A 72,089-nucleotide genomic window follows, 5' to 3' on the forward strand; every position below is an offset into this window, starting at 1 on the left:
GATTTATGCCTTTGCATAAACAACCAATGCTTTTACATATACAACCAACATTTTTTATATATAGATAAGAATAGAGTTTGAGTTAAATATTATTTTTAATATTAATTACTCTTCTAAATAAGAACCATCTCTTGGTAACCAACTCTTCAATTTGTAGCAGTTTATCTGGGTCTTCTCCTGGAGATTAACAGATTACAAAGAAAAATGTTTTGAAGGAGTCATGATGTTGCAACTGAATCTATCTACCTATCTGTTAGACATTGGCTTGATGAGACTGTTTAAAAGACTGACAAAACAGGACTTTAGTAAATTAATTTATTAAAAGAGCATTTTTTTTGCTAGTGTTCAATTCTTACATCACTACTTATACAAAAATTTGTTAGTATTTAACAGTTATATTTTCTAAGTTATCTTATAGTGTCTACTATCATGAGGATGATGCTGTACACTCAGCACTGATGGCTGGGGTCTTTTCTGGCTTGTAGTCACCAAATTCAAGACAATCAGGCTCTATAGCTCTTCAGTGAGAGAAAAATGTGTTTGTCTTCCAATTATCTTCATTAATGCTTGATGCTTTTGTGATATTGCCCTTCTCCTCCTCTACCTGTCTCCCCCCCCCCAACACACACACACACACAGATATCCTCTGCTTCCGATACTGCTTATCTTGGTTTCCTTCTTGCCAAAAATCCTTACTGTGCTTTCAGCAGGATGTCTGGCATATTTTCAGCCCCTTGTGCTTGTCTTTTCCTCTATCTGGCAACTTTGTTACTCAGGTTTCTTGGAGGTATAATCCCCCTTCCTCCTGTCATGATCATATTTATCATACACTAACATAAAATTTTCTCTGGCTATGTCATAACAGTGTTTTAATATGCTAATGTTGTTAGTTACACCATTTTAGTACATTTATATCAGCTTACCTGGAACCTGAATGTATTAATTATATCCTAATTAATACATTTATAATTTATATGTCCCAGACTTTTGCATTGGATACAATGACAAGGTCAGTCAATACTTATAGATTTAAACCACAGTTTGCATTTAGATTGTCAATGTAAACTAACATCTTGGCAAGAAGACAATTCAATTTAAAAAACATTACAGAGTCCACTTATGCTACTACTTAGTAATTCCTAATACCATTGGATATAAAACAGAATTTTCTGATGGCCTTGGTTTCTTCTTGTCCTTTCTTCCCTGATATATGTACTATCTCTTGGTATCTTGTGTGATACTGGGTATTTCTCTCAAGGAAATCAAGTGTGGTTTTTTTTTTTTTTTTTTTTTTTGGTGAAGGAGTTCTGTCTGCCGTGGTGAGGTGCACTTACATGTGTTTTTCAACTCTTTTGCTGCATACTGTCTTCTTGTTCTTGTGAATGCCAGCATGACTTTTACTTTATGCATAACCTTTATGATATTTCTAAGGGGTTGTTCAGAAGTGTTTTGCTAAACTCATTCCTCTGTCATTGATTTTTTAAGTCTTCTGCTTGACTAGTCTTCTCTTCCCCAGCTCAGCAGCTTCTCTTGCAGAAAATTTCTCAAGGGAAAAATTTTTACAGTCTTTTAGCTGCCTTTTCGAAAAGTTCCTTGTAAGTAAATTTTAAAGGACCCCTTATGGTAGTGGCTCAGTTTTCAGCCTCCCTCAGTTAGGAAATGAAATAAAAAATTGCACAAACAAAATGTAGGTAGTAATTTTTCAAGATAACCACAGTATAGCTGTTCTTTTTCTTTATTCTGCTATAATCTTTAAAGAATTAAGAAACTCAGTTTATGAGAAACTACTCTGCCTGGTTTAACGATATACTTCTATATCCTAGTGAGATTGTTAATGAAAGATTGTGACTTTTCTGATGTCCTAGATGTAACGAAAGGCAAAAAAATAAAATCTGTATTTTTGGAATGAAAAACTGAGGTAGGGTAAAACATGAATAAATGAAATGTTTTCAAAACCTAGTTTTATGCCTGCATGGGAAGATGTACTTTCAATGTACGATATGGTCTGACACAGACATAGGCAATGATATTGATAATTAAAATAGATTCTTACACTCTCAAGATCAACAGGCATTTGCATAGTGTAATGATTGGGTCTGTCATTTGACAGCCACAGTGGTAGATTTAGCAACCAGTGTGAAGCCAGAACGCATGAGATAAAGTTACTTCTAACAGCTGAAATATTTGATTTTAATATGTCCTTTAATAGTTCTACTATTATCAATAAAGATAACCTTGAAATAGTGTATAAAGTTATCGGTCTCATTGAAAAATTGTCCAAGCATTATTTTTTTTTTGTCTTTGTGGTCTGGGTGAATGAAAAAAAAAAATGAAAAACTGTCTTTGAGACATTAAAACTGTAAAAAAGAATCAGTACTAATATTGGGAATGAAGTTGATCAAAAATGTGGTAAAAAATATGTCCAAAATCTTGGAAGAATCAGATATTTCAGTACTCTCTCTGAAATTTTGCCTCATTTACTTCACCCCATCAGATTAATTTACTCTGGAACTAAATCTACCGACAACAACAGCAGCAACAAAATAAACTGGGGATATTTTGAAATCCCTTAGTATCAAAAGAAAACAGGAACTCAAAAAATTACAAATTACTCAGGACACTAGCCTTCCGAATTCATTAAACCGATTTTAAAAACACATTTAATTGAAAGTAGTTGATTATATAGTGTCCAGTATTTAATAAAGGTTTGAAATGAAAAACAAGAACAGCAATTCAAAATCTTAAAATTCTTTTGTAAACTTAACAGAATGCCAAATTTTTTTTTCCCTTTATTCTGATTCTGGACATGACTGACTCATGGCTGAGCTTCATCTCTTGCTAGTCAACTCTCATTTTAGAGACAGACTCTTGTAATCAGATTAGGAATATCTTTGTTTATTTAATCAAACTGAATATTAACTGTTTTGGGAGGTGGTGAAGTAGCGGAAAATGATAATAATGGTACCGGGAACAGATTTTCTAAAATAAAGGGATTTTTGTTGTTGTTCTTTATTATACTAAAATGTGGCTTAAAACCACAATGGAATGATTGTGGTTTCTCTGGCATTTTGGTCCGTACTCAGAGACAAAAATGCTGACTTAAAACTTACAGATGTTGAGGAGAAGTAGCTTCAAGAAATTCATAACCAGCAGTTATTTCTGGATCAGTTTCATTTTTCAGAGTGTTTTTTCTTTTCTTGTATCTAATAAATAAATAAATAAATAAATAAATGTCCTTGCATTATTAGGTGGTTTAATATTAGGAAGATGTGTGGCATGTCCAGGTGAAGGATAATGTGGCGAAAGGAAGTTAAAATCTTCTTATGCCCTTCTTATTCTTTGGTTGTTAGAAGTCCATTGCAGGCCCTGGGATAAAACAGTCTGGCTGCATTCCCTATAGACCCAGTCTAGCAGAGAAACAGCAGGTCTGACACTTTCAGATTTTCAGTCTCCCATAACTCAGCCCCAGCTCTATTTTTACACTCCCTTTCCTATAGCTGACCTGCACAGCGAACTTTGGAAGAGACTGACATCAGGATATACTCTGGAAAACACTGAAGCGTCACTTAAGCTTCCAGAGCAAGACATCATCCATAAAATGTATTCTAAAAATAGATACTTTCTAAAGTATCATCTTTCTAAAAATAGATATTTTTTTTGTGGTCAGAAAAAAAAAGGAGAAGAGGTTTGTGGCAGAACAGATGAAAGGAAGAGTAGCTCCTTCCAAAGAACTACTTTTTGAGCAACTTCATCTAGTGGAAGGATGTACCTGCACATGGCAGAGGGTTAGGAATTAGTTGATCCAAACCATTTGTGACTCCATGATTCTGTGATTCCAAGTAGCCTTGCATTTTCTTAATGCCAGTCAAGGTTGTCCACTGTATTATGTTACTTCAACGGAAGTGCTATTGTGCAGCTGGAGCAATGGCAAGGTTTGTGTTGCAGTCCTCAATGTTGTCATAGTAAGAAGAAGAAATGATTTATTAGTTTGTGTCTTCAAAAAAGATGAGTCATTCATTCTGTAGAAATCCAAGTACAGGACTATTTCAGAATATAAGTCATTTACAATATTATAAATAAAATTGCCTAATAAGTAAAATAACCCAATCTCATGTTTTTTACGTTAGCTGAGGGTTATTGAAGCTGTTTTTAAGGTAGTTTACTAGATAATGGTTTATTATTTGGGAACAATGCTTTATGAAGCATTTATTAAGTATTTATGAAGTATGCCTTACTATGAACAGGAAAATACATGCAAACAGAGTCTGAAAAATCTGAATTTCAGTGTACATAATTTATTTAATCAGATTTATCCTTTCTGTTTCTATTCCGGTATTTATGATTCATATACAGCCATACTTGGTAACCACATTTCTTTTAATCACTTCAATATTTCTTTGTTTTTTTTTTTTTTTTTTTTTTTTTTTTTTGTTTGTTTGTTTGTTTGTTTTTATATTGAGGAAAAACTCTTAGGGAACACATCCTCATCCTGTGTAATTAAGACTTAAATGTGGAATATGGTTTCTTTTGCCAGAGCAGATAACTTCAACAACTGATGTTGCTGTTTGCATTAAAAAACACTATATGAGTAAATGTTCAGAAATTGGTATTTTTAATATATTAGATAGGCTTCAGGTTATATTAAGAACAAAAGCAACATTTTTTTTTCTGCTCCTGCAACTAAAATTATTTTCCATTTAATGGTAGACAAAGAATTATCTATAGATGCATGTAACTGCGTAGTATCAAAGATTGGTTCATATTCTAGGTAAATCCAAGATTAATGACTGTTCCCTCCTGAAGAGATATCCAGTTTCTTATCTTCTCTCTTGATATCTGACTTTTGTCATTTTCACACCAGAAAGGTAAGTCTGCTTTATTTTCCCCTGAACTGATACACTAAAATTTTTGGAGAAGCCAAAAACAGAGTAATCAATCTAAACTATTTCTAAATAATTCCAGAGAAATTAACTCAGAAATACTACAAAGCACATTACATTCATCAGATATATGATTCCCTACCAAAAGTCTGAGCAACAGTACAATACATGAAATACATAACTAAGCAGCTTTTTCTCCAATAAAGAAATCAAATCACAGTCTGATTGAAACAGTAGCAGACCTTTATTCTGACTAGTAATCTTTAAATATTAGCTGAGTAACTCAGTAAGATCTTTTAGAGAAAGAACATTTGTCCTCAACATCCCTTTGGAAGCAGAATTAACCACAAAATGTTCCTCTGAGTGCTGAAAAAACACACTAGTAATTCATGAGCAAAACCTGCTTATTGGACAGGTGTGTATTTACATATTTTATGAGTCACAATGGATGCTTAATAAATGACATTTGTCCTCTTTCTCTCTTTTGTTAAAAAGTGTCTGGCTTTCTTTTGGCTTGGAGCAGTAGTGCCACTGTTTTGTTACATCTGAGGGATCCTCAGACTCAATGTTATAGGCAAGTGAAATTTATTGCTTTTAGCCATTCATATATTTCTCCCTTTTAAAAGTTGTGTATATACAAATATTACAACATATCAATTGTCTTCACAGAAAATTTACAGTTTACTTAAGAATATGAAAGTATTCTTAATATTCAAAGTAAATGAGCAATGCATGATGTCAACATATGGTAAAAATCTTTTAGACCTACAGACACAAGGTGGTAGTATCAGCGTTAAGTAATAACTGTTTGAGGTGGTATTGCTTTCACTTAATAGTCTTCTTTCTCTGTTTTGTCCAAACAAGAACTAGAGAAAAACCTCATCATTTTGTCTTGGTCTTGCTGACACTCAGTATGTATCTAGAACTCCTCTGCATCAATAATAGGCATGTCATTACTGCGATTACACTGTGATTGCTGTGATACAGAAAGAAAAATACTACAACCTGGACCTTATTGTTGTCATAGAATCACACAGAATGGCTGAGGCACAAAGGCACCTCTGAAGATGATCTAATCCAAGAGCAAGGTCAGCAGGAGTAGGTTGATTAGGGCTGTGTCCAGTTAGTTTTTGAGTATCTTCAAGGATAGAGACTACAAACTCTGGGCAGAACCTGTTCCAGCATTTATTTGACCATTCTCAAAACAAAACAAAACAAAACAAAACAAAAACAAACAAACAAACAAACACAAAAACACCCACCACTTTCCTTCTTGTTTTTAAATGGTACGTCCTGTATTTCAGTTTGTGGCCATTACCTCTTGTCCTGTCATGGGAGACCACTTAGAAGAACATGGCTCCCTCTTCTTTACTCCCCAGTGAGGTATTTATACACATGGGTAAAATTCCCTCGAGCCTTCTATGGTCCAGGCTAAAGAGCCCCAGCTGTCTCAGCCTCTCCTCATCAGACAGATGATCCAAACCTTTAATTGTCTTGGACTTCATTGGACTCACTGCAGTACATGTCCATGTTCTTTCCTGTACTGGGGAGCGTAGCATTGGAACTGGAACACCAGATGCATCTCTCCAGGGAAAGATCTCCTCCCTCCCTCAACCTGTTGGCAATGCTTTGCCTAAAGCAGCTAAAGAGATTGTTGGACTTATTGCTGCAAGGGAGTATTTCTGGCTCACGGACATTTTGTTATCCACCAGAACAGGTCCCAAGGCCTTTTCTGCAAACCTGTCTTCCAACTGTAATAAATGACTGAGTCCAAAATAGGATTGCAATTACAGTTTACAATTTATTAAATGAATAGAGGCAAGCAAACAGTGCTGGGTGCGCCGGGAGTCTCCGCTCCACATAGATGAACACAAGTTATGTCAGGTGGCTGGTTTTTATTTTCCTAGGCTAATACATATTCATCACCACTTTTGGAAAAGGAAGGGTTATTATAATTAGTTTCCCGGGACCTGAACCATCCCACAGATGCATGCGTACCAGTCTCATAGTCTTCCTCTCAGGCTTTGTCCTTCGGTCGTTCTTCAGCTTTCCCCCTCTCCTTATTTAGTAGTCTCTGGGCCAGATGTCAGAAAGTTGTGTCTCATGAAATAGTCTGCAGTTATCTCAAAAAACTGCCCCCTATTCTCTTATCTCCCAGACCCAAGTCTCAAGGTTTACCCTTCAAACCCTCTATCAACACGGACTGCTAGACCATTCTTTTGCAAGATACAAGAACTATATACACTAACCACTCTGTTTCTCTTGGACTTGTGGTTATACAAAGGTATGTAAGACAGAAGGTCACATTTCATCATGAGGCCCTAGCATTGTTCCATATTGACACGAATCAGATGAACATATTTCACACAACCAGTCAGGCCTCATCCCGTACTGGTACCCAGGGAGCTATTCCTCCTCATGTACAGGACTTTTGAACATCTTGAAGTTCTGCATTTTGAACATCTTGAAGTTCTTGTCCATCTATTTCTCTAGCCTGCCAATGGCCCTCTGAAGGACAGCACATTCTATCTAGCACTCCCTACGTTCAGACCTCCTTCTGGCTTTTCTTGATTTCTTTCTCATGCAAATGGACCATTCTTGAGTTCAGAGTAAGTGAATCAGCCAGCTCTCCTTATCTCCTCTCATTCCCAGGACAGTATCCCATGGAATTCTTAAAAGCAGGTTCCTCAACAGGCCAAAAATCTTCTCTTTTGAAGGGCTGCAGGTTGGCTCATTTGCGTATCTCAGGATCCTGTACTGCAGCTGAGCCTGCTCCTAGTCTTCAGACCCCTGACTAGTTGGCAAGAGTCAGGTCCAGCAGAGCCTGTGCCCTCATCAGCTCCCCAGTCACCTGTGTCAGGAAGTTGTCAATGCACTCCAAAACCCAACTTTTCACATATTTTTTTAGTGTCCATCTCTTTTATATACCTGTACCTCCACCCTGTCTGTGCTGTGCTATTAGGTAGTGTTTGTGATAATGAACATCCCATGTAAGGAAAGAGTATCTGGATTTCAGTGGCCAGTATTTGCTTTTTACAGTTGAAATACCAGAACTGTGAGATACAACATAAGAGTGATGGATATAGAAATTAATCTTTGGTTATAGAGAAGGACTTTTAGACTAGGCTTATCTTCCATCATTTAACTCATGCTTCTATTGATCTAGCTTTCTATGGATGCACGTAGTATGGTAAATACAATAAAAAATTAAGCTGATCTTGTCTGTATTTCATCTTTTTTGTCCATAAATTGATGATGCTGATAATGCTTAGCCAGCCACTCAGTGTGCATGTAAGTGTAACATATGATACTGTGGTCTAATTACTTTGCTGGCATGAGTTTAGAATTCCTTCATTACTCTTATGACAAGGCTACAAATCAGATGTGCCAGGTTCTCCCAAATGAATGCCAATAAAAACCTGTTATGAATCTCAAGGATGGATTATCTGTGACAGGATGATTGAGCAATAGCCAGAGGATGGCTGAATAAGACTAGCTCTTGGAAAATCAGCTCAAAGATCAGATCAGTTTGATGGCTGAATTTTAATTAGGAATCCTGAGTGTTTTCACTAGAACTTTGTTTGAACTATGCGCTTGCATGACCTGATTCAATTACATGTGAATTATGAAAATTCCAGTTTAGATTAATTTTAGTCTTATTAGAAATGAATGATGAATATTAGAATGATAAATATTATCAAATCTAGGGTCTCCATTGACAGAGAATCTAAAGAAGAATTTGCATTTGAGGATTATACTATTTCAGCTGTGTTGGTGAGAGCTTATTTCTTAATCAGGGCAAATCCTGCTGTCAGATTCTCTTGCATTACCATCATGTGTGTCCATGTGGTAAATGGTAATGGTATATTAAATGGTAAACTAAATTTCAAGATGTTTCTGAAATAAAACTGAACTACTGCTGAGTCTGAAACATGGAGAGAACTAAGAATTCTAGAAAGTTGTGCAGATGTGGAGATCTGGATGTGGAATCTGAGCTTCTTGAAATCCAGATCCAAGCTTTTCATTTTGAACCATCTCTGAACAAAGCAAAGTAACAGTAGTTTTAGCTTGAAGCTCTAATAATGTGAGATGAAAGAATTTCTAAGATTATAGGCAGGCATTATTTTTCACCATTCAGACTTAACTGGATCAATACTTCTTTTTTAAATTACATTTTCCATATAAGAGGGAGACTGCCACTTCTCATTAGTTGAATTAATACTAAGTGCTCCCAAGTTTCAGAATGAAATTATTGCATTAAACTAATGTGTGATTGAAAATAGTTAAAATTATATTGATTTAAGCTGTAGCTCTGAGAATGGAATTTGCAAGTTTGGCAGGTTTATAAAATGGAACCTTTTAATAAATCTAGAAATATTAGTTACTCTATGAAGCTGAGCATTTCACTATTCCATGCTGCATTTAGTTATAAGAGGAACAGAAGCACTGACAATTTAAAAATGCTCCAAATTCATAAAGATACATTTATTCTTTTGCAGTTTATATCCTCTATATGCAGGAATGTATTTCTAGGATAAAATTGGAAGCAGTCAAGCAATTTACTTTAGATCTGAATATAACGACTATATCAAATGTGAGAAGAAAAATTAAATCATGAATCCTGGAACATGTGTGTCACTCTGATTAGATTGGATGTGGACATAGAAGGACCACGTCTGGATTTCACTTTCCAGAACCAACTATTAAGTTCTCATATAAGAGAAATAATTTTGAAATATAAAAGGGCTTATTTTTTCTCAACTTTCCCTCCTCCCTTTCCTAAAATTTGGTCTGAAGAGGCTTAGTTCTGTTCAAGTTGAAGGGTTTCAGGTGTTTCTGTTTGTTTGTTTGTTTGTTTGTTTGTTTACAGTCATGGTTTTGTTTTATTTTCCATTACTATGGATCTCAATGTACAGTTCCTCCCCCTCTGTTTCATGATTTGGCTATCTCAGACTGTATAAATTAGTACAAACAGTGGGTCGAGATTTTTCAGTGAAGACATTTTTGCTGATTAGGGAGTGAGTAAGTTTCCAGTCTCAGACTCAGATTGTGTGGTATATATCTTTTTTTCTCATAAGAGTTCTAGTGTTCTTTATTCTTTTAAAAGAGCACACATAACTTCACATGTAGCATCTTATGTTCTGTCCTTGAAAGGGAGGTCTCCTTATGGAAAATCTTCTCTTGATAATTGCAAGGGTCTGGTCTGATGGTTTTATCCTCAACTGAGAGAGAGTTTTAAGTCTAAAGGTCTGAGAATAGATAAGTAAATATCTGAATTGCAAAATGAACTGTATAGCTGGTCAACATCACCGTTAGGGTTTTAAGGACAAAAAATTATTCTTTGTACTTGTTCAAAACAAAGAATTCCAAAACAGGTAATATATACTATTTTCAAAGGGGAAAGGTTAAAGTATTTAAATCTTTGCAACTTGGTATAGCTTTATCTTTTGAATTTCTTTTCTGCTCCACCAACTCATATTTAATGGGATTGAGAAAAAAAATATATCTTTTTTTCTTCTTGAACTACACTCACAATGGACAGATTCTTTCTCTTTCATTGCTAAGGCAAGAACAAATACTAACCTAAGATAATTAAAAGGTCAGGTCTTTTAAAGAGACAAAGTAATATTTAGGTTGAACCTCTCCAAAACTCCAAACTATTCTTCCCTGGTAATAGTGTTAAATATTGGAAGTGCAGTATGATGTTAGCTTCTTTTATGATTCAGAGATAGAAGTTGTGTTCCTTTTTTATTAAGAATGTGTGGGTAGTTAGGGTCTGGCGGCCGGAAGATGTGGCGCTGTACGGAAAGGTGGAGCCCCTCCCTTGATGGACAGTAGCGTGTGGCCTGTGATGTAAGCAAGCGGAAGTGACGCTATGGGCCTCGGGTATATAACCCCATGTGACTCGACAATAAACGCCATTTGCCATCCACCACATTGGTGTCTGTGAGCCGATGGACCGAGCGGCCTGGGGTTGGCCGCCGTGCCGTTCCTGAACCAGGTCGCCGCTGCCCCCTGAAGGCAACAAGTGGTGCCGAAACCCGGGAAAACTCCTGATTCGGGTGAACGGCGGCCGGAGCGGCGGGACCAGCCCGGCGGGGAGGAAGCTCCCGGACCAACAAGGAAGATGGAAACCCTTGTGAAGGTCGTATCAAAGTTGTGGAAGCTGTGGGGTGGCTCGGCTGAGGAAGCCAGGGGTGCCGGTGGGGAACCAGAGCCTGGGGAAATCCGGGAGAGACCACGGCCATGTGCGCCCCAGTACGGTGCTGAACTAGAAGACGAAGAATCGGGTGAAGAAGCCTCCGGCGGGAACGGGGATGAAGCGTTAGGTTTTACTAACACGTGGAAATGCGAGAAAGAGAACGGTTGCGGGGACGACCAGGGAGGAGGTAAAAGCGTGAGAGAGGGGCAGAGAGCCGATCGGAACGGCCATCCGAAAACACGCTCCTATGGCGCAAACAACTCGCTGAGATGGCGGCGGGGCGAGCCACGAGGCAGGGAGCGGCCCGCCCGCAGGGGTGGGGGGCGGGGCCGGAACTCGATGGGAGGGGACCGGAACTCGGAGGTGAGCAGTCAGTCAAGCTCCGACTCCGGATCAGATACCGATTCACATTCGGAGGAGGAAATGGGGACAGATAGCAAAAATATCCCCATCCGAAATAAAGCTGCACCGCGAGGCAGAGAAATTCCTCTCACAGATTGGAGGAAAATTAAGATTGCGTGCACCATCTTGGCTCTATCGGCCATGCTAGCGTTCCCGGTCTGGGTGACAGATGGGGGCAGAGGGTTCACTCACCAACAAACCCTAAGGATGTACAAGCGATAGTTAAAGCCATTGTGGATAAAGGGCTTCATTCTGCAATGGTCTCCACCCTCATAGATGGTGTTTTCAGGGGAGACGACATGCTCCCGTTTGATATCAAACAAACTTGTAGACTGATCTTTGACGGGGGTGGGATGATCATTTTTAAACGAGAATGGGGGGACAACTGTAAGAGACAACTGGCCCAAGTAACTGGGACGGATCACACACTGTATGGTTCTAGCCTGCAGCGGCTAATGGGTACGGACCCAACAGTGATCACCCCCCAGGCGCAAGTCCAGGGCCTGAGGGCCCACGAAGGTATGGCAACTCGTGCGGCCAGAGAAGCTCCAAACAGCCGACGCCCCAACTTCAGAACAAAACTAATGAAAACTGAGTTTCTGTTCACAGGAACGGATCATCGGGCACCCCTGTAATCTGTATACCCCGGCGATATGAGAAGACAATAAGTCAGCAAGCGTCCTGTTTAAGCCTGAGAGTTCCACACTGGCAGAATCCAGACACCAGCGAAGCGGCCTCCGTGGGTGGGGGGCTGCAATGCGTTTGTGTGATCTTATCTTTGGACCTTGTATACTAAATATGCTTGTGTTGTTTGTTAAAAGTTGGTTAGAAAAAGTTAACATTATGTTGGTAGAACACCAACAACTACTTTAAGAGTGTATTTACTCAGGGTTACCAGTTACCTCTTAGTTTTCTCCTGGTTATGGTGCCTTATGTTTTTTAGTTAAGTTATGATGTTTACATCTTAAGATTGTTATATTTTAGCTAATTTGGTTGTGCATAGGGAGGGGGGAAATGTGGGTAGTTAGGGTCTGGCGGCCGGAAGATGTCGTGCTGTACGGAAAGGTGGAGCCCCTCCCTTGATGGACAGTAGCGTGTGGCCTGTGATTTAAGCAAGCGGAAGTGACGCTATGGGCCTCGGGTATATAAGCCCATGTGACTCGACAATAACCGCCATTTGCCATCCACCACATTGGTGTCTGTGAGCCGATGGACCGAGCGGCCTGGGGTTGGCCACTGTGCCGTTCCTGAACCAGGTCGCCCCTGCCCCCTGAAGGCAACAGAATGCATTTAGATGAAACCTTAAATGAAGGCATAGTTCTGTATTGCCTGACTTGCCTTTTTCTCCCTATGTAAAATACTTCTAATATTTATATTAAATCATGAGCAGTTAAAGTGATCTTAAATGTACAAATAATGAGACATCTGTCTGTCTTAAGAACAGACAAGCAGTTTTCAACAAATGCCAGTCATTGTATTCATTGTCACCAATAATGCCAAATCACAGAAAAGGACATGCCAGAAATGAGTAAAAAACAATAGGAAATGAACAGTGCATTACTTCATTTGATATCTTATATCATCAGACTGATGTATAAATATTGGGAAAGCACAGGAAAAATGATTATCTAGATTACTTGTTCTGGTTTTACATCTGAGGAAAAAATCGGAACTTCTGTATGTGAGTCTGTGAAGAACCATTTTAACTGCTTGGTACTGTACAGCCCAATATGTATGAAAAGGGGGTAAATATGATCCATTATGTTTATGCACAATGGTATTATTTTATACATGATAATAGTACATGAACTATTAGATATAAAAATGGGGGGCTCAGTGATAAACATGTGAGCATCTAGGCCTAATTCTAAAGTATCTTTTATAATAGTGGAATCTAGAAACCACATCTGAAGCTCTTATAGATATTTCTATCTCTATAGAGGCAGCCTAAATGTTACAAATAATGGCAGTCTTCATTGCATGTTACTCTTTATCCAAACAAGAAATCTCAATCCCATGTTCTCAAAAAAAAAAAAAAAATCTTGTCATCCCTGCTTAACCTCCATTATAAATTTCAACAGTTTGGCTGTCTTCCCTGAAGCCTAAAAGCTGTCACATGGTTGTCATAAACTGGAACATCTGATGGTCATAGCTATTGCAGTGGATGAGGTCTTGGACCAAGAGGTAAGGAGAATAAAAAATCTTGACACTTATTTTATGAGTGCTGTGTCTAGAACAATCCTGTATATGTCTAAAAGTCTGAGGTTTATCATATAGCATTGCCATTATGTCAATTTTCACATGTATGCCTTCAAAAATTTTAAGAAAGACTGATTAAACTAAAAAATCAGTTATAGTTCTCCAAAACATCATGTTTGTTACTATTGACAATGTACCGATTGCCCTCTATTCTCAAGAAGAAACTCTTTAAATGACCTAATATTTTTGTAAGGAAATGAGTGTCATGAAAAACGAATAGTATCTTGCTAAAACTGCTACAAAAAATAAAGAATTCAAGTGATTTCAGTGAACTCAAGTGAACTGGTCCTAATTACATACATTCAGTTTGAATTTCAAATGTGTAAAACCATAGGAAATCAAAAGCATATTTTGGAACGTATTTGGTACATTAGAGAACAGAGAGAATAAAAATCTCTCAGAGGAAAAAGTAGGCTACTAATATATTAAACAGAATGAGAAGTATAAAACTGGCAGGCAAAAAACCTCCCTCTCTTTACCCTGTCTGTTCCCCTTGAGGTCTGCTTTAAAAAGTGTTATACCAGAAGTAATACTATGCTTAAACAAAATAATTCTGAACATTTTAAACTTGATTTAATCTAATTCTAAAATAAAAGTATGAGTAAGGCAAAATAAAATTTTACTTAGATGTTTGAGTTTAGCAATGTAACAGCAAAACTTACTTAAAATTCTATTGAAATACGATGGAAAAAATGCTCATTCTTCCTTCTGCTGTCCAAAGAAGGAATTTTCTATTTCGTTGTCCCCTTTTAAAACAAAATCTGTTCCATTGCTAGATGTTGTGCACTTCAAAGGATGGAATGTCCTGCTTTCATCTCTCCATCCAGGAGAGAAGAGGGCCATTACACTTCTTTTGTTCACTAAGTTTAAGTGCAATGTATGTCAGTAAATGCTGACACTTTCTCAACAGCATATGAGGTACAAAGCCCTACTCTGTAGGCTCAAGCAGCCTTTTTTGATTTAAGCCAAGTACCCAGGTCTAACTGCTTTCTCTCTATCTGAATCAAGAAGGAAGGCAAGAGTTGTAACAATAGTCATTACTCTTTTGTGCCATCTTGTGTTCCCTTTCTTTTTTAATGGCATTCACATATGAACAAACAATTTTCTTTCAGTGCCATGGAAAAAAAAGGACAACCTTTAAACAGAATGCTGTTCTTTCTGTTCTGTTCTCCATACCACATACAACCACACAATGAGGTATGTATGATTGTATGATTCCAAGGCTGTAGCAGTACATATTTACAGAATATAAATATCTACCAAATGCCCCACAACATTTAACTTTGGAGGTAAGCCATAGGGACAGATTCAAAAGATAAATCAGTGATCAGAACTGTTTTGAAATAACCATTTTCCAGGGATTTCTTAGTTTTCACATTCCCACATCTATGTAATACTGGGAAAAAATGTATAGGAAGGACAGCTTTTAGCCTGTTCTGACAGTAATCTAGTATAATGCAACTACTGAGAAATGTTTGTATTCCAATATGGAATAAAAACAATGTAGGTACCTCAAAATTCCATTAAAAAAGGAGTTGACGTTATCTAGATATAGTTAAAATCCAGTTCCCTCAAGGGCAGGTAGGATGAAAAAGAGTAATATCTATTTTTGTTTTGACAGCACATCTTGTTTTGAAACAAATAAATGAATTTTTCATAGCCATTTCAGGTTTAGGAACCAGAGAGAGTTATAGTCCAAGTAAAATCTAAACGAACAGCTCACCAGTAACATCCATATTCCCATTTCAGATATGGTTATTTTCTTGTGTTATTATTTACATTCTCTACAGCTACTTTAAAAATGGATAGTTGATGAGAGCAGTATTAATTACTTTTACTTCTTTGACATTATTTGCTGGGGAGTAGGAAATAAGAAAACCTTACTGGGAGTTTTAAAGGGAAATATATTCTCTGTAGTAAATGCCTCTCTCTTCTCCTAAGACTTTAAAGCTGAGCTCCAAAAAACTTAGTAAGGCAAGTACTTACCATTCAACAAAGAAGTTCTAAATGCATTGTGTTAGTGGCACTTGTGGCAGTGGTACATCTTTATATTGGATCTTTGTTAACTTATGAACTTGAAAAAAAATGTCATTTTATTTCCCAGAACATAATATGGCCTTTTACTGTCTCAATCTAAAGATTTCAGCCCTTTTATGTAAGAGAAAATATGCCAGTCTACAAATATCAATGCTATTATGTCACGATTAACGGTTCAAGATTCTTTCTTTAATTTTTAAAATTATCACAAAATGTGATTTAACAAAAACAATATAAACCATACAAGACATTCTTCTGCTCAAATATTAGTATTACGTACAATTAACTAGTTGCCAACTCTGTGCTGAAATTGGCAGTAACTATGCTGACAATCTCAGAATTTCCTTTCAGACTGCTAGTTTAAATCACCTTCCTGGTAGCTAAATGCTAAATAGCATCTTGTCTTTCAACATATCTGTGCTGCTGCTATTATAAAAATGTTCATTTTGATAAAGTTTTTTTTTTTTTTTTTTTTTTTCCTGGTAAGGACTCAAGAATTCCAATTATGAGATGTTACAGTGAGATACAGAATTCCAATTCTGCAGATGGAGTTAATCCAAATTAATAAAATGCAGCTGAGTGAAACCACCAGCTAAATATAGGAATCTATATAATTGGAGATACTTTAATAAAGATAATTTTTAAATGCTGCTATGGGGATTTGGAAATGCAATTAATTCAAGGACAACAAATAGATGGAAAACTTCTGGAATGAAGTTTTCCAGAAGTTTTCCAGAAGAAAGAGCTGGTTCTGGTTTAGGGGTTTCTTCAAAGACATTTACCTGCTTTAAATTAAATAAATATTACCTATAAATTTTCATTGGACTTTGTAGCAATATAAGATTTGCTCACATGTTATGGCTACATGAAAACAAAACAAAAAAACAAATGAACACAGAAAAATCCAAGCTTTAGCCTGTACTAATAATATGTGACAGTTTGTTTTTTTTTAATTGCCATGTTTTACATTTACTCTACATTCACAGATGCTGGGGAGGCAGGGGTGAGCACTGTTCTGCAGATAGTTCTGCATAGGATCACTCTTCACACGCAGAAGTCTAATTCTCTCCTTGGACTGAATAATAATAGTAATACACTGAAACAGTGACAAAACACAAAGTAACCTAATGACAAATGAACTTGTGACTGTCCATCCAGATTCATAATATAGTTGCTGAGTTCATTCAAAACATGAAAGATCAAGTCAGAAGAATATCGATTTCAGTGGAGTTTAGGAGTAGGCTTCTACTGTAAAGATATTATCTTGGATGACTTGAAGGGAAGAAAGCTCTTGTCACAACAGACTGCCACAGTTTATGTTCACAGAGCCCAAACGCATTCACTTCATTCACTAGAGTCTAGTAAATAGATACTACCACATTTGGAGAATACTTGATGAAATTATCATTAAACATAAAATTTGCTGGAATACACATTATTAGTATATATAAAAAAAAAAGACACATAAATATATGACAATATAAAGATTAGAAAAAAAGACTGTGCTGTCCGCTTATGTGTTTGCTGGCAGCTGTTTTAACTGAGTTAAGTTTCAATTTTAACAACAGTGCCTGTTAGAAAATCACTAAAGGCATAATTCAAAATTACTGTCCTACACAAACTTTTTATTGATTTTTTGAAGCTTTTAAAATACAGCAGAGACAATGTGATTATCATAAAATGTGATTTAACAAACAAACAAAAAAAAAACAACAAAGTACAAGCCATTCTTCTATGTAAATATAAATATGTACAGTTAACTAATTTCTAATTTATAACTGTGCTGAAAACTTCAGAAATTCCTTTCACACTGTTAGTTTAAAGGACCTTTCGAGGTTTAAATAACATCTTGTCTTTCAACATGCATACACTACTGTACATATACTACTATACGTGAATATTTTGTTATAGCTGTTAGACAGCATTAGATGGTGTTTGGGTTTTTAACACGATTTACATCACTAGTACTTACAATCAGTGTGAGAACACTGACCACTCATCATATCTAGGAAGAAATCCATAAATGGATATAATGGCATTATTTACTAATTCTTAAGACAGTGAATGCCTAAGGAGATATCAGGAGAAAAGCCAAAAGAGTTAAATATGTAGATAGGTCTCTGCAGAGAAAGGTCTCTGCAGAGGGTGATTTACCAGTTGCACAGTGATGCTTGCCATACCCAATCCTGAGTCAATCATGTTCTACACCAGTTACTTGCAAAATGCAATACTGAGTATTGATCTTTTTATAGATAAAGGCATGAGTACAAGATAGAAGCAGCCTGTGGCAAATAGGGAATTAAGAATGTCAAATTAATAGAAAATGTATATGTGCTAATTTTAACAGCCATAGTCTTGCTAGGAGAGAGTGATGATGATCATTACCTTGAAGTAGAAATTTGTTTTTTATTGCTTGTATTTTTTTTTTTTCAAGATGCCAACACAGCTTCGCATATGGTATAATTAGGGGACAGATCATATGAACTGAGGTTAAAATGTTGATTGAAGGATGTGAACATTCAAGTCTTCTTAGAATCTTGTTTGCTTATCACCAGCTACCTGTACTGGACACACACAGCCTGTGGGAACATACAGCTGACAAGAAGTCTGAAATGTAGAGGCAGGGAAGAATTTAGACTTAGATATCAGCTTAAAAAGTGCTGCTCTTGTTAAATGAGTAATACAGATAATATTTACTAGAAAAAAATAATAATAAAAACATGCATTTCCTTATCTGACAGGTAAGACAGAATGTGGTGGATACCTTTTCTACCTGCCTTCCACAGTACCACTTTCAAAGCAACTTGTAAAACAGAAAAATGCATGAGATGACTCATCTATCAAAATTTCATTTGGTATCTCAGATCAATGGTGCGCTTAATGCATCTAGAATCATAGATAACATCATTTTAATTAAAAATGCTAGCTGAGTAATTACTTTTTAAGCATATGGCCACAGATAAGAAAATGGGATGACACTTAAATTGGGTTTGTAAGAAAATGAATTTGCATTAAAAAGTAGCTATTAGCCATTTCAATTGCAATGTGGGAGATCAAGGGTATGGATCTTTGCTCCCTAGATTGGGAAACCTTTTTAATGAGAGGTGATGTATTTGGGCTTTAAGGCCAATGGGGTCACAGTGATTTTTCTCATTTTGGTGTCAGTTTAATTGGTGTCAACACACAGAGTAGCATTTGTTCCTTTTCTATAGTAGCAGACAAGTGACCCCTTCTCAAATGACAGGAAAATGCCATGGACTTAGTTTTGTTCTAGAAATATAATTATGAGTCTAACTGAAGCCAGTTGGCAGTCAAGATTGTAGGTGAAGGAACTGTTTAATTTGGGTTTTGTGATTTATTTTTTAAATGAAATATTATTCCAGTTAATGTTTCAATGTAGTAAGGTTTGGATGAATATAAAATGAGAAAGGAAGCACAGGCAACTCTTCCTGATGTCTCGTTACAACATTTCTCATTCATGACATTAACTTTTTTTCCAAGTGAAAGCTTCTCTATTAATATCCGTTAAAATTACTTTGATTAATTTTTGGTATATTCACACATAAATTATTCAATTATTTTATTCATTCTTTGCTCAGCTAATGTCCAAATTTTCAAACCAACTGCATGAAGATAAATCCTTATGAGGGCACCAGAATGAAAATGGCATGTTACTTTTCCAAAATTACTTACTTCCATTCATTTGTTCTTTCTGGAATTACTTTTTTTTTTTTTTTTTTTTTTAATATAATCTTCTAACAGTGAGTGGGAACTGAAAACGCTTGCTGCAAGCCCGAAATCTTATTTCTTGGTAGCTTTTCTCTGCAATAATTTAATTTATTTAAATTATTTAAAAGTCTGAATTATTTTAAAAAATGTTTTTCAGCGTAATTTCTGGGCTCATTTTAGTTCATATTCACATGTTCTATGATAAATCCTATTCTGATTCTGTGTGGATGAGAAAGAGTGCTATCACTCTCATTTCTCAAAAACAAACAAACAAACAAACAAACTAAACACAAAAAATAAAAATAAAAATCCAGATTTAAAAAGTAGCAAAACTTCCCAGTTCCATATATAGATAAGGATATTTTAAGGATATCCTTAAGTATGAAGGATATTTTTCCAAAAGATAATTTTGGGACACTATTTCGGAACACTATGACATGCTAATTTCATTAGGTTTTGATTTACTGGAGGGCATTCCCAAGTGCTAGATTATTCAAAGCTTGTAGGACTGCTAAATCCCCCAGCTGCAAAATAAAGTTGCCAGGTGACATAAATATATCAGGACTGAGCCACTGACATGTTAATCTCCAAGGTTTTTTTGGCTAGAAGACTGGTCTTGGAAAAGCATTGAATACTAGGTTGAGGTTAGATCTGAAGTAATGTAGACCAAAACAAGATAATTTTAACTGCAGGAGAGGAGACAAAAATACTAAGTCATTGGAAGAAAGACAGTGGTTCTCTTTTTTAAAATAACGGATCTTGTGACAACTGGATCTGTCTAGAAGGTTGCAATAAATTTGCAGAACCCAGAAGATGCTCCTGAAATGCTGGCAGATTTGAGTTGTGTTGTGAATGTTGGTGAGGGGAGAATAACTATTCTCTGGGCAAATTAAAATGCTTATATGAGCTCTATATCTTCTTATATAGGATAATTAGAAGAAAAAACAAAACAAAACAAAACAAAAAACTTATTACATATGCTTAATTGTATATAACTTCTTAGAAACATTAGTAAATCATTACAGGGATACATATGAATAAGAGTGTCCAAGGGTTTTTTGTTTGTTTGTTTCTTTCTTTCTTTAGTAGCTTGTGGTAATTACCACAAGTACTTTAACTTTCTTGTCTCTCCTTTTATCATTTCATCTTTTTACTTTCTGTTCATTTCACAGATTCCACCAGGAATAACGATTATATCCATAACAGTTTATTATTGTTGAGATTGCTTTCAGTAATGAGTAACGACACTCCTGGTGCCATCCCAACAGACCTGGGTGTTTTTCTGTTCCTTACCAGGAAATTTAGATTTTGTTTCCTAGCAAATTAAAAGTTAATTGCTTTGAGCATCAGTCAATAAAATGTACAATAGATCTAATGGTTGCTGGCCTGTGAGGGTTCTGCATATCTTCTTGGCTTTGTTCTTGGCTTTTTAGATGCAGCAAATTTGTTTGTTTTCATTTCATGGAAATCTTGAAACTGCGCTGTGCAGTTTTCTTCTTGGAAGTGTTGATTTGCTCTTTTAACATATAATCAGAGTCAAGAAGGTTGGAGGAGACTTCATTTTCAGAGGTCTTCCTGTCCAGCCTCCTGCTGAGAGCAGATCAATTAGTGTGAGTTGGTAAGAGCCATGTCCAGATGAGTTATGAATATGACCAGATATGGAGACTCACAACCTTTAGAGACAGCAGTAAGATCTCTCCTGAGCTATCTGTTCTTCAGGCTGAACAAAACTGATTCTCTTTAGGAATGATGTTAGGAGGAAATTCTTCACTCAGAGGCACTGTAACAGGTTGCCTAGAGAAGTTGTGGATGCCCCGTCCCTGGATGTGTTCAAGGCCAGGTTGGATGGGGCTTTGAGCAACCTGGTTTAGTGGGAGGTGTCTCTGCCCATGACAGGGGGTTGGAACTGAATGGTCTTTAAGGTCCCTTCCAACCCAAACCATTCTATGATTTTTTGGTTCTGTGTTTCTAATTCTCTGAGTCTCTCCTCATATATTACGTGATTTCTTCCAGGATCTACATGTCTGTCATGATTGGAGAGCCCAGAAGTGGATACTGTACTGCAGGTGTGGCCTTGAAAGGACTGAATAGGGTAGAAGAATCAGAAGAATCATTTGTAGCCTACTGGCTATACTCATGATAGTGTCAGCGGCACTGACCCAATACAGTTTTATCCTTCCTTGCCACAAAAACGTGCTTATATTCAGCTTGCTTATATTCAGCTTGTCCACTAGGACCCTGTGTCTTCTGCAAAGCTGCAAAGCTGGCCCCAAGCCTGTGCTGTTGCAGGGGGTTCTTAACTTAGAGATGCAATATTTAATAGTACTTTACTTCATTTCTGTCACCCTATTTTATCAGCCTGTCAGGGTCCCAAAAAGTAACAGCCCTGCCCTTATACACCCCAGTTTTGCATTTTCAGCTTCAGATTATTCTCTTGACACCTCTAGTAACTGGTTGGCTGTTGGACTTTTTACTGCTGATTAAAAGTCTTTGAATTTGGCAGTCCAAAATGTCCTGCTTTGAATTTGGCAGTCTAATTTGTCCTGCTTCTGTAAGCAACATTCACAGCTCTTTCTTTCTCCACCAAGTCATTCACCTCATCATATAAAACTGTCAGACTAGTAGGCATCTGTTTCAACTTAAAAAAGGATGCTTTCATTTTTCTTTAGTGCAAGTACATGGGATTTCTTTTACCTAATTGTTACAACTCTAATACATGACCATGAATAAATATCAAAATATGTTTGGAGACGTCTCGGTGGGAGATGTTCTTTGAAATGTTTCACTGTGGAAAAAAGAGTTTCCTTTACAACTGAAAAATACAAAGGTGAAAGCTTATCTCAGATTATGCTAATAATGCAAGCACTTCAGGTACCTCCCCAAACACAACTTCTGTACTTGGGTGAAAAATTTCAGCTGAGTGCAGATGTATTTAGATCAAGTTTAGAAACATGCCCATCACACATTGTAGATGATGACATGGATGTTCAAAGCTGCTAATATACATGCTCCACATGGCTCAAGCATCCTCCCTTCAGATTAAGCAAACTCAAAAGAACCTAGCATTGCGTTAAAGACAGGTTTGGTTACTTTGAGTGAAGTTAGTGATGGGTATAGCAACCTGCAAAAAAAATGTGCAATAAGCATCCCACTTTGCTTAGACAGAACAGCAAATCTTGACAACTGGAAGGTATTCAGTTTTACTCTGGGGAAGATTTCACTCCCCTTTTGAGTGAATTATTCACTCTTATTTCAGAGAGTACCAGCTCAGCACTGGTCTGTGCAATCATGCTGCATAAAGGTTTTCACTTAAATAGGACAAATAATAGTCCTAATAGTCTAATCCCTCAGTATTGTGTTGTTGTTGTTGTTGCTAGTATTACCATCCTTTAATGTATTTTCATCACAGATAGAGGAATGCAGATGCAGCAGGAAGCCCTGTGCAAGGATTCCTTTCTTCTTACATTTCTCAATCCCCATGCTCGCTTCCCTTTTTTAATCCATTTTCAGTTGCAAGTGTAAGATATTCTACCATTTAGATACTTAGACTCATGAATCTGAGTCTCATGTTATGCAAAGAAATTATGGTTGAATGTTATTAAGCATACCACAATAGCTTTTTCGCAGATTAGTCTATCGTATGTATGGTTTACTTGCAGAAAAGAAAATAAAAGATAGGGCTAGTATATTTGTAGATCATTTTGTTGGCTTTTGAGGAAGAAGTTATATATAATAAACTTCTTTGATTTAGCAGTGTTCCCTCTTTTCTACCTCCTTAATGTAGGATTGTTATGGTTTTGGCTTGGATGGAGTTTATTTTCTTTGTAGAGGCTCACACAATGATGTGTTTTGGATTTTTGATGACAATAGTGGTGATAATACACTGATGTTTTTAGTTGGTGCTGACCAGTGCTTACACAGAGCCAAGGACTTCTCTGTTTGTCATGCTGCCCTGCCAGTGCAAAGGCTGGGGGTGCACCAGGAACTGGGAGGGGACACTGCCAGGACAGCTGGCCCAGCTGGCCACAGGGATGTCCCATGCCATGTGGGGTCATGCTCAGCAATAACAGCTAGGATAAGGAAGGAGGAAGAGGGGTACATTTGGAGTGATGGTGTTTGTCTTCCTGAGGAACTGTTCCACCTGCTAAACCCTGCTTTCTGGGAAGTGGCTGACACCTGCCTGCCAGTGGAAGGTTGCAAAGGAATTTCTTCTTTTACCTTTCTTGCACACATGGCTTTTGCTTTATCTAGTGAATTGCCTTTGTTTCAACCCATGAGTTCTTGCACTTTGACATTTCTGATTCCCCATTCCACCTGTGGAGAGCGACTGAGCTGCCTGACAGGGTTAAACCACAATAGGTGTAACCACAATAGGTTTAACCACAACAGGTTTAACCACAATAGGTTTAACCCTGTGTGCATCCATCAGTGTGCATCTTTCCTAGCTGAATGTACATCTATGTAAATAAAAGTGTGCATTTAAATCACATTATTGTAAAAAATTCTGTAATGCATCAGGGGTATGTCAAGAATGATAAGAATGATACTGCGGAAAAATGTGACACCTTGGAAGCAGCATCACTGAGTTGTCAATCAATTCTATTTTGATTTTTATATGTTGATTTAACACATTAAATTTAGCACATTAAATTAAAAGTTTTAATATTGGCTGTTACATCCATTTGTCATATTTTTGAGAGAAAAGTAGTGTAAGAGATTAGAGTATAAAAGTTTTAAAAATGAATAAACAAATATTTACCATTTTATTTCCATATCAAGTGCAGCAATAAATATATTGAGTATTATGGACAAAATACAAAACTAAATTATGATTTTGCATTTTTGTTTTCTAATAACTTTTGTGGCTCAAACATGAGGCTAGATCAGTCTATTAGTGTTTTGGTAATCTATTTAGATCTATTCTATTTTTTGCTGACAGTTATTCATTTGGACTTTACTAGTTGAAGAACTGATTTCTAAGCCTGAAATAAACAAGGCCATAGATATTTACAGGTGTTGGAAAGTAACTTTTTTTTTTCTTTTTTTTTTTTGTAAGCATTTCACAATAATTAGAAATATAGAGGGTGGTTAAGTAACAATATAGGTAAGATACAACCCAAGTTAGAAGTAGACAAAGTACAACTGGATATCAAATTGCAATGAATATCAAGTATCAGTAATGAAAGGCTTTCTAAAGCCTAAGCTAAGGCTAAGTGGCACTTAACGATTTATTGACTAGAAACTAAACAAGCTTGCTAAAGCATCAGAAATACAGTTTAATCTTTGGCTGAATTCAACCATTAAGTTGAATTTCAAATTATTTCCTTCCATTGATGCTAAACCTGTTGGGTGCTTATACCTGGGGCATCAAATACAAAAGTAGATGTCCAAGACTGAGTCCACCCAAGTATAGGGTAAGCAGAAGATCACAAGCATTTTTGGCATGGTATTTTCCAAAGGATTTTATTTGTTTAACAGACAATATCTTAACTGTGAAAATCACTTCCATGTATTTGTTTTAATATTTAGTAGCTCACTGATATACATATTCATTCCTGAATTTTAAAAAAAGAAATCTGAGGTTTAAAAGAATAGGTTTTTAAATTGTGCTTTATGAATATTTCAAAAAACTCTTCCAAAATAATTCTTTTAATTCTTCAGTGTTTTCTGTCTTTCAAACAGTAACTACAATCAAGTAAACTTGTTACAAATTCTCTCTGAAAATTTTCACTTAATTTATTTAGTGGTTTTAATACAAAAATTAGAGCACAGCAGTACTTGGAATTTCTCTAATGTGCAATCACATTCACTGCCCAGAGCAACCATTTTGTAGTTCTTTACACTAGGGAAAATATCTAATCATTGGTTTCTTTAGCTAATTCGGAGACATTTAGAATTTCCTAAAATATCATTATTAAGTAGGTTAAGATTTCTCTCATTAAAATATCCAGTGTTTCTTTCATATGCTATACTTTCTCACTTTAAATATACATTTTCAGTCACCTCATTCTTTTTATTAATTATCACCCTTTTTTTTTTTTGGCCAATGCTCTTTGTGATTTAATTGAGTTTTGAATTTTAGGTTATATTTAAGTGTAATGACCTTCGTCTTAAATTTCAGGTTTTAGTATTTGGATGTTCAACTTATTATTTTTATTTTGTTTTATGAAAGCTAACTGCCTTGTCTTAGCTATCCTCCCTTCTCCATGTGCTGGAAGACAGTTTCCTCAAGTATACATAGTTTTAATAGGTTTAATAGTTCTAAAATGTATGTTCTAAAAGACAGTCGAAAGCTGTCAAGTCTAGTAGATTTACCAGTAGGTGTGGTTTGATTTTTGAGTGGTCCTGTGTGGAACCAGGAGCTGGACTCATAGATCCTACTGGGTCCCTTCCAACTCAGGATATTCTGTGATCCTGAGTCTATGTAACCATAGTGGTAGCTCAGTGGTCTGCTGAGACAGCTTCATGCATCTTTCTGCACTGCTGAAAGTTGTGGGAATTTATTAGTCTAATGATTTGAGTTTTGTAATTAGGTGCATAGACCTGGTTGATGACAAGGCTTTTATTATTTCTTCCCTTCCTCCCCCATACCCTCCCTGCCCTGCCCTGCCCTGCCCTGCCCTGCCCATTTTGTTCTGCTAGAATTTTTCTGCATCTTTCTTTTTGTTCTCAGTGTAGATTTTCTGTCTGGTCATAAGAATATCAAAATGTGCTATATGCTATAGCAGCCTTTTGAAGGTCTTTATTTACTCTTTGTTAGTTACGTTGTTGGTAAGTATTTTTATTACAGTTTTGTTGATGAGATAGTTAATGCTTTCTAGCTCTAGTAATTTTGTTTATTTGTCAGTCATTATCACACAAGTTAGCTGAAGAAATAACAGGAGCCCCAGTCACTGGTTAAATATTGAAGCAAAGTGTAACTTGGCTGTTTTGGGAGAAGGGAGAAGCTTTGAAGGTGTTGCTGATCATGTATCTTGGTTGTTCTTGTATCTATCAGAAGCAGGTAGAAGAGCCTTTGGTGGAAACATAGTTCAGAAATGCAGTTGTAGGTCAGAGGGGAACAGTGTATGTACTACTCACTTGGTGAGACTTCTAGATGTGCCATTTCAAGGATCTTGGAGTTGTGCCTGGAGACTTAACTTAGGATTTTGCCAGTGTGCTAAAAGGGCACAATACAAAGCCCATTAATGTCAGTGGAACAATCCCCATAGATTTAAATGAACTTTAAATCAGGATAAGCAGTATTCTTTCTGAGTCAGTATTCTTTCTGAGTCATAGATGGACTCACACAGGAGAAGAGATATTTGAAGCTAGAATAAAACAGACCTAAGATCCCAGCAGTAAATCTCACTGGGTATGATTTGATAGGCCTAAAATGGCACTATGCTTTGTTTCATACTGGTGTTAGTGGATAACATGAGCTGATTACTTCTGGAAGACTTGCAGAACAAGTTTGTGTGGACAGAAAGACCCCTGTATCTCACAGTAGGCTGTCTAGGAGGAATCACACAGACTGCATTCCTTTTCTAGCAGCTATATGGTTTTCCTACTTTTAGAAACTGTCTTGTGTCTGCACTTTTTTATGTTCTAGAGTGGAGACAGACTTTACTAATTCCTTTTCACAGTGCAAATTTTAATGTCATGAGCCATTGATGAATTCATATTTTCTGATGGAAATGAACAGTACTTTTTAGATACAAAATTAATTTTATCTCAAACAATAAGGACTAGTTCCTTTTAAAGAAGGATTTTCTGTTGCTTGTACAACTACTCTAGCTTGGGAGAAAATAAGCTGAGATTCTGTCTCAAAGTACTTTGTTTACCTAGTATATCCTACAAATCTCTTGCCATGAGAATCGTGGTATGAGAAAGAACTGCTGTGAGAAATGAAGTAGTGCAGCAAAAATTGTTAGTTTTCTAATGTACAGTCAGTGTGTTTTTATTGCTGTTGTTGTTGTTTTCCATTTTAGCCAGGAGGTACAAATTTTATATTGCATAGCATACATATAAAAAAAAAAATCAACAAGAAAAATCAAAGGAATGATTTTGTAGTTGATATATGTTCTAGCAATTTAATTGTCAGGTAATCATCTATATGATGATGGGTTTTCTTTAAAAAAAATTAAAAAAAAAGAAAAAAAAAAAGAAAAGAAAAGGAAAATCCCATCAAAAGGAAGGAAGATCAAATCAGGTATTATCTTCCTAGAAATAAATGATTGCATTATGATTATTATCATAATGAGTGAAAGACCAATGTTAAAACCAACCATGTTAATTTAATTTTGGTATTTAATGACTTCTGAACATTTAATTATATGACCACAATTTGTTTTTGACATATTTGCTTGCAAAGACCAAATGAGAGCAACACACAAGAATACATTGGATTATCTTTTTCTTAATTTTCTTGAAGCAAATCTTGTAGTCAGATAATGAAAATATGTCAAAAAGGTTTCAGAACATGAAAAAAAGTTTGAAAATATAGACAATCTAGTAATTATTTAGTTCCACAGTTCATGCAAGAGTGAATAAAAACAGAAGAAAAATAAAAATGTAGAAATGGATAAACATAAAAAGGCTTTATGTTATATATTTTCTCTTGGTATCTCAGAAAAAAAAAAAAAACAACAGACCTATAGAAAAATAATGCATTAATTTGTAATTTTCTTACATGTCTCTCTAAACCTCTAAAATTTAGAAGGTTTTTTTGTTGTTGTTTGTTTGTTTGTTTTTTCAGAAATTTGCTGTATTCAGTATATCATATACTATGACTTATAAAATAACTTGAATCACAGAGTTTTACAGTAGCTTGACTCCCTGGTACAAAGGAGGAAGTTGAAGACCTGACTACATGTTAAATATGTATTAGCATTGTTTTGAACACTTCTGAAAAAATCATGTCAAACATTTGAAGAAGTTATGCCTAGTTTTAATATTTTTACAGCCCCTCTTACTTTCTGGCTAGATCTCTAATTTTTACTTTAGTTTAGTGGTGCAGTCATAGATTAATAAATATGATAACCTACCATTTAGAAGGGGGAAATTATATGCTGTTGGAAATAGTTGTGTTGAACAATTTACTTGTGCTTATCCTTGCCTATGCCATATAGATATATGAAACAGCAGTCGTGGCTTGTGATTTCTTTTTAAACCAAGCAAATATGAACATTTTATTGTGGGAAATGCCACTGCAAATGTAGAAATAAAATTTCCTATGGACTAAAGAAACTCAGTGGGCAGAGGACAGTGACTTGGTAACAGGAAGAGTTGATGTTCAATTGGCAGTGACCTCTTACCTGTTAGCAAAAATCACATATTTCTGGTAAGGAGGGAATTACACAGTTGAACAGACATCGCTATCTGCAGCTCTTTTGACAGATTCTCAGTGCTGCAGAAAGGATATGTAGCTACCTTGATTTAATGCCATTTTTTCTTGTGGTCTTCTTATTATCTACTCCTAATTCATATAGATTTTGGAACCACTGAAGGTAGAACTTAGATATAGCTGGGAATTTATATTACAGAGCTGCTGTCATATATAAAGTCCCATCAAATGTACAGTTTTTCAGGATTTAGGGAGGGAGAGAAAGTGATGTCATGGATAAGAGAGTAGTTTTTTGATTTACTATTGAAATTCTTTTGTTTTGCCTCTTGTTTTACCTTGTTGGGTTGGTTGTTTGGTTTGGATTTTGAGAGGAAACCTGAAAAATTGAAATCTTGAACAGGTGAAATAAGTGTTCTTAGAAAAATCACAATCAGTATGTGAGATGCCATTTTAAGAAGCTCACAAAAAAGAATATTGTTTTCTTACACAAGTTCTCTGAAACTGAATTGATACTTATGCTGTAATATAATATATGAAGGGTACATAACTGGCTCAGTTTTAAGACTAATTGCACATCACATTTCATTGCTAGATCTGCCAGTGTCCATGATGTTTGTGCATTATTACAAAGGAAGTGCCAAAGAATGAATAATATGCCTTATATTGGCATAAGTAATTAGGTTTGTGTGTTTACAAGAAATCAGAACACTTTTCAACATCAAAGGGATTAATTCAAGAGTTAAAACATGTACAGCTAGACTAAGAACAACTCTGGAATAAATTTCTGCTTCTCACACTATATAGAAGGAGATGTGAAAACTAACACTGGGTACCATATAGTAATGGCTGATGTCTCCCATCACCCAAATGAACTGCGCTGCCGCCAACCAAGCGGAAGATCCATTCTCTTTTGTTGCAGCTGTTCCATTTTGGACAGTATTGTACAGTCATCTGGAGAAGAAGTGTGTTTACATTGGAAAAGAGTACCAAAAAGCCTTGATTATTACAGGTCAGCTTTCTCTCAACAATCTTTTTCAGCCTTAAGACATTAAAAACAAACAAAAAACATGGCCAGATAAGGGTTTTCTTTTACAATAAAGTCCAATTATCTACTACAATAGATAATTCATACTATAATCATGTTCTTATACTCACCTCTCCTTTTATTAGCGCTGTCCATGTCTGAAATTTTTACTATTCCTTTTAGGCACTGCCTCACAGCTTCATTTTCTGATCGTTAGAAATCTTCTAATTTACAGTGCAATTTTCAGACCAAATTACATAGCTTTGTTCTAGTGCTGATATTGTCTTTTAGTTTTAATACCCCTTCCCTCTTGTGTTTGTTCCCAGGCGTATTTATAGGGAATAATCACCTACCCTCTTATCTTATGTTTTGCTAGGCTAAACAAGCCAAGTTCTTTCAGTCAGTCATGTAAAGCTCAGTCTCCTTTGTTTGCTATGCACTAATTCTCTTTCCAAAGAATTATCAGAAGATACAGTCATTGGAGAATAAAGTTTCAGTGTATGCTGCAGAGCATTCACAAAAGCCTGCCAAACTTATTTCAGGCATGAGCCTAAAAGTTTGCTCCAGGTAACTGTTTTTAAGATACAGTTAATTCAATCCGTAAGTCAAAATTGCAGGTAACCTAACGTCAATGATAACAATGCTACTCTACAGAAATTTCTGGAAAATTAGATTGGTCTAATTCACAGTGCAGCGCAGTCTAAGCTGGGAAGACTATTTTCCTTGCAGAAAAGGAAACGAACCAAATTTTAAAAAAAAGACAAGCAAACAAACAGACAAAAACCCTAGGAATATATAATTACCTCAATAAAAATACCAAACATCTACCCTCCCTTTCCCTCAAACAAACAAACAAAACACACAAAACCAAAAAGAAAACAAACAAAACTATGAAAATGAAATCTATTTGCTTGTCTCTGAGGTATTACTATGGGACCATATTTCAGGAACACCTGGTGGCAGCATTTGTGTGACTGGGGTCTATGAGAGGAGGCTATGAGCTGCCCTGGCTGGGCCTATCACAGCCAGTGTGGCAGGCAATGGAAACAGCCCACAGGGCCCCATCACCACAGCAGACAGGGCAGCTCGCAGTGCTGCCACTCAAGTATGTTATGTTTAAGGAAGGGCAGCAACCACAAGAGACGTAAAATGTGACAGAAAGACACCTGAGGTGTAAAAAGTGTATGAGGAAAGGAGGAGAAATGGAGAAGACACTTCTCCAAGGAGACACTTCTGCAAGGAGAGGCTCTATGAAGAAAGTAATTCTGTCGGACCTGGGCACATGGAGTAGGAGACCACATATGAGTGGGAATGACCCTGTGGCACTGTGAACTACAGTGGAGTTCATGCCAGAGTTGGGACAGCCCAAAGGGATTGCAGCCAGTGGAGGAGACCACACTGAGACAGGGAAGCCCCATAAGGGACAGTGAATCATAGAGGAGCCCACACTGGGGTAAGGATTCCCCTGAAGGACTGTGGCCCATTGAGAAACAGATGGGCCCACGGTGCAGAGGAAACAAATGAAAAACACCAAGCAGCAAACAAAAATAAGTAAGAAGCAGGAAATGGCAGAAATAAAATAAAATAAAATTAAAATAAAATAAAATAAAATAAAATAAAATAAAATAAAATAAAATAAAATAAAAACCACAGCAGCCTGCAGTGCCAGATGACACTGAAGAGCTTGGAAGCAGCTGAGTGTAGCCCTTGGCAAAAACAAAGGACACTGAGACTAGAAAAGAGAGAGGAATGTATTTAAACAAAGTTGAGTTTGGGAAAGGGGAAAGTAAAGGTCATGTTTACTACATGTTTGTCTAATTATTTGTTGTCTTTTTTTTTTTTTTTTTTTTTCCTCAATACCCAGATCAATAATTAAAAGCTTACAAAGGAAATCAACTGAAATTTCCTCTGTTGAGACTGCTTTGTCTGTGGTGATCCAACAAATTATTGAAGCTGGTATTTGGGATCAAAATTCCACTTTAATCATGAAAGTATCATATTTAGATCCTCAGAACTGAAGCATGGCTGTCATTCTGCGGTGACCTAAAATCAGCTGTCTCTAAGTTTCTTATAGTATATAAGCTTCCTAACTTTGAAGGGCATATCCATCAGAACCGTAACTCCATCAGGCCCATCTCTGTGTGCAAGGCTCAGGGGCTGCAATGGTAACAAAGAATATAAAACCGTAATTCACTTCTGTCCTCTGAAGGAAGTTCAAAGAAAATCTGAATCAGTTTCACTCATTTGTTAGTTAAATATTGTAATTGTCCGGCAGCTGCATCATAAGGCAGCATGCTCTCAGCCCTTTCTTTTGAAAACCACTCTGTGCGGCACAGTCAGACTGTGCCACATTGTTAAGAACAAGACATATTTTGACAGGAACTGGAGCTCTTCTAAGACATTTTCACTACTAGTTAGTATATGCCTCTGAGTGATACTGGCCTCCAACACTGAAAGGACAATTCCTGCCCCAAGGATTTGAGGCAGATTTAGGAGCCAAGTCTGAAAAATGTAAGGTCTATTCAGGTGGACAAGTGCTTTAAAAAGCACCATCAGCTGAAGCAGCCTTACCACACTGAGTGACAGATCCTCTCCTGATGTAGCTTGTAGAGGGACCAATCTATGGGAGTGGGGTTTGAGCATAATTCTCAGTAACTCTGTTTCAACAATAAAATAAAGCAAGATAAGGGTGAGATTCATGTCACTCACTTTAAAGATCTGCTTCTGAGTGTCTTATCCTAGTTCGTCTTGTAATCCATGAAAATAAATGGATATTTCTGGATTACAGACAATCCAGTCTATTTAGGCTTTTGCTGTAATGTAGTTCTCTGTTCTTATTTGTTGATATTGATAGTGATGAAGTGTGTAGGATCAGAGGTAGATGTCTACATCTTAAACTTATGCTTCAGAAAATCACAAGGATGAAAAGCACTCTATTAAGCCACAGTCTGTAATACTTATATAGAACTTTATGATAACTAGTAGCAGTAGTTTCTACAGCTTTAAAGTATTTTTCGCTTCAAGCACAATATACGCTTAAATGTGTTTTTTTTTTTTCTTCTGTGACTTTTTTAATCTATCTCTGTATGTATATACTTCTTAGTGATGTTTTACTGACTCTGTAATTTTTATCATGTCTTACAATATTTGCTGATACATTTTTATTTAGCACAAAAATAGGTGAGCTGAAACCAGTGGAGTCATGATAGTTTATTGTAACTGAGACTCTTAAATGCCAGCTCACTGAGCCACATGTTTATATGAGAATATCTTTTTCTTGTGTTATTGTAAGTTTCTAGGCATCATCGATGTTTATGAGAACAAATCTTTCTCTCATTCTTTCTTTAATTGTTTTGTTCTTTCATCCTCAATTCAGATGAAATCAACTTCCCAATGAAAGTTTAGTCTAGTGTCTAAATTATATATCTGATTTCAGGAAGCGATTATATCACTACTGAAGTAAGAAAAGAATTGCAATCTTCTATCAGGTAAGTCATATGTTTTCTACAGCATATATAATTTGTTTTATATATATACACACGCATATATACACGTGCTTTTATACATGAATTTAGCTGTCACACCTAACACTTAAGTAGACAGGAAAGAAAATTGTTTTTGGTATAATAATGCAGCTTTCATATTGACTTGAACAACTTACTTTGTGGAGCTAAATGTGAGAACTACTGAGTTAATAAATATGTTTTCATTGCTACAATGAGATACCACCAAATGCAAAGCTTTTAACCAATTTCATGTCCTCAAATGTATCTTTTTTAATACACAGGGTTGTTATATTTTTTTTTTTATTTATATTTTTTTTAAGTGCCATACTTATTAGATGATGGATTTATGGTTTACCTCCAAACAATACAAATTTACAATATCTAATAGTTCTTAGAGTAGTTTAGGGCCCCTAAATTGTCTGCAGGTCTGTATTTCTTTTTGTCATCAAATCTCAAGAGGAATGGACTAAAGGAAAAAAAAAAAATCAGTCTGCAAAACAGTCAAACAGCCAGTGTATTATTGTAAATAATGTTACAGGTATGCAAATTTGTATGTGTGGATTTCTTTTAACTTTATGCTTTGGCCAGAGGAAGTATAACAAAGTGGGGAAGGTCATTTCAAGAATCAAAATGCAAAAATGCATTTTGTCTAAATAAATTGCTGAAAGTCCATTTAAGCTAGGTCACAGCTGATTCATCCTCCCTTCCCTACTGCAGCCAAGTTGAAATCTGCTACCTTGACAAAATTTGAGATCTGATTGACTTACCAGATTTACCTGCACTTAATCACCTGTTTGTGATATTGGTAGTGATGACTGATAAAGCTTCAGAATTCATATCTCACTAAAATCCATGCTTCTTTAGTTGTTACTGCTTGCTTATACCAGGGCAAGGCATTTGGACATCAATCTATATAACTAGGTTTTCCTTTTAGATAGAAAAATTGAGGTGTACAATCCAAATTCTGTGTTAATCTTGAATGAATTCTTCAGTTTATTGCATTGGTGAAATGGACTGGAAAAGATCAAAGGAAAATATTTACATAGAGAAGAGTGATTTATTTTATAATAGTAAGATATCTTTACAAATTAATTCCAGTTTGCTCAAGTAGCTAGACTATCTTCATAAAAACAACAATGAATGTCACTAGAAATTATGTAGTATTTTATGTTTTGTATGTGGTAGAATCATTAGTGGGCTCTTTATGTGATGGTGCAATAGATGTCTAGATTGATTCTCACGTAATTATCTTCATGAATAATACCTTTATCATCTTAAAGTATTTCTGAAAAATCTTTTCTAAAGGTCTGAAAAATCTGCTACTAGTTTATATATATAAACTGATACTATTAGAACTGTTGAACCTTCCAGATAAGTCAAGAATAGAGCTGTTTAGGGTTTTCAGTTAAAATGTTTATCCCCCTACTAAAAAGTAACATTTTGACAAAGAAGCCTTTTTGCTTATTAAGTCGTTTAGCTATAATGATTTTAAATGTAAAAATGTTTGAAGAAACATTCATTTTTAAGAGTGCTGTTTTAATTGTTCACGGGTTATTTATTTATTTATTTATTTATTTATTTATTGGAAATCATTCTCAAGTTTCAGTCCAAGTATAATTAAAATAAATAAAAATATTTTAGAGTCAGATTTATTTATTTATTTATTTATTGGGGTATTGGAGGGGGGGGTATTTGATAGACAGACATAGCAAAATTCATTGAAATTCCTAAAGTTAAGCATATGATAGACTTTGCTGAAACCTGCAGTTTGGAGATAAAGTGAGAGACAAATGCAGTAGCTGAAATCACTTACTGAGGTCAAAAGTGGAAAAGTGAATGATACTAAATCTTAAATGATGCCATAAAAATGATATGGTAACATGTATTCAAAGATATATTGTATTAAGAAGTGCAGAATGGAATTTTCTACACATAGGATTTAACAAATCATGTTGGTTTCATTTGGTAATCAAAAATATTCATGGGATTGGGGAGAAGCATGGAAAATATCTAAATGAATATCAGAAGTAGCTTTGCTAATGGAAAGAGCACACTGATAGGCTTGTTGTAGAAAATGCTGCAGGAGATACATTTAATAGTGATCAAGGATAAATAGGAATAACAAATGTTACAAAGAAAGGACATATTTCTCTTGAGGGGACTAAACACATGCAACAACAACAACAAAAACAACAAAAAGTGTAAATAAATAGCAAAAAAATCATGAGATCAAGATTTTTAATCATAAGGGAATGTTAACTATTTCTGCAGGTTTAATATTATTCAGGGAATCTATAAAAGGAAACCACAAGGAATTTTGACCAGTGTCAATGAAAAGGAACTGAGAAGGTATCTTCTGAAGTTTTTCACCTCTTCCAAAATGTAACTATTTTTAAACCAAGAAACCGGTTTCCTGATGAAGCAGTTATTGATGATGTAAAATTTAGCAGTGTGAAGCACATAGACAAGTTTTGCACTGTAAAAAGTACCCATGCATCTATAGACTGCTAGATAGTTTTTACCGACATGAGTTAGATTAAATGTTAAGATTTGTTTAATAAAGACATCATGCATATTGGGGCATGGGTTGATGGCAAATTATGTAATAGTTTAATGCCCCCATTATCTTCTAAGAAATAAAGATGATCAGAACACAACTTTTGTCACTTCGTACAGAGGAAAATTTTGGTCAATATATTGAGAAGAAAAATAAGCGCTGATATTCGTTTGCCCAAAAATAATGCCTGACACATCCTTCCAGGGTCACTTTGTGGTCTGCGGAGGGGGGGAAAGGGAAGGAGGTATTTTGGGGCTATGATACTTCACATCCTGAGGTAGGTATCTAAAACAGGGCAGATGAATGACCCTTAGAAGGGAATTCTAGACTGCTGACATCTCTTTGTCTGATTGTCTCTTTTCTTACAGAGTTAGGTGAGATCAGCAGCAGCTCTAATTCTTTGTTACTTGCTGGGGTAAATAGCAAGTTATCCCTGCTTGATGGCTACAGTAAAGGTGCCTTATGCTTCTGGCTCCTGTCTGGACCCTGTGGGTGTGCTGCAGGGCCAGGCTTAGTGCGTAGGTGCTGCTGCAGGTGAAGTAGGTAGGATGCAAAAATCAGAAAGGGTCAGAGCACAGTATAGTTCTGGTGGGGACAGGCTTCACTGTCTGCAGCATGCATGCTGTTGTGGATGAGAGTAAACTCATACCAGTGAAATCCATGCAGGTTGTCTGCAAAGAGGGTGGAGAGATGAGGGCTGAGAGAGAAGGCTGTTTTAAGAAATTTCTGCTTAATGTTAATGGGCTGCTCTTTTCGAAACTTGAAACTGGGAACAATTCAATGAAATTACTGACAGTAAACAAAAAAGGTTCCAACATTGTGAATATAAGAGAAAAGTAACTGCACTATTTATTTATTTATTTATTTTTGTAAATAATACCATCAATATCCTTTTTTTTTTTTTGAAGATATCCTAACTTTTCTTTGAAACATCTTAACAAATGCATATGAAGATTAGAAAGAATTATATTAAAAATCATTACAAAACATAAACAAGCATGTACAATTGCCTTTAGAAAAGAGAGAGAAAGATAATAAACTTGTTCTTTTTGCATGGTATATACGTTCAGTGTTTGCCCAGGCACAGGAAATGTAGGAAGTGTCTCATGTAGGTTTCAAGTATGTGTGTTTATAAATATGTATAAATATACAGATACAGGAAAGTTTCTGAAATTTTGGATTGCTCTAGCTTTACCATTAAGCTAATACAACTAGCTTTTTTTTTTTTTTCTTCTTCCCTTTTCCCTGTTAATTTCATTGTCACAACAAAAAAATAAATATATAAATAGATAAATAAAAGGATGGTGACAGTGGGGTGGGAGAGAGAAAAACAGTGATTCTGCAGAAGAGCCCTGCTGCCATTCTTCCTTCATTACCCTCCAGCTACCTGAGTGTTTTCTCCATCCCCTTTTATCTAGGTGTGACACTGGGTGGTTACAGTGTCAGATAGGAAGTGCTTTTCAGGATCTGTTGGATAGCTGCACAGCTAGCATGCTTGTTACACAGCTGTGTTAAAGCCTGAATAGTTGGGTGAAAAAGAAGTTGCTAAAAATGAGATTTGTGTGCAAAGATGCCTACCATTTTGAAAGGAAACTAATACTGTTTTCAGACTGAAAGCTAAGAGATGCATTTTCGGTGGTACCAATAAATTGCTACTACTCAAAAAGAACATCAGAAGAAATGTAATCCTGTTTGGCAAAAACTGTATTTTATGTTGTGAAAGTCAAATTATGTTAAGACCATTCAGACAACACTGAAGTTATCCTTTTATTTGAACACTGTGATAATGCCTGTGTTTTTATCTACACAGTTAGAATTGACATAGTTAAACTGCAATGAAATAATGCACCCTAAGGTTTAGAAAAATCTGTTCACAGAAATCAAAAAGGATAATTTGTACTTATTTGATTGTTTGTATAATATCAGAGACTCTGTGTCGGAATCATAATACATTAAAAAATTTGATCTTAATAAAAACATCTATACTCAAGCAGTTAAGTGAACCAATCTTAAGGCAATTTTAGAGCCATTCAGGTATTTTTGCATTATATAGACTTGAACTTTCACTCCTTTATACTTGTATGTACTCAGGCTTAGTTTATTAAATAAAGACTAGCTGCATATATAGAGTCTGTGACAGCTGAGGATAAATGATGTGTCTGACAAATAACTGAACTAACTGAAATCTTTTATTATTATTATTATTATTATTATTATTATTATTATTATTATTATTATTATTATTATTATAGATAGACTTGGGTTTTTATTTATTTATTTATTTATTTTAATCTGTCCTCTCTGAACATGTAGCAAGGCTGGCACAAACTTTCTTTGAATACACAATATTCATTATTCATTATCTGAATAAAGGTAGATGGTCCAGCCATATGGTCCCGCTTAAAGTTTGCTAGCAAATACACAGGCACACCCCATGCACACCAAGTTTAGGGAAATAAACAGACACTCAGCCCCCCAGCAACTGGCACCAGGTGAACAGGCCGTGTGTGACCCTCGACCCTGCTCCAAGCCACCAGTGCTCACCTTGCTCACGCCGGTCCCCGACTCTAGCCAGTTTGGGAGCGCACACCACTCCCACCCTGTGTCTGTGGGTAGAAGAACCCACTCACTCCAGTAGCTGATGCTAGTGCCCCACTCACTCCAGCACCTGGGCACCACAGTGCTCACAAGCCTGAGCACCCTGGCTTGACTTCAGCAGTTGGCACTGGTTTCACACACACACAGGTCCCACCAGTGACTGATGCTGAGACCCCTACACTCACTCCAGTATCCAACACCACATCCCACAAAGCGCCTATACCCACAGCCTGACTCCAGTAGCTGCCATCAGTTTCAGTCACACACATGCTGGTATTGCCAGCAGCTGGCACATGGTGCTTGTAGCACATACACATGGGAAAGAGAGTGTGAATACAGAGAGAGAGAGAGAGTTAAGAACGATTTAATGAGAAAAAAATGTTTTCAAAAAATAGGGTAATAGAGAAATTTGATATAAAATGGGAGTTGGCTCAAAAGCTCTGCAGATTTATTTTATTTTATTTTATTTTATTTTATTTTATTTTATTTTATTTTATTTATTTATTTTTTCTATGTTGGAATGTGTGTCCCTCAGAATATTCTAGGAGTTCTTGGGGATTTGATTTGTAAGAATAAATATAAAATTTATAATGGTTTGTTCACACTACTAATTTTGCAAGCAACCTATGCAGTATTACATCATGCTTGCATGCAGCCTGCTTTGTGTATTCAGTGTTTTGCTTTGAATGGTATAAAATGAGAGAAAATTGACACAGACTACAAAAATGTACATAGCCACCTGAACTGTCTAAATGTGTGACCAGCTGTACTCATTCCTAACTGGTGTTTCTTACTGGTCTTTAAAGACCTCAAGTGACAGAAGACCTATATTGCCTCCATACAATCTATTCTAGTGCTTCCCTCTCTACCTTGTTTTCGAATGCCTAGTTTGACTCTTCCTTGCTGCAAAGAGATTCTATTACTAACCTGGGCTAGGAAACAGAGAGACAATGTTTATTTGTTCAATTTACAAGTGATGCCAAGTTGAAAGGGGTTGAAAATACACAGAAGCAGAAGATTAGAATTCAAAACAACTGGTAAAATTATTTGGAAAACAAATAAACAAAAAAGGCTTGAAGTATTGTAAGGATAATAGTAGAGTAACACAATGAACTGTTCAATGCTTTGCTGCCACCTGGTAATGTTTTCAACATGAATGTGTTCCCTACCTTGTTCCTGAGAATACTATGAAAGTCTTCATTTTCATCTAGGGATTTTAAAAACCTGCAGTCACCTTCTAGGAAAAGAAAATACCTTTGCACAGAAATGCAAGCAGTGATGTGAACTAGAAGGAGTCTGAGACAGCTCAAAGGAACTAGAAATTCTACTGTAAATTCTAAAGATCTGACTACAGCATTTTTCCTAATGGTAAGAATTGTTAAATACTATGTATATTTCCACTGAATCTCATTATGTTGTTCACTGTAAGAGCAGTTTACTTGGAATGCATCAAGAGAAACATGTCAAGAACAACACAAAATGTATTAGTAGGTATTAGTATGGAATTATATTCCTGAGGTAAAAATCAAACTTGACTTCCATTAAGCCAAATGCACAAATCACTCGTTCTATGGGTCTGTGCAGTGTTACACAGAAGGCTAATAAATTCGCCTCATGTTTTATTTATTTATTTATTTATTTTGAAATGAAAGGCAGCTGTGTAGGGAATCCCATCTCCAGTGCTTACTTTCCTATCTATTTGTCTTTAAATTTTCTGTTATCATTATGCATTTAATTTTGTGAATCAATATTATATCTGTACAAATGTTGCAGTACAGAAAGCTATGATTTTTTTTTATTTTTTATTTTTTGTATGAAACCAATGAGCCTGCTGAGATCACTATAATTTTAAAAATAAATCTGTCATTAAACACCACATTGTGTTTGTGATATACTTGTCACAGGCTTAATCATTTGGAACAGAATTCTAATCATATTATTTGTGAATGTGTATAGCTACATATATATGTGTGTGTGTTGCATGTGGATAGAATGGGGAGAAGAGACCAGTTGTCACTGTCTAGCTTCTTATTTTCCCAGACTTCAAGTTTCACTTGTTTACAGCTACTAAGAGGCTGAAAAAGTCACATCCAAAGTACTGAACTAGAAAATGTTTCTCTTCAGGGATAATCGTTTCTTGAATATGATAACAGAAAAGAGGAGATGCAAATGCATTTTTGATAACGTTGTTAATATTTTAAAAGGGAAAACTGTGAGGTATATTAAGCTAACATTTTTATGAAATTAATGTTATATATTAATATCTCAGTTAATGACATATGGAAATTTACATTTTCCCACCTACCTTTTAGCTGCCTCTTATCTTTACCCTAAATTTTTCAAAATCTCACTGGAAAATTGTGGATGAAATTGTCTCTCTATCAAGAGAAGTGAATAGAATTTTCCCCTTGGTAGAGGCTGTAGGTTAATTAATAGTCTAATAAAGGGAAATTATACTTACTAAAAATAACAAGAGACTATCTTCATATTGACAAGACATTGAACATCATTCTTTATTCTTTTTAGTCATCATTGCTTTTAGTTACAAATATATTTGTTGGTTGTAAACATTTGAAAATAGAGGAAGTAGTATAAAATATTTCTGAAAGAATGTTAAAACCAGGTGTAGGACTTTGATTTGATTTACAATCAATGAAGCAATGAATGAATGAATAAATAAATAAGGGGCATACATATTGTGGAACAAAAAAAGCTCAGAATCAAAAACAGTTGTACTTTATTTATTTTTAAATGTTTGTAGTAAAACTGATGTGCAGTTGTAATCAGTTTTCTGATAGAGTTTTTATTACTATTATGCCAAAAGTTGGTGTCACAGAATACAATATGATTTATAAAGGCTTATTTGAAAAAAGCAGAATTAGAAGATAAAAAGGTGAGGGACTGTATCATTAAAATGACACCATTTTACTGTGTCTAAATAATTGTAACAAAGAACGATTAATTTCAGCAGTTCATGCTTTGCCACTTAAAATCCAATGGACAACCATGACATTAAAATCTATTTTTTTTTTCTCAAAAGATACTTCAAATATGAAACATCTATTGGATGGAAATAGTCACAATAATAGTAACCTTTTGAAATAACTTGTTTAATGTATTTGAAAGTCTGATGGTTTGATGGCCTTTTTTGTTGATAGCCTTAGACTTCTCTGAAGTCAATGAATGAAATGTCAGTGAAAATAGAAGTCTATCAGTGCTTAATTCTCTCTGATCTTTACAGTTGCTTGTGTTTTCTTATTACCCCAGATGACATAAAAGCATTTCATTTTCAAAAAGAAGATGAAAAAGAGAAACTACTCCAGCATCAAAGAAAAAAGTACAAGGAATTAGAATGCACAACATAGTTAAGTGGAACACATTCACACTGAAAAAAAAAAAAGAAAAAAGTAATTGTGTCAAATTTCAAAGCAGATAAGAACACATTGACAATTCCAAGTCATTTGGTGAGTTTGTGACAAAAACTACAATTAACCTATGGATTACCATTTATAAGAAATTGTTTAAATAGTTAACTTCTCTGTCTAAGCAAATGTCATGAAAAGTGTTGAATCTTTTTAAGCATATGTATGAATTGGATAGAAGAATAAAATTAAATATGAATTCCTCTTGCAAAATCCAAACTGGAATTGCATTGATATGAGGAACTTAGAAAGCATTGGAGAAAAAAAATAAAAAAATAAAAAATAATGGCTGGACATTAACAACCTCCTTTAAAACAAAAGACAGTATATATATTCAAAAGGAGGAGGCTATATAAGGGTTCAGTTTGGAAAATAACATTCATGATGCTCATCTTTGTTGCATGTTCTTCTACAGCTATTTGAAAACATATATTGTTAAAATCAGCTAAGGTATTTTCAGATGTGAAGTACCCAATATTTTCTTTAAAAGATAATTTCAATATATCTTTTTTTGACTTTTACAGAAAGGCTTTTAAAGTAGTATACTTTGTGTAAACTGCACAGAGGAAACTAATGAAACTAATTGATTTCTTATCATGTGAAGAGATGAAAATATTTTTTTAATATTCCAGTGAAACAACTTTATAGAGAGAACTAATTTATGTGCTTATCTTTATTGATGTGGGTGGTCTTGCTATTACTAACTCAAATGCTAAGGTTAATCATATGACTAAAGGAGAAGATACTTTCAATGAAAAATTTGATCTTTGAAAAAAATCAGAATTTCTACATGATATCAGCTGAATTCCTATTATTATATCCAAATCAAATGCATAAAATATTCCCACATTAAACTGTTATGGTTTCAGATGAACATGCTGACTTTTGGGCTACAGCATGACATTTGGGCTACAAAGGGCACTCATTTCCTCAGGGACTCTGCAGTCATAATTCACACAATTTTGAGACCAAAAATGTGGTATACTGTTTTATTTTTCCTGGAACTTTCAACCTGTAGTGATGTTTTGAGACATTCCCTAGAAGACTCTTTCCTCTGAGGCTTACATATATCTGATGTTTTCCTAATGATTGTGACTTGACAACTCTAAGTTGTGTTTTATTGTTTTTTATCTCTGAGGCAAAAAAATAATACATTCAACTGGATATTATTTGATATTCATCAGTGTATTAAAACAGTGTTGTATGGTTCTTCCCTGAAATTGTTATGAATGTGATGGCCAAAAATAGATATATTTTTATCTCTCTAATATTAGTTAGGTATAGAAGCAGCACAATGGACTGGATGTTGCCAGAACAGACTGTGTCAGCGTGACAGACTTTAGGTGGAAGTTTTCCATTTACTCAGATTACTCTTCAGTTTTGGAATAGCACAGGTTATTTCTGTTAAATGACCGGCATAGAATTAATCTTATTAAATCCACCAACAGCTAACATATTCAGTGTAGGTTCCATTTGAAGCTAATTTTCTACCATATGAGGCATGACTTTTTCACTGGAACGTTAATGGGGGAAAATATCTGCATAAATATAAATCCATAACAATATAATTCATGGAAGCAACTCAACCTGTATTTTGTTGTTGTGGAGTTTGTCGTTGTTACAGTCTTTTAAATGAACAGTAACACTAAACACTCCATAAAGAAATTCATTAATTATATGTAATTTTAAAGCATATTAGTATGAAATAAAGTTGTTTCTCTCTTTCCAAATATCTCCACTTACCTGCCTGAAAAGCTTCTCAAGAAAAAAATCTTTAATCTCTCCTATATTGTTTTTATTTTTCCTTCAGTATATATTTCAATGAAATATTTATCTATGTGCAATAGATCCAAATGGAAATGCAGATTAAACTGTACACTTCTTTTCTTGAACAGTCCACAATCCAGAGTACCACTTATATATATTGGCAAGATATCGGGCACTGAAATAGCTGTTGAAATTTGTATAGTACTGCTTCTTTACATTGGGATCCAAGTTGTCTCACATTATTTAGAACAAGATTTCCCTTTTGCACTATACCAGTTACTCACCTCACAAATGTGTGCTCTTACAAACCTGGAAAACCCTTTATATTACTTCCTAGGAACTTGTGGTAATATGTTAATGTATGAGAACATGTTCAGTTCATGAGATGTTAAACGGGAACATTTCATTATTGAGTCAGAGCAACACAAAGTACACGAACAAGATTTTGATTCCACACAACTTATTTCCTGGCAGTCACATGGCGTTCTTTACAGACTTAATAGAATTCACAGTGAATAGAAAGAAAGGCCTATACTTAGTGAAGCTTTGGGGAAAAATAATAATAATAAAAAAATGTTTTACACAGAATCTTTTTAAAATTTTGTAGAGCCTGTTTGTGTGATATCCTGAGCTCGGTCTCATTGCGACATTTTCTCAGGTTGTTAGAGTCACATTGCATTGTCTTCTGTAATACTGCTTGGCAGAGCACAAGGAATACAACTTGATTTATGTTGTCACAGTGCAATGTGTCCTTGAGACAACTTTGAAAACAAAAGAACTAAGTACCATTAAGCACACTGTAGCTTTCCAGTGGGAAATTCAAGTTTTATTTTTGTGAATAAGCACTAGAAAGAACAAAGTGGAAAAAATTCTCCTCACTGTCTTCCTGACTTGTATTTTATTTTATTTTTTCATAAAAAAACGTCAGATCCCTTCATCTTCAATGAAACAGTAGCTGTGAAGCCTAAAAGAGTGTATATATATCACAAAATATGCTAGAGCAATCTCTTAAAATGGAGGCAAAAGAAAAGATATCTCATCGTGAATTTATTGCTGTTGTTCATTAGCTACAGAACAGTGAGCATGTGGAGGTTTTGAAAGAGCTTAGTTACTGTTGACAACTGATGGCAGTTGGGTTCTGTATTTCCTATGTGCCCTTTGAAATTTTAACTACTAATGATTATGGAAGCTATAAGACTGAAACCTTGAGACTGAAGTCTCTCATTAGCTCACAGAAGTAGTTGGTTCATGTTCCCCCATTTTGTCTTCAGTGACTCACAGCTCTGGCACAGAAATCTTTCTCCACAGGTGAGAGACTGTTTTCTCCATTTTTGCTCAAACTCTTAGGGTCTGTACTAAGACCTCTTCCCTTTTGAATAAAACACAAAGATTTGGCCATTCATCTTCAATGACTTGTACCTTGTTTCATGCAGGGCACATAATATTCACTCACCTTAATGTCTTTTTTTTGTGAGTTTGTGAGACATATTATCTTTATATTGGTCTGCACAAGATGAAGTCTAATGAGAACAACTGACAAACTGGCAAATGCAGCATATGTTTCAGTTTTATTTTTCTGTGTTTTCTTAATTCCTATTAGTAGTGTTCCATCCAGTGTGCAAGTTTTCTTTTCACATACTATTTCTTTCACAGTAGAAAGTAACTATCAAAGAAAATATGTTGCCTCAAATACAGTAATAGATTATCCTAGGAAATTAAAATATTAATTTACATTTAACTAGAGGCTCAGAAATTATGAATGAGCTTTATTTTAGAAGAAGGTAATAAAATAGTTTCAGAACTAACATAAAAACAAACATTAGAATCATAATGGCTTCACTTTTTAAAATAGAAAAGAAGAAATAGAAAATGCCCAGGTAACCTTTCCAGATCTGTATTGACTACTCTTTGATATCTGTACTATTCCAGGAAAAAGTGCATTTTTTCTTGGAAGTAATTGTAATTTTGGAGCACTCTTGGCATCAGTTCCAATCTTCTTCAGTAACGAAGGGAAAACATAAACATAACAAACAAAATTGTGACAACCATTCTCAGTCATATAATGAGACATGTTACCTGGCCAGCATATATAAGAAAGCCTATGGAGAATCATATTACCTGCAGAATCATATTACCATCTTTCTATATCTAATCTGTGCATGTCAAATTTCCTGGGGAATCAAACTTGGAATCTCTGCCTTCCGCTTTCTCTTATAGAAGCAGTTAGGTGGCAGTCTCAGCTTCACATTTACGGGGTGACAATGGAGAAGGGAGCCACAGCATCCTTATAACACAATGCATTTTGCTTTCCCATATAAATGACTTCCTGACTGTCTTAAAATCATGTAACGATACTCTCAGAATACTGATGAAAGCTGAGTTGTTTCTTATCATTGTTTATTTTAGCTACATTCCAGCTTTAAAATAAACATTTTTATTCCTGTTTGGTAATTATTAAAACGCATCATATGCTACCTGCTTCAGCTGGCTGTGCAGGAGATGAGTGGTTGGAAAGCTGCCTGGCAGAGAAGGACCTGGGAGTATTGGTTAATACTCAGCTAAATATGTGCCAGCAGTGTGCTCAGGTGGCCAAGAAGGCCAACAGCATCCTGGCTTATATAAGAAGCAGTATGGCCAGTAGGGCTAGGGAAGTGATTGTCCCCCCTGTACTCAGCTCTGGTGAGGCTGCACCTCGAGTACTGTGTTCAGTTTTGGGCTCCTCACTGCAAGAATGACATGGGGGTGCTTGAGTGAGTCCAGAGAAGGGCGACCAAGCTGGTGAGGGGCCTGGAGAACAAGTCTTATGAGGAGTGGCTGAGGGAGCTGGGTTTATTCAGCCTGGAGAAAAGGAGGCTCAGGGGTGACCTTATCGCTCTCCACAGGTACCTTAAACGAGGCTGTAGCAAGGTGGGGGTTGGTCTGTTCTCCCACATGCCTGGTGACAGGATGAGGGGGAATGGGCTAAAGTTGCGCCAGGGGAGTTTTAGGTTGGATCTTAGGAAGAACTTCTTTACTGAAAGGGTTGTTAGGCATTGGAACGGGCTGCCTAGGGAAGTGGTTGAGTCACCATCCCTGGAGGCCTTTAAAAGATGTTTAGATGTAGATCTTAGTGATATGCTTTAGTGGAGGACTTGTTAGTGTTAGGTCAGAGGTTGGACTCGATGATCTTGAGGTCTCTTATAACCTAGACAATTAAACTGGATGTCAAGTGCAGGTAACTAAACATCACTGCTATTTTAAAACTTATTTCAATTTACAACTTACTAATGAAGAAATTCCAGTGTCTTTCAAGATCAAGGAGGACAGATCAATATTATACAAAGGAGATATTTATATCACCAGTGATTCTACTGTGGATCCACATGGTGGCACTTCAGGTTGTAGACTCACTAGTGTAAAACCTTATGTTTATGTTGAATTTGCCATCATTTTTATAAAGAACAAAAATTGTCTTCTAGACTACATTTTAGTCACTGTTTAGAACAGAGATGGTATTTCTAGTTTTAGAGATCCTTTTCCCTTTCAAGTGAGATTTTTTTTCTGTTGCTGTTCCTTCAACACTTGCCAGATGCCACATAAGCTCTACTTTTTTCTTCCTCTTCTTAAATCACACAGAGTCCTCAAGAATCACTTAGTGCTAGGAAAAAAGCCTTTCAATCCAAGGGGTTGCTACAGGACTATCAGGTAATAAAAAATGATTATCCTTCTGTCTGTCCTCTGTGAACATTCATATTCTGAATATATCTTAATTTCTTTAGGCTACTCACTCAGTGGTCATTCTGTGATGTTGATGGTGCTAATGGTTGGTATGAAATTGTATGGTAATTTTATTTCACTCTTGAAACTCTTTGGTTCTGTATTCTGGGAAAATAAAAAATAGATCAGATGTCAGATGTATTTCATGCTTGATAAACTACAATGCCTAATAGAAATAGGAAAAAGAGAATTTTCATGATGGTTTACATAAAGCATCTTTCCAATTTCTGTAGTTTATTTTTCCTTTCTGAAAATTATGAGATAAGATATCTGAATAGAATTTAAAATGAAATTTTGTTGGGAATAGATCTTATTCAGCAAACTACATTAAAAAAAATAAAATCAACTGAACTGTATATAAAGTTAGAGGTGTACATAAAGTTAGAGGTGTTGATCGATCCAAAAAAAAAAAAAGTACTTAATTTCATGTCTTTTCTTCCAATACAAGATTTTATATGCTAATCCTCCAGCTCTTGATGCCTGGGGAAAATAAATAAATAAATAAAACAGAAGAGTCAGACTACTTTGTGTTAAGATAGTATTTTCATTTCTCTGACATGTTTTGTTTCTCTTGTTATTTGTTCCTAAGGAGTCATATCCCACATGAGATGTCCAAGTGTTTCAGGAGACAACAAACCAAAGTTTATCCGTCAAATAAAAAAAAAAAAGGCTTATTTAACAGAAATAATGAATCAGATTTATTCAAGCAAAACCTCAAATATCTAAAGCAGTTATGATCAATAGTTCCCTAGGTCTCACTCATATGTCCCTCTTCAGGAACATACCTTTTTTTTTTTTTTTTTTGCCGACAGTTTCTTGCTGTACTTATGACAAAATAAAACCTCATTGTATGATTTCACTGTCTACTTACTGATCATTAAGTATGATCATTTGGGCATAAATAATGATTAGAAATAAACTGTTACACCTATTTCAAGAAGTTAAAAGCCTTTCAAAAGTTTCAAATAACTGTACCCATCTCATATCCCACATTCTTCCATGATCAAGGCCTTAGGTATATTTGTGCAGCATATAGGAAAGCTCAGGAGTGTACTATCTTATTTTCCTATTTCCATTTTCCTCATTGTTAGGGGCATGTGTTTTTTTGTTTGTTTGTTTTTGGCATAAATCAAAAGGTAAGTGATGTATTTATTTATTTATTTAAATTTTTGAATATCTGTTCACTGTTAATATCCCCCATACTGAGGTGATCAGAAAAGATGAGGTAAAATTACTGTGAGGCCACTTTTTGCTGGCCTGATGTTGTAAAATTGCCAGCACAGCAATGGGACAAAAACTGTCAGCCTATTGCAGCTTATGTGAATATGGAATAATATATCTCATAAGTCTGGGCTTGAAACAATAACAATACCAACAAGCACACAATTCATTTAGGTACACACAGGTTTTACAAAAGGAAGAGGTCACTTTCACATAGGGGAGCCTTGTGATTTTTTCTTCTTTTCCTAGGCGTAAACTGATTTAAAAGCACATGCTGAAGGGTATAAAACCTTGAATATGGTACGTGAATTACCTACAATAACTAAAATCATACAGCTGAGAAAACAGAAAATAACACTGAAACTAAAATTAACCTTTCTTCTTGGTGGGATGGAACCTAGAAGCTTTCTTTACACAGAAAAAAATAAATTTAATTTCAAGAAAGAAAATTAATACTTTAAGTCACCGTCCTGAAAACTTTCCAACAGTGTTTAAACAAATAACTCCTCTTTTTAATTGTCTCAGATACAAGGGCTCTATTTCATTCTTATCATGGAATTACAGGCTCAGTTATTTCAGTATTTGATTGAGTGTTTCCCAACTGCATTTGGGAAGAGATAGAAATATGCATAGGAGGTGATAAAGTATGGTGGATAAGGGAAAGAACACTTCTTTCCTAAAAGTACATGAAGAGTCTGTCTGGCTTAAATAAACAAAACAGCAGAAGCAAATTAACAAAATTGAAAACAAAACAGAACAACAAACAGATCTTCCATAGCTATTTCAGCTATTTAGCATAATGGGACATAATGGGATTTCTTCTTACTATTTCAGCATTTTTTGATCGCTGCAGTCAGCCCCATGGAAATTCCTTCTAACCTGAAAGGATACTCAAGACAATTGAGTGTTCAAGCAAAAGTGAGGAACTCTTGTTGCTCCTGTTGGAGTTCTTGTAATTTGCCTTAAAAATGGTGTATAACAACACTTTATTTCCTATGGAATAAAAATAAACAACTGATTATATTTATGTAAGATAGGGGAGGGGATAAGAAAATTTGGGAAAGTAATGGAAGAAGGGAAAGTTTATGGCATTGACATAAACTTGTAGCTTGTAGGAGAAACAAGTCTTTAAGCTTACGTGATAAGTAAAACTATAACAGTCATTCTTGGCTCATTTGTATAAATTCAGTAGATCAATTACTCATTTCATATGATAATTATGTAGGAATCATGTGATTTGTCAGAGACAGCTACATAAACAATACTTCATTAGTTTTTTTATTGAAAAAAAAAAAAAACTAATTCAAGAAATCCTACATTTTTATTATTTTTAATTGAAAGTGAACATTTTAGAGGACTAAAACATTGCATTTTTAAAGGAATTTTCAAAGAATTTATTCAGTAGTCTCTTCTAGGAAAAAACAAACAAACAGAACTGTGATTTTTGATTTGAAAGACTTCATTGTTAGATCATCTGTTTCCTTTAAGAAAACATCAAGATGTTTGGCTTATGCACAGTCCATTTTTTATCCATTAGCATGACATTTTTTATTTAAATCCAGATAAAGGCTTTAGATTTTTACAATGAATTTAGTATTTTAATGGCTTTAGATTTTTACAATGAATTTTAATATTTTTAACAATGTTTATTATTTGGTCATAAAATTAAATTGATGCTAGTCATTCTGATGAATACTTTCAGGAAAAAAAAAATTACAAACATATAAATATTAGCAGCATTCATCAAATGGGATTGGATCCTATTTAAAATAAAGAAAGGAAAAAAAAATCTCTAAAAAGTCTCTAAATTACTGAGTTTGACCACTCCAGTTCGGGCATAAATCTCTCTTTAAAGAGAATGCTGACACCTTTGTAAATTAAATATTCATTAAGAATTAAGCAATTGGTGAAGCATTTTCTCCCTACTAGCAAAGATAGTCATATTGAAAAATCTTGATAGAAAGAGAACTGATATCAAGCAGAGTCTTTCACAGGGTTCAAAAGCTTGTCTCAAAAGCCTGCAGTCAATGCTTTCAAGCTGCTTTCTGAAGGCACTGCTACTTAGGTGCCTCTGAAGTACTTTTTATAATTTAGGGGCCCAATAATCTAAAATAAATGTGTCTATATGATTTTTCTTTCACAAACATGCACTGAAATGTTCCACAAACCTTATCCATCCAAAAAAAGTCTCCTAAAGGTCTGAGGGACAGATGAATTGTCCTTCAGAGTATAATGTCTTTGGGTCAAAACTTGGTAGGTTAGAATAACTTTGGAAATGTCTTCCTAGAAAAATGCATCTTATGTCATTTTACTGAAATTCTTCATGATTTTAATCAGACAATCAATGAATTTCTATGTAGATAATCAGGTGAAAACCTGATTCTCTTTTATTTTTATTTTATTTTTATTTTATTTTTATTTTATTTTTATTTTATTTTTATTTTATTTTTTTCCCACAGAGTTAGAACTGTGAAATGAGATCCTCCCATTTCTTCATGCTTTTCTGGAATGATAGCTGTTAATTGCCAAATTGACAGCAGTTATGTGTATTTATATTATTTTTTAAAATTTTTAAATCATAAGTTCATTACTGACAATCCTAAATTCACAGAATATGTTACAGACACAACGTAAGATAATTATAAAATGCATAAATACATTAATTAAAGTCTTACATTACTGAGCGTACAAATGTAGCTTTTATCACTCTTGAAGGAAACAAATTTAGAAACCTAAATGGTTTTCAGGCTGAGACTCAAGAATGGAAATCCATGCTCTGAGATGCTTGACTCGAAACTAAATTCAGAGGGGATGTATATTAACAACACAATTCACCCACATATAGCTTTTGTGATTTTGAGGCCTCTGGGAAAACTTAAATTGAATTAAGTTCCTTGTTTATTTATTTTTCGTTATTACAGAACTGGAAAAAAAAAAAAAAACAGTAAAAAAATATGGAAAATGAGAGGGAAGGAGAATACAAGAGAAGAGACATTTTCACAAATGTATCTTTGTTTGACTGGACTGGTGTGACCTTTTTCTGTAGCAGTTGCTAAACTAAATGAAAGATGAATAGTCATTTCACAACAGTCATCCCATTTACATAAGGCTTTTGGAAGTTTTGCATTGATTTCATTTTGTATCCATTGAAAAATCTATGGCAGTTTTTCTTCCTGTTTTCCTATTGAGTTCAATGAGAACAGGGTTAGTTTAGCACTGAATATATTTAGGAATAGCGATCCTTAAATGACCATTCAAGGGCATTTTTTGAGTAATGTATTTAATCATTTGAATAGTCCTTCTCTATAAATAATCACAATCAAAAAGAGAAAGTCTTTGTTTTAAACATTTTGCCTACCACCAAGCATTGCTGTGGTCTATCCATTCAATAACAACTTTCTTCCTTCCCTCCCCCCCCCAATATACCCTCCCAATATATCATAAATGATATATGAAGTGGTGTGTTTTGCTTAATTCTTCAAAAAGAAGCAATTTAATAGAACCAGTTATCACCTTTTTTCGAGTTTCACAAACTGCAGCATTTTTTCAGAGTCAGACTTTTTCAATAATGGTATATTTTTTTTTCTTATGCTTGGAATTCTCTGATAGTTTATGGCTTCAGTGGAAAAAGCAGTCCTAAAATGGAACATGATTTCACAGGGTATTTGATAAACCTTATCAGAAGCCACAAATTCACATTGAAATTTCTCAGAAAATGTGTTCAGATGTGTCTTTTTCAATGTAATGCTCTGTCTTAAATTTTTTGTTTTTGTAGATGCCTAAAAGGCAGAAACACAAATAAAAAATAATGGGTTTCATTCTCTATAAATTTGGAAAAAAATCTTTCTGAGGCATAGCTTGAGGGTGGCAAATCATTTGTAATTGCACTATCATTTTGTTAATTAATAGTAACTCCATGTCAATTACTGGGAGAAGAAAATTGAGATCTTACTGTCTCTGACCTTTGTCTTTACCTAAAAGGCTTAAGCATTGGCAAAGTGAGTTAAACTGTTCACTTTCTTAAGCTGTAATGTCTGGAGGAGAGTTGAAGTACACTAGCAAGACATAATAATCCATTCAAACTTCTTTCTCTTGACATTTGAAAAATCAAGAGTACTACATAATCATTTCCGTCTCCTCTTCCTAGAGGTTCTTGACATATCTCCAAAGTATGAAAGGTGATAGTGGATGAAGTTGAGATAGAAACTGAAACATCCCCATACCGCTCCATGACAGCTGAGTTGCAGTTTGAACTGTAGTCTTTTGTAATATCATATTTTAGATTCTTCAGAGTTTTTAAGATTTCTCAGTAGAATGAATGAATTGAAAATCAGTTTTGATTTAATTAGAAAAGACAGAAAATGCAAGGAAAATTTCTGTCTCTTGTATGGCTTCTTACTGCAAAAAAAATGTAAGTGGTTACTTGCATGAGTTGCATATTAAAGTTCATGATTTCAATACCAGACAGCATACTGACTTGACTGAGCTTTATCTTTCAGTATGCTTAAACATAGTAGTGCTCTCATACTCTATCTTGAAATAAATCTTTAAAACGTAAAGATTTTTGAGTTCTGTTTTATATTAAAATAAATGGTTTAGAGTAGTGCCTGCTTCTTTTCAGTTTCTACTACTTTTAACTTTATTTGCCTATGTTGGTGATGAGCAGTTTATAATCAAATTCTTTCACAATCTATGCACAGGGTGGTATGTGCCATATGGTAACACCAAGTTGATTCAGGAAGAAACTTACTGGGAGTTTCAAGAGAAGCTTGGAAGAGTGCTCTGAGTTAATTAGATTTAAAAACATTTTCCTGGGGAAAATGTTCCATAAATATTATGGAATATTTATAAATATTATATATTTGGAATATATAAATGGAATATTTATAAATATTATAAATATTCCATAAATATTCCTTCTGTTCAGAAGCGTAGATAGGGAACAAACTGGACTGAGGATCCCAGGACTCATATCTTGGAAATGAAGTGAGTTTGTCTCAAAGGAATTGTGCAACTTGTTTTGTAATGTTAAAGCACTGAATATGAAACAATTCTGCTAATAATAAGATTTCTTCTGAACTATTTTCTCTGCTTTCTCTGTTTGAATTACTAAGTATATGGAATTTTCAGCCAAAGTGTTTTGTGATGGTTGTCTCAACTTGTAAACTATCTTCTGAAGATACTTTTATCATTTTCTCATTTATCTTAGTTTTTCTTGGGAGCCATAACTACAGTTTTAAAAAGCATCCTTCCTGTGTGCAGTCACTCTTACACTGCTTGAAATAAACAGTTTGAATGTGTAATAAGAAGGGTATTCTCCTCTTACACTGGTCTAGATATCTATAACTTTTGAGACTTGGTACTTACAAACTATTAAAACAAACAAACAAATAAACAAGAAGAAAGTAAAAATAATAAATAAATTAAAACAACAACAACAAACACTATGGATTATCTATATAGGTTTAATATTAGAAGCCACATCCCTGATGAGTGGAAAAGGATGCCCGGCAGCTCCACATTGTGTATAGCAAAAGAGAAGACATCTGGAAAGAAAAGCAAGTAAGCTTGCTAGCATTATCTGACATAACACAGGAAATAAACCAGTCACATTAGATGACACTTTGGATGTCATAGACTTAGGCAACACATATGGTCTCATCTATTTTCTAAGCAGAGGCCACTTTAAAACCACATCATTTGTAATAGTGAAAGCATTTCATTTCCTGCCAGGTACCATAGAAACATGTTATGTTTTTTGGCTTTTGTTTTTGTTTTGTTTGTTGACTTTTTTTTTCTCTGTCTTGCAGCTTAATCACATCATTTTATGGGTTTCTTAGAACAAATACATAAATAAAAGCTTTGCAGTTAAACTTAGGAATTTTTTTAATTTTGAATAGATACATTTTTATATTTACTTCAGTGAAGAAACACTGAAGACAAATTTAGTCCAGAATCACCAAGAACCATGTCACTAAATATGTATTAGCACAGTGAATCTGTCAGTAGGCCTACTTAAATGTTTAAATAAAATAATTGTAAAATTAATATCCTGCACTAGAAAGATTGAAATGCAGATGGAGTTGTAACATAGTTGTGAGATTCTCATTTGTGGTGGGAAATTATGTGGGCAGCTTCCATTTTGATGGGACAAAATTTAGATAGATGAAAAGACTTACTAAGTAATAATAATATGTATGTGCATAAATTAAAGAAAGAAAATCTCAATTCATTTGTTTCAGATGGTAATAATACTCCTGTGGCTTTGGACTGGAAATAAAAAAGGGCTTTGGAAGTATCTGGAAGCAGTATCTGAGAAGAGAAAACATTTCACTAAAGGTGCATCCTTTTAGAGTGAAATGAAGTTAGGGCACAGCACAGTATTAAACAATATATCACTATAACAACAACAACAACAACAAAAAAAAGTTGAATTTTGCAGCAAAAATTTTCATATCTAAAAATATGCAACACAAATCAATGCTTATTGTTTATGTGTATTTACTTTGTCCTCTACAATGGATGTCAACTCAGAATTTGCTACTCTAACATCAGTTGTATATAGAACATGCTCCTCTGTCCTCAAGAGTTATAGACTTAATTTCATTCATGATGCAAATGAACACCCAGTATAGCTTTACTCTGTGCTATATTGCAATGAAGGTTGTTTGCTGTCAACAATGGTTAAGTGAAATAAAGCTGACAACATATTATTTATGTGCATAGAAATGATTGAAATAAAGACAACCAAACATTTGTCAGACAATAATGAAGCTGAGTTCATACCTGTTGATATTACATTTTCTAAACCATGAGACCAAAAGGCAAAGATTGATTTTCTGGATTGCTATGCACATTTGTACAATATTCTGTAATTCAAATGAGTGTTACTGTAACTTTATAAGATCAAGCACATATTTTTACACAAAGGTGGTAAGAAGGTTATGAAAACAGCTTTCAATTAAAGCAGCATATTTTAAATATGCTGATAAATAGAAACTTTCAAAGGCATGTAACTTCAAGAAATACAAGTTTATGTTCATTACTGCTCCTAAAATTGGCAGGAACCTTTTGTCAGCAACAAGAAAACATGAAAAGCTATCTATGAACAGTAGACATCTAAACAAATAGAAAAAAAAAAGTGTGGAAAATCGGATAATGGCAAGGATAAGTAGGATATTACTGACGCACATTTTATATTAGCACCAATGAACGTATTTACTCACCTTATTCATCCCTTTTACACACTGAGGAAACCCCATAACTGTGGAAAATTATACTGTTGCGATGTACAGATAATGCCTGCTTAGACTACTTTTATCATTCTTATGGCACTACTGGTTTGATTTTTTTTGCTTAATTTTTTTTTTCTTTTTGTTGAGGAGATCATTGAATTAAGACAAATAAAGAAATAGCAATTTCCACCAAATCCAGAGATACTAATATTCAGACATAAATATGACAAACATAATACATTTTTTTTTTACTTCTCTTGTAGGTCAGCTTAGTGTAGAATATGAGTAGTTTAATAACTTGTTCAAAGTATTAGTATTCCGTTGTCATAGCATATTCATCCTTCTGTTCAGGGCAGCATTCAGCATGAACTGTAACTTCAGGATGTCTTGCCTTTCTGGTGTCTCTAGAGGTAACATTTGAGTATTAAAATTTAAGTACAATGAATGTAAGTTATACTAACTTGAACTATTGCTTATATGTAGGGAAGAGATACTAAATAAAAGAGGAGTTCATGAAGCACGGGAGAAAAGACAGATGATAAAGAGGATATTTTGCTTTTCTTTGAGATTCTGGGACTGACTTTGAGAAGAATATAGCATTTGCAAGCTTTTTATTGTTGCTGTTTGGTTGGTTTTGCTATACAATCTCAGTGTAAATGACTTTTTAAGGTATTGAATAAAAAAATATCCAAAGATGACTGTTATTATTGCAGTTACATTCATTTTATGATTTTTCTTTTTTATGTGGCAAATAAGTTTGACAGTTATGTTTGATTTTCTTCCTGTTTTAACAATGAAACTGGTGTTTATACATACTGATTCACCGTGGATTCATTATGAAGCACTTGTAAAAAAATAAAAAGAATTTAATGGAAAGCTGGATGGAATCTTTTTGTCTTGATTTTAGGGTAAGAGTGTTTGCTGCTGAATTCATATATTATAATCTGAGTTTAGTTTGTGTCTTCTTAATCATGTAGTATTCATGGTATCTAGTATCATTTCCTCAATGGATAAACTGACCTAGTGGGTAAGTCTTTAGGTCACAATTCCTTACCAGACCAAAGCATACTTCTCCTGATACTTCAAAGATACTTATCCTGAAGAGGATGTGATTTTTGTTTTAACTAGCTTACTTCTCACGCAGTCAGATTTTATTTTATTTTTCTATCTGAGTTACTAAGCTATTTTTGACAAATTCTATATTTCTGTAGAATTCTATAGAATACGCTAAAAATTATTTATTCTATATACATCTCATCACTGATGCTGCAGTTCCAACAATACAGAATTTGTGGGAAGTTATGCTTCCTGCTCTGTGCAAAACTGGTGAGGCTGCACTGGGGATGCTGCATAGAGTTGGGCACATCTTGTTCAAGAGGGTTCAGCTAAGATGGTAGCTAGAGCACACTGGTTTTGAGAAGAGATGAAGGGAGCTAGGCTTTCTTCATCTGACAGCTTTACAGCCCTTTAAATGAGAATTGTAAAGGTGATGGAGCCAAACTCTTCTCAGTAGCAACAGACTTTCATGTAACAGAGGCTGGAAACAAGCCAAACCTCAGTAAAAAGCTTGTCAGCAGAAATACAAGTGCAGTGCTGAACAAGTTGCCCACAGAGGTCATGGCTCCTCCACCACTGGATGTTTCCAAAACATGGTTAGAGAAAGGCGAACGTGACCTGATCTGCTGCAAGACACAGTCCCACTTTTTGTGTCAAGTTGAGCTAGACAACCTGCAGAGGTCCCTCCCAAACAACATTGTATGATTTTATGATTCACTAATAAATATTGAGTGGTGGAGCCAATACTGAAAATATGTTGATGAGTAAAACGAACTTTAAACAGGTGTCACAAAAGCTTTAACTTCCAAAATTTTCACAATAGATGTGTGCACAGTTCATTGTGATAAGACAGTAGAATTTCTCTATGGTCTCCTTATGGTGTTAGGCGAACTGGAGATACAATTTTGAGAATAAAATTTAAAAGTTATTTGATACCATGGTGGTTTTACTCGGGTGGGCAGACAAGTTCCACCATGGCCGCCTTCTCACTCCCCCTCCTCAGAAGGGAAGGGGGAGAAAATACAGTGTAAGAGGGTCAAGGTTTGAGATAAGGACAGGGAGATCGCTCAACAATTATCGTGACAGGCAAAACACTCAGAGTAGGGAGATAGTACGATTTATTGCCTATTACTAACAAGCTAGAGAAGTGAGAAACAAAGGAAAGAAACCAAAAACACCTTCCCCCCATCCGTCTTCTTCCACCTCCTCCCCCCAAGCAGCACAAGGGAATGGGGGCTGCAGTCAATCCCTAACACTTCATCTCCTCCACTCCTTCACGGTCACTCTGCCCCTGCTCCTCGTGGGGTCCCTCCCACAGGATGTCATCATTCCCAAACTGAGCCTGCTGATCTTTCAGGGGCTGCCCACAGGCAGCAGCTCTTCAAGAACTGCTCCCACACAGCTCTGTACCACGGGGTCCATCCCCCAGCAGCAAACTGCTCCAGCATGGGCCCCTCATGGGAGGCAGCTTCCCACAGGCCCCCTGCTCCTGTGTGGGTTCCTATCCACCGGCTGCAGCTCCGGCCCGGGGCCTACTCCTGCAGGGGGCTCTCCATGGGCCGCAGCCTCCTCCAGGCCACATCCACCTGCTCCACCGGGGGCTCCTCCATGGGCTGAAGCATGGAGATCTGCTCCATGTGGGACCCATGGGCTGCAGGGGGACAGCCTGCTCTACCAGGGGCCTCTCCACAGGCCGCAGGGGAACTGCTGCTGCCTGCCTGGAGCACCTCCTGCCCTCCTTCTGTGCTGGCACTGGGGGCTGCAGTGCTGTTTCTCACTCCTTTCTCCCTCCCAGCTGCTGTTCCCAGCAGGGTTTTTTTTTGTTTGCTTGTTTGTTTGTTTGCTTTTCCCTGTTTTAACTATGCTCTCACAGAGGTGCAAACAATATTGGCCTGGCTCTAGCTAGCTGCATGGCCCTTGTCTAACATGGGGCAACTTCTGGATTCTTCTCACCCTACGGCCCCCTGGCTGCCAAAACCTTGCCATGTAAACCCACTACAGATATGTACCAGAAAATAAGTTTCATTTATAGCATTGAGAACATGTGCTTATTTATTAATATACATATATGTATATATGTATATATTCTGACTGGAATAACTGCAACTTTCAGTCACAGTAGTTTTGTTTAAAGTTTAAAAAAAATGTGAATAACTGTGGTGATATTAAAATAAAAATAAACAAACAAACAAACAAACAAATCCTCCAAATTATACATGCAATGGCTTGTTAGAAATATGCTTACTGTGACTTATAATTTCTGGTGTAGTTCCCAGGACCAGCATGTTCTTTTCTGTTATGTTCAGTGACTTGTAATAGTATTTTTGAGTACTAAAAGGGCCAGGAGAGATACGAAGGATGACTCTCCCCTTGGATGAGTATAGCTGTACATGCTGCATTAGGAGATGTAAAATCAAGGCAGACTAATTAGGCCTTGGTGTTCTCAGAAGTAGTGAGTGACTAATACAAAGTAGAATTTTGGAAAATAGGCTATCTGCCTTTTAGTCGTATGTGATTTCCATGAGGTGCATATGCTAGGATGAGAATACAAGATGTGAAAAAATCTGTGGCTAAAGCTTATCACAAAGAAAAGCTGTCATTTCATCAATTTAACTCTGCTCTGAAGATCTTCATCAACAAAAACCTAAAATTATCTACATATAATATATGTAAATATATTTATAAATATAATCTAAACCTAAAATTATCTACATATCTACATCAACAGATGTATAATCTTATCTGTACTACTCCCCCTTCCAAAGAATATTATTATGGACCCTTCCAAAAGTCCACAAAGGTAATTATACTTTAAAGTCCAGGTTATGGCATGCTTAAACTGCTAATATGTGTGTGCGTGACCCTGTTTAACTTATTGCTAAATATTGCTCATTTATTTAATTTTTATTTATATATTTAATATTTATTTATTTATTTTAGTAAAGTCTGTAACTGGCTAACATGACCACTTTTTATTGTTTGCCTGAGACTGCATATGACTGAAAATGTCATTTCTTTAGAACATCCTCTACATCCTCTACAGGTGTGTAAATTTAAAAGGAATGCACCTACGTATCAGTGAGAGGATTATTTCCGCTACTGCTGTCTTGATGCTTTTGTTCTGTAAAAAGAGTTTTCAGTATTGTGACATATTTCATTTCATTCAGTTGAAACAAATAGCATGAGAAACAGTGCACTTTTCATTTTTATATGACAAGTTTCTACAGTCTTCTGTACATGCCAGATGTATAGATATCTAAATAGTTGTTTATTTATTGATTGATTTTGAGGAAATAGAATTAAGTGATTTTCTTTTTAAGATGAGAGTTGCACAAAATACAAGCTGTATTTGATAATAGAAGGCTGTATATAAGACAAATATTATTTTTAAAGGAAGGGAATGTTGAATCACAAGGTTGAAACCTTGTCCTCGAGTGCATTTTAAATCAAGACAGACAATTCTGGGCAGTATCCAGAAGCTGTGAAGACCGTACTTGCAATTTATTTTCAAGAAAGGAAAAAAGTCGACAAAGTCAAAAGAAGTTTCTGCTCAAGATACTTCAAAGCAGTAGTTGGTTTGCAAGATTCAAGATTTAAGAACTGCTCTAATGTCAGAAAATGGAATCTGGATACCCAATTGAAAGAGAAAATGTTATATCTTAACATAGAATATCTCCTTGATCCCTACTTAGTAACCACACTCAGGTGGTTAATTCAGATGAAATCATTCCTTTCATAGGCCATAGATAGAATTCATTCCTGAATTCTAAACATAGTAATAGTAACTAGTAGTTGTTAGTACTACTAACACCTAATACTTCTGTCATAGTCTGCTAATTTACTCTCTCAAAATAAATTTAATAACATTATAAATAGTACTTCTACTCCCATACTCTGTTGCTATATTGATTATTAAACCTACTTGATTTAGGATAAAATTAAGTGGTACTGGTTAATATCCTCAGTAGATCTTTCGATCTGCCTTTCAAAAAGATGCTTACCTGTCACAAAGATTTAAGCAAATTACATTTCTTAATTCTTTAGGCCTTCAAATCACTGGTGGTGAAAGTTGCCAAAATGAGAATCTACATTTCTGGAACAGATTTTAGGAAGTATTTGAAGGAGATAAAAATCCTAAAGCTATGTCTCAGCAAGGAATGTGTTTTCATTCATCTCCTGGCTGAAGGAATTAGGAAGGAATACTTTGGTGACTGATGCATGCTGTTTCCAGTTAATGGCTAATGGAAGGAGGTGCAGAGATCTGGTAGGCAATGTATCCTGCTGCAGAGCCATAGGGACAGCTGTATAAATTGTCAATAAACCGTGACAAGGAGAGGCAGAAGCTATTGGTGCATACCCTAGATGAAATCTAACACTGAAGGGTAAGTGACTTAAGCTGCTCATGAAAAGCAGAAGCAGCTCACTAATGCGTGTCCTGAAGATACTTGCTTCTGTTTATGAAAGGCTCATTAATTTTAGATTCCATGTGAAAAATCCCACCTTTCCAAACAATTTTATGGCAGTCTTCCACTGGGACAACTTCTATTCAGGTGATAAATGCAATGTGGAGAGGGTATAAATACAGTTCTCTGCTCCTTAGTAAAACATTTTTTAAACTACACCTTTTGCTATGAAGCTATTAGGACGGAAGAATAAGGGCTCATTCGGTTCCATTCAGTAACTTAATATTGAAGCAATAAATTTTGGCTAAAGAAAAAAAAAATGAAACAAATATGCAAAGAAATTTGCTGCTTGGAACTGTATTGTTCTACAGAATAATTTTTTTTTATCACTTTCATGTTACTAAGTCTCAATGTGCTGCATTACTTCTGCTTTCTGCAGAAGTATGTTCATAATTCTGTTTTCCCTCCTCAGTGAGAGGTGAAGCACACATCACAGAAGTAATAAACAATTTCAAAGCCCATTGCAAAACTTTGGATTATTAAAGGTTAGCAAAAAATATAGTTCAAAGAAGTATCATTAGTTTTCTAAGACAAAAATTATAACAAAACAAAACAAAAAACTTAAAAAAAATAAAAAAAATAAGTTAATTAAAAGTTAAAAGTTAATGTCAATGAAAACTGCAAAGTACTAGTACTGTAAAATTACTACATTGCTGTATTCTAATAATAGCATCCTCTTAATGATAAACAGCTATGTCTTTTACAAAGGTTTGTTTTAAGCCTAGAAACAAAATATTGGCAAATTTTTAATGAGAATACATTATAGATAAGGAAGGAAAGGGAAGAATAAACACAAATGTGATCTAATAAATATGGAGCAGGAGGTTAAAAAGCACACAGCACAGATTTAGCTGGGAAATATTTACCTTAGCAATGTCAATTGAAGCCTGGGATAGGGCAATGATGGATAGAATTTGTAGCAGACAGGATTTACTGCTCAGAAAACTGCTCTTTTACTGCTCTTATATTGCTCCTTTTTGTTATGTTCTAGTGTTCTTGTCTGCATTTGGATGAAACCAGAGATGATTTCATGGCCATTTGAGGTGATCATTATTTACTGAGAACAATTATAATAAATTATATTGAAAATGTATATGATGTTTGGAAAACAGAACGCTGCATCTAGAACTAACTAAGAGAACTAACTAAAAAGCCTAGAGGTTCAGCTTTTACATTGGAGTAAATATTATGCATGTCCTGCTTTATAATAATAAGCAAAAATAATAAAAAGATAAATAAATAACATACTTTAGCTAAATTTCAGAAACTGTATTTTACTTTTTATAAGTGCCATGAAACGAACTCCCGTTATTAACATCTGACAGTCTGTTTAGTAGTCCATACACAATGAACCAGTTTTCTCAGTTATCTTGAAGATGTGCCACATTGCTAAAAAAGAATGGGCAAATAACAGGTATGCAAACCAAATGACTTCTTAACTTCACACAACCAGCAAATAAACCCTCTGGATGTGAAAACAGAATACTTTTTTTTTTTTTCCAGTATGCCATCAAATTAAAAATTGAATATCAGAGAAATCAGGCAGCTGTATTTCAGATTGTAAGCCCTTATTCTCAAAGAACAGAAGTGGGAAAATACTATTACTTATGTATTAAACATATGTATTAACAAGTATAAAATGCTTTTCTAAGATGAAATAAAAGTAAATAACCAGACGTATATAAGCTCAAGGATCCACAGGCACCTTGGAAAAGAGCAAATATCAGCTTATGTGACAAACTGTTCTTAAAAATATTACTCTTAAAGTAGTGTTAGCAGTATACTCACAGATACAGCAGATTTTGGTAAACTTCTGTGAAGTTCCTAAACTACCTTCTTCAGACAATAAATGCCTTTCAATTGATGGTATCATTTGTACTTTGAATACAAGTCTGCTAAAAAGGCCTTTAAATAGTTATAATGTCATATTGTTTCTTTATCATTCACATGTACTTTATATTTTTACTTTTATATTTTCTCACTTTTCTATCAATATTTATCTATTACACTCTACCCATTTCTCAACAGTACTCATACCTAAAATGCTTAGAAACAGGCCTTGTGATTCACGTGTCTACTTGTTTCAGTGCTTATCCTTAGAGGTTATGTTAGAGGTTATGTCTCTGTACATCCCAGAACCACGGACTGGCTGAGGTTGGAAAGGACCTCTGGAGGTCATCTGGTCCAAACCCCTGCTCAAGCAGGGACACCTACATCAGGTTGCCCTGGACCATGCTGAGAAACCAAACAAATCTCCCAAAAACTTCAAGGAGGAGGTGAGAGACAGATTAACTCTCTGCAGAAGATCCTAAATAAGCACTATATAACAATGGGATCGTGAACAAACTTACTATTAGGTTGTCTTTGTGAGATCAGGCATTTCTTCCTCGTGAGGTCTGAGACCAATGCTAGCTCATCCACTCAAAACAGAAATAATGAAATTGTCTTCTTGCTTTTCTGTTTTTAATACTTTACTTTTAGTTTTTGCTACATTTTTTCCAACACTTTCCTGTTTTCAGTATTTTATTTGGCAATATGCAACAACATGGAATATGCCCACCACAAACTGTTGTTTTGTGAGAGTGTTCTGTAAGAATTCAAGGATATAGGAAATATTAAATGTTTTATTGTCCTTTTCACAGCCTCTTTTCCATAGCTCTTAATTTAGCCTTTTCATTACCTGTTCCATTTATGATGAAATTCAGTATTAGCAGTTGTAGAATTCACTAGAAAATAATCACACTATATCATTGCTTGATAATAATTAGATTATTATCCTAGATTATCCTAAATACCTAGGCTGGTCTAATTAATATCATGTAGATCCATTGATGTAGTTTATTCTATTTTACTTCAATAAAATAAAATTCATAAACAAATGTTTCCTCATTTTACAGTTTTCTCTAAGTAATTAGTAAGTAATTAGGATTTCAAGCAGTAAAACCTCATCTATAGCTGTTTGAGTGTCAATGGGTTGTGTTAGAAGAGTGAAAGGATATACGGCTTTACATCTCGGTGAGTGTCTGATGGAAAAAAATAATTAGAAAGTTGTTTATACATGAATGTTAAAATTTGCAGAATGCAGCAAAATGCTTAAAAATAAATAAATCACTGCTTTTGTTTTTAATCAACCAGGTAACACTATACTGAAAACAGCTTTGTGCAGCTGAGACCATGCTGTAGCATCGAGACAACATTTACAAGATATAGTATTCACTATATCTTTTTTTCACAAACTATTCACTATTATTCACTATATCTGTTTTTCACAACTTTCAAGAGACTTTTGAATACTAATGAGCTTTTACAATAGTTTACAGATATCAGTGTAAGCTTTTTGATAGATCTGAATAATGTTTGGATATTTCGAAGAGGTTGGCTGGTCTTGTTTCCAACGGCACTTTTTTGATACCGTAGAAATAGCCATTCTTCATCAATGTTCACCTGAAAAAATTACCTGGCATCTACTTTTCACAAACTACCGTGAAGATTATGAAGTGTCTCTACATACAGGGTAAATAATCCCATGCAGTCCAGTTAAGAAGACTTCCTACTGAAACAATTCTTACACTGTTATATACTGATCTGGAAAACGGAACAATAGGAATTCCGTTAAGTATATGTATATATTTTTATAACATGGGAATCATATTCTCCATACTTACTCGTGCAATAACCAAATACAGAGAGGTACTCAAATAAAATATAAATCACATAATATCAACTCTCGTTTTTCCTTTAATTTCATCAGATATTACATTCTGGACAAAGTTTTGATGAGGACAATTGTACAAAAATTGCTGCGTTATTTATTTATGTTGCCTATTATTAAAAAAAAAAAAAGAGAGAAGCAGATGTAATACTGTTCTGACACTAAAGATTGGAAACTTAAGGGAGGCAGGAAGATTTGAACATAAATGGAAAGATGTTTAAAAGCAGATTTAAACTTCAGCTGTAACCTTCTTTCTCTTTATGAAGATATATATATGATGATGCAGCAGTGTAGTAGTTATAAAAATTTCAGCTTTAAGTACTTTATAAGCTGATCATATAAAATCTTATGTGTCTTGGCATACCAACATAAAGACTAACTTTATTATCTATTACATAAAAAAAATTATAGAAATTTAATGCTTCCATGACTGGCTTGATTTTTATGCAGTAATATTAAATCTTCAAGTAAATGTAGGTTTCACTGTCATTTATGCTATAGACAGTACGTAGAATTTTCAACCTCAGAGGCTCATACCTGGTCCTGATCATTTCTGTGCTATGGTCTGAAGAATCTGTGCAGACACCAGTGATATCAAATACTGCTAAACTCTGAAAATAATCTACTGTGACTCTAAAAGGTTTAAATTCATATATAAGGGCTACTTACAAGTATGAAGGTAATTTGGAGGTAATTCTTCACATTAAATGTGGGCTGAGCATGCTTTCCATAGATTTTGCACACACTGGTGCCCTTAAATAAGTTTTTCTTTTTTTTTTTTTGGGGGGGGGGGGTGGGGAATTTCTGTAAGTTTGAGTTTTAACAAATCTTTCTCTAAATTCACCAGCACTACAGTGTCATTTCCCCCTGTCTGTACTTGATATTACTCACTAAAGTTTTATGAAGGTCTTTGAAGCTGAAACTGGAACCAAGGTCTCCGTCTTTCTAAGTGATTGGTATAATCTCTTTTCTAGTCTGTTTGTCCTTTCTGGTTCAATGAACCATTAATTCCTTTATGCAAAATGAATTAGGACAAGGAGTAATGATACCTTGTTATAAGAATTTATAATCTGTTGGCTGGGGCATCCACACTGAATAGGAAGTTTTCAGTAATCCCCTCTGGAAGGAGTGGAGAAGAGGGAGGAATAAAAAGTCTCGGTGTGTATTAGCAATTGATTTGTCAAATAAGAATGGATTGAGGAGGTGATAAAGAGGAGAACGGGAAGTAGCAGAACTTAGAAAGGCTGAGAGAGCTGGGGATGTTCAGTCTGGAGAAGGCTCTGGGGAGACCTCATTGTGACCTTTCAATACTTCAAGTGGTGTTAAAAAAGGATGGAGAGTGACTCTTTACTTGGGTAGATTATGATAGGGCAAGGGGGAATGGTCTTAAACTAAAAGAGGATAGATTTAGACTAGACATTAGAAGGAAATTCTTCACTGCAAGGGTAGTGAGGCACTGCAACAGATTGCCCAGAGAAGCTCTGGATGCCCCATCCCTGGAGGTGTTCAAGGCCAGGCTGGATGGGGCCTAAGCCAACCTGATCTAGTGGGTGGCATCCCTGCCCATGGAAGGAGAACTAGACAATCTTTAAGGTCCCTTCCAACCTGAGCCATTCTATGATTCTATGATTCTATGATTCTTTTCCTGGCTCTGTGCTTTCAGACAAGTTTTTTGTTTGTTTGTTTTGTTTTGTTTCTGTTTTGTTTTATTTTTTCCCCCGGGGTTGGGATACCTGCATATATGTTGACTATTAACAAGAAGTTTGAGATTTTTTTAAACTCTTCTATCTTCATGCTTTCAGAAACAAGTTGAAATTGTACGAGTCTTTGTAGAAAGGGCAGAAAAACAAGAGAGAATAGTCTACATCTGGCTCACTCACCTCATTCATGCCTTAATTCCATTAAAAGCTCGACAAAGTTCAGGGATGCTGCATTTCACACAAGACCATAGCAAACATTAGAAATGCCTCGTTCAGAAGAGGGTTCTTGGATCTTTCTATGAAGGGGAGAGAGATGCCTTGTGTGAACTTGACTCACAGAAAAATAAGTCTTTTCCTGTCCCTTGAATTTATGGTACACAGTGCCCTTCACTGAGTAGTTTAGGTTCACTCAGAATGCTGGCTTCTGTGGCTTGTTTCCCAAGACACTTAATATTCACCAGATGTCTTACATGTAGCTTGGTGCTTATCTCAGGACTGTGGATGCAGATTATGCTGCAGAGATCGATTTTTTTTTAACAACCTAAGAGTTGCCATGCATTCACAGTTCTAGTTTGCAGTTTCTTTTACAGATGTGAGCCGTCATCCCTATAAAAGATTACTCAAGACTTACAATCTGGCACATATATATATCCCACCTATTAACTGCACATTACAAAGCCTGTTTTCATGGAGTTGTAGATTTACAATATAATGACTGCTGTTCCTCCATCTCACTAAGAAAGTCTATACCATGACAATGCAGTCAGACCCTAACTGACCATTACAATGGGGTTCTTAGCTAAGTATTGTTATCACACGTTACATTGCTACACCACTGTATCTTTTAAAGACAGAGTATGTTAATGTTGTTAAAAATAATTTTCCCAGCCTGTGTAGAAATAGTTAATACAATAGTTTAAACATGTGGAAGTATTAATAATGTGTTTCTGGTACCGCATTTACCTTCTTTCTCTCTTTCAATGAGTCTCAGCACATTTCTACTTGAGTTTAAGTTCACAGATGCTTTAAGATGGTGCTGCTGTAGAAAGAGTCCACGTTTGTGTCACCGCTATGCCAGCCTGGGCTGCTGCTAGGTATAGTTGTATGCAGGATAAAGAAGATCATCTACCTTGAAATAAAACTTTTTCTAGGTTTTGACACGGGTGAGTCCAGAGAAGTTTGTGGTGGCAAAAAATGGACATTACAGAGAAGAGAAAAATGGGGAAAAAAATCCTAGGTAGGGGAGAAGAAGTTTTGTTCATGTGTTTGCTTTTGGTATTGCATCATTGATTATCAACAATTACTTCTAATTTATAGGTCTTGTCTCAAAAGTGGGAAACAGGAATTTTAGACCTACGCAAGCCTCTTTGGGCTACTGCCTAGGATTGGTATAGCCAAAAAAGTGAGAGACTCATGGATCTAGGAGGGGAAAATAAACAAAAGGAAACAGATTCTGAAAGCTGAGGAACAATAGAGAAGGAATAGCAGGTTCTGATTTCTTCTCCAGGGTATGCTATTTATTTTGATTTTAAAAATTGCTGAATAGATTACCAAGGGGATTAGGATCATTATATTTTATACCATTCAGAGAGTTATGTTTTTTCGTGTAAAAAAAAATCAACGTTATTATTATTTATTATTATTATTATTATTATTATTATTATTATTATTATTATTATTATTATTAAATAAAGAAAGATGATTTTCATTAAAAATTGAAGGTACAGGCAAACAAATCTTTTAACAATATGTTAAACAATTTTTTTTACATATTTTAACAATATGTACTTTGCAATCAGAGCTGTATTTTGGACATTTCAGACAGATTTATTATCTAATACTCAAACAATTAATGCTTCTATTTTCAAAATACAGAATTACTTATCTATCATTATTCCTAAACTGGCATAGTTTAGAGATTAATATGACCTTCAAGACAATCCTCAAAAGGGTTAGCAATAAGTTGTTTTGCACTAAAGAAATTAAACATATTTCTTATCCCTAAATTTCTAACACATTTTCTTAGTGTTTTGTAAGTTCTGAAAGTTTAATACAAAATGGCAATGAAATGAAAACAAAATCATTATTGAAACATCCAATCAGCTGATAGATACGAAATTCAAAGCTTGTGAACTGACAAGAAGAAATTTGGATTTTACATAATACTCTATGCACTTCATTATCTTTTGGCTACTTTCCTCCCAAAATGTGTTTACTCATGAGCGCAAGATATAATATTTGTAGCTCAAAATAATCACAGTATTCTTTCCTTTTTCCATGTCTACCGCCCTAAATTAATTAATTAATTCCTACAACCCCAAAGAAAATAAACTCATAGACACAACCCATTAAAATTATTTGAAAATTTATTGAAAATTTTAAATATGTTTTGGAAAAATGAATTAAATACAATAGCATGCATTTTTCTTTTTAAGAGTGCATTTCTACTGCAACAGATACTTTGTCAGTATTTATTAGACAAAGCAAAAGTTAATTACAACTATTTTTTTTTCTCAAGTCAAAGTTATCATGACATTTCACTTTGCAAGTATTTTTTAATAAATATTATCTTCTCCTCTGTCAAAATAAACAAACAACAATAAAGATTTACAATGTTGATGTGGAAACCTTTTTTGCTATCTTAAACACTGATGTGTTTCGAGCACCGTAAGTTTTTTGTTGTACCTCCTATCTTTAGCAATTTTTTTTTTTAATTATACATTTCCTTCTCCTGCCTCTGCTCTGCATAATATTATGTATGTTTTTCAATCGGAATGGTAAGTGTGTTTTTTGTTTGTTTGCAGACAAATCAGATCCTGGAGCCTTAATACCTGAGACATTGTAAATCGCAATAATAATAATAATAATAAAAAAATCCCAATACATCTTTTGAAATGAATGGCAGGTAATCAGTCTAGTGTCTAGTAATTTTTATTTATTTATTCATTTTTCATTTAGTTAATTGCTAGAATATAAAATAGTATCAGGATAGGTAGATGCATCAGAAAAAGCAGTAATATTTTTAAAACAGCAGAGGTGTCTCCAACTTATTAATGAAGAAGCTATGCCAAGTTATTTCTTATTTCAGCAAAGATTTTCATATATTGGAAAGATTTTCAACTTTCAAATGAATTCTCTGCATAACTAATTTTTCTGCGCAGCTAATATGTATGACAGTTTCTGAGTTATATTGCCAATAAGTCATTGATGTTTATTACATAACTGAAACTATCAACAGAATTAAAAGAGAAGTATTAAATGTCAGAATTACATGCCAGCAGTTTCTCAAAGTAAATTACCAGGACATAATGGCATAGCTCTGTGTTCTAAAGTTCAACAAACTGAAATGTTATTGAATTATGCATGCATTAACAGAATTGTGCATGTCGTAGACAAATTCATAGAAAACACAGGAATACCATAAAGAAGGAGGAGGAAAAGTACAGCAGAGCTAGAAATTAACCTCTTCCAACTGAAATTAAGTCTTCCAACTCATCCCTGAATAAAAGCAGATACCTAAAACTAATAATAATAACAAAGCAACAGATAACAGTCAAAACTGTCTGTAGTTTATGTTTCTGAAATATAAATTATGAGTGTCTTTCACAGGTACTTTCTATATTCTCATGTTTTCACATAACAAAGTATGAGAGTAGCATATTTGTAACTCCTTTTTCTATCTCTTTCCTTGATTGTCTGTCGGGAACTGGACTTCCCACTTAACATTTCAGAAAGGCCACAGCTCATTCTGACAAGATAATTAGTTTGTCCTGTATAAGTGGCATAATTTTGGTAATAATTTCTCTGTGATATTTAATGTTAATTTAAGGGATTTAAGCTTCAGCGTAAAACTTAATCTTATCTGAAAAGCAATTACTTCCTTCTGAAGTCTGTTAGTATTGGGGACCACTTTGTTAGGTGCTGATGTTTGAATTCACTGTCTATTTTCATCCTCTAACTCATTGGAAAGAAGGCTTCATGCTTGCTCTGATTTCTTTTATTTCAGAGGGTATCTTTTTTTACTGCTGGATTGATTTTTGGTGAGACCTTAATGGATTAGTTCACAAAGCTGCTGTAAAGAGCAGTATTACTTTCAGTTTGAATATTTGCAGTATGTGGGTTTGGAGGTGGAAAGGCAGAGGTAAAAAATGTACTTACTTTTTAGAAAATTTTAGCTTTTGAGCATTTTCTGTATTTCAAAGGGCTGTAAATAATGTTTTTGTTTGTTTGTTTGTTTGTTTTTAAAGGTTGGTAATATTTATTTTTCTGAATTTCTTAGCAATTTTGTTATCTCTGCTTGCATTTGACCCTGCAATTTTTTTCATTCCATACTTTTGCAGCTGGGTAGATTTGGAAAGTAAGCCAGTAATTTAGCATCCAAGAGCTCAAATCCCTAAAAGTCCTGTAGGAGATTTGGAGTGACTCAGCTATAAATAGATGCTTCAATGAGCCACTTCAATAGCTGCTATCGCATACTGTGTAAAACGCACATGGAAGTGAAGTACTGAGGGCAATCACGTCAAAATGAGTTGATAAATTAAAGCGTATTCAATTAATATTTTTGTGTTCTGATCTCTTCTCAGTTATCCTTGGGAAAAGGAAAAGAATAACAACAACAACAAAAAAAGACTACCAAACATGTGAATGGAAAATAGGTTGGTAAGTTTGTTTTCAAAAGGGATGAAGTAATGTAAAAAAATGACGTGTAGAGGATTATTTATTGTACATTAAAATACTAATTATATTCAGTTTGTGTTCATGGTGATGCCAGAAGGGCACAAGTCTGAATTAAACTAATTAAATATAACTTAAAGGAACGGTGAAAAAAAAGGAAATCAAGCTTCTTTAAAGCTGAATATATATAATTAAGATGAGAAATAATGATAGAATGTAAATAGAACATTATACAAATCTGGAATGGGGAGATTGAACTGTAATGCATTTAAGTATTAGATTTGTCTTTGATAAGGCATAATAATCTATTATATAATGCTAGGGGCATGGATTTACATACTTTGGCATGTAAATATGAAAACTTAAGTGAACACTGTTAATACAGAAAGTAAATGTAGCTACACTACACAAAATTTTAGAAAAGCAATTATTTTTCTTTTCTTGTACCCTGTTGAGAGACCCTCAGGAATAATCCTTTGCATGGGCAAACCAAAGCTAATCTCAGTTTAAACAAAACTCTCCACAGAAAACTGTACTTGTTCAAAAGGAACTGTGATCAATTCT

The 72,089-nt window shown here is 35.0% G+C and overlaps 1 long non-coding RNA gene across 2 annotated transcripts; it reads left to right on the top strand.

Annotated features, from left to right (window-relative positions):
- Positions 1 to 10,688: 10,688 nt before the first annotated feature.
- LOC106015418 (uncharacterized) lies at positions 10,689 to 42,226 on the top strand. 2 transcript variants are annotated; one of them, XR_011804265.1, is made up of 5 exons: positions 10,689 to 13,668; positions 14,856 to 14,940; positions 33,295 to 33,346; positions 39,731 to 39,887; positions 41,787 to 42,226. It is a non-coding gene; the product is annotated as an uncharacterized lncRNA (long non-coding RNA). The 2 variants fall into 2 exon arrangements; XR_011804266.1 differs by lacking the exons at positions 33,295 to 33,346; positions 39,731 to 39,887; positions 41,787 to 42,226 and adding an exon at positions 21,523 to 24,612.
- Positions 42,227 to 72,089: the final 29,863 nt, after the last annotated feature.

The sequence above is a fragment of the Anas platyrhynchos genome, chromosome 1 (assembly GCF_047663525.1).
Source record: "Anas platyrhynchos isolate ZD024472 breed Pekin duck chromosome 1, IASCAAS_PekinDuck_T2T, whole genome shotgun sequence".
Taxonomy (NCBI): domain Eukaryota; kingdom Metazoa; phylum Chordata; class Aves; order Anseriformes; family Anatidae; genus Anas; species Anas platyrhynchos.